This window comes from Apium graveolens, chromosome 10 (assembly GCF_009905375.1).
Source record: "Apium graveolens cultivar Ventura chromosome 10, ASM990537v1, whole genome shotgun sequence".
Taxonomy (NCBI): domain Eukaryota; kingdom Viridiplantae; phylum Streptophyta; class Magnoliopsida; order Apiales; family Apiaceae; genus Apium; species Apium graveolens.
In genome coordinates this window covers 60,175,200-60,247,288 of record NC_133656.1, presented here as the reverse complement: position 1 = coordinate 60,247,288, position 72,089 = coordinate 60,175,200, and the positions used below count along the sequence as shown (strand labels likewise).

At 36.1% G+C, this 72,089-nt stretch overlaps 1 protein-coding gene and 1 non-coding gene across 2 annotated transcripts; one reads left to right on the top strand and one right to left on the bottom strand.

The window, feature by feature from the left end:
- Positions 1 to 36,556: 36,556 nt before the first annotated feature.
- Positions 36,557 to 36,663, top strand: LOC141694245 (small nucleolar RNA R71). Its single transcript, XR_012563566.1, has one exon. It is a non-coding gene; the product is annotated as a small nucleolar RNA R71 (small nucleolar RNA).
- Positions 36,664 to 43,765: 7,102 nt separating this feature from the next.
- LOC141690605 (uncharacterized) lies at positions 43,766 to 44,377 on the bottom strand. The gene has a single exon (XM_074495391.1). It carries the CDS (start codon positions 44,375 to 44,377, stop codon positions 43,766 to 43,768), a length of 612 nt encoding a protein of 203 aa, XP_074351492.1.
- Between the last annotated feature and the right edge of the window lie 27,712 nt (positions 44,378 to 72,089).

The following is a 72,089-nucleotide window of genomic DNA, read 5'->3' as shown; positions in this document are numbered from 1 at the left end:
GGCATGGGAGGCATGGCATTCATGTTGGGAGAGTGAGGTGGCACAGACATGGAAGTAGGCATGGCAGATTTGCAATTAACAGACAAATGATTTACACTACCACACTTGACACATATTTTTCTTGGAGCATATTTATCAGGTGTGTAGTTATTGTGTTTGTTAATTTCTACTTTACCATTTCTATTATTTTTCTTTTTAGCCTCCATTTTAACCTCAATCCTTTCAAGTCTATCACTTAATTGTTTGACAATCATGTGACCAACATTAGCCTTTTTCTCTTTCTTAACTTGACTCGATTCTCCTGGAACAAAGTTCTTGAAAATAGATCCATACTTTTCATTCAACTTAACAAGTTTGGCTTTACTGATAGGCTTGCTTACAGTCGACGGATGAGGATTTTCATCAGTCGACGGATAACCCTTTTTGTTATCCGACGGATGACCCTCATCATCCATCGAGTCTACATCTGTTAGCACTCCATCCACCAAATTTGGTTCTAGTTTCTCCTTGTTCTTTTTCCAGGCTGCATCACAGAAGGACTCGATTCCTTGAACTTTGGTGATTTGAGTATGGACATCTCTAGATGTTTTCCATGCTCTAATCACCTCCTATTTACTTGTTACATTCTTATTTGAATTGAGTTAAATCCTCGAATAAACAAATAGGCTATGACATATGCCTTTCAATCTCCCCTTATTTGTTTGTTAGACAATAACAACAAATACTTAGAGGATAACTTAACTAACAAATAAGAAAAATATGTAAACATAAATGCAAAGTAAATAGCAGAAAAGTTCTGAATTATATTTATCATTTTCCAGATTCCAAAATAAATTTACAAGTAAATACAAGATAGATGCTCCTCTAGACTAAACATATCTTCAAGTAGTTTCATCTTGATTTCCTTGGTTCTTCAAATCTATGCCAGATAATACTTCTCAGTTTTGAAGTAATTATCAACAGCTTCTTTTGTACAACCACATTTTCTGTTGAGAAGCGCATATCTCTCTTGCTTCTCCCCCTTTTTCCTCCTCCATGCTATTTCTCCCCCTTAGTTGAGGAATCCTCCAAACTATTACTTAAGCTTATATCTCCCCCTTAGAGAAGGAATGTATGCCATTATCCGAAAGAGTTCTCATATTTCACTTGGTTGGAAAAGAAATAACAAGTCAGAGTCTGATCAACCATGTTCATCAATCTTCCCAACCCCTTATACCTCCCAAATATGGGATCACCAATTGTTACCAATTGTTAGCTCCCAAAGGTCCCGAAGTATTCTAATTCAATCTGTAAATGTTAGGTCCCTAAGAGTTAGGTTCCAATCATAAACAATTTCGAGACCCGAAGTATCAAGAACCATGTTTAGGGATGGGGAAATTGGATATGGTGTTTCTCTTTCTTCCCCAATGCGAGTGTGTGATTCTGTTTAGTGTACCTCACATGTGTTTCACTCTTCTCTCCACTCGTGTTTATACTCGTTCTCATAAGTGTATCACTCCTCTCATAGCTCCAAAATTCAGCTGTACCTGCAAGGAAAATCACCTTAGTCATCCTTAAGGAGGTCACAGGTGGTGTAATGGGAGTTCGCAAATCCCCATCCTCGTTAAACTCGTCAGATGAATCCTAGTCATAATCTACAAGTTGCTAGTTTCCCTTTTAGGCTTCCAGATTTGAACTATGGGAAGGTAAACAATGATCCAACAAATTTAGCATAAAGATCAAAGTTCCCTTCTAATGTATGTGAAGACATTTCCTTGTGACTCATCAGGTAATATCAGAATCATTGTCAACAAGTTGCCGATATGTGCCTATGTCAGATCCACTATCGGCATATGCATCCAGGGAATTTAAGCCTAGGGAGGTAGACACTGACCACTGACATATGGCTATTGGATCAGTATCCTATCCTAACACCTATAAAGGCAATTGGTCCATTAAAGAACCTTGAACAATCGAATCTGACCTTAAAATGGTCGAAACTCTTGTTTTCATCAACTCCTCCTTTGTGTGTGTAACCTTTCCTTGTGCATCAAGAATTATTTATGTTTGAGGTGGTGACACTACATCGGATACCCTGGCCGACAGGAAAATTTCAATAGACGCACCCTGTTGAGAGGATAAATCTAGTAACTGTTTTTATGCCTTTTCAGCCATTACATCTTTTTGAAAAGATGTATGGGGGCTAGCAGTTGTCTCAGTTTAAATACTACTCATTTTTGTAGGAGACAGAGCTGCTGGGTTGACTTCAGAACCTTCCTTATGTGGTGCACTAAGGCACTATCTCCCTCACGCTCATTCATATTTCATTTTAGTGGTAAGAGAGTGTTGGTTGGTTCAGTTTTTGTGTTTTTCTTTACAGTCTGGGATAGAAGTTGTGGGTTTTCAACCTCATGACTGTCAATGAAAGAAGGCCATTGGAGGCTGAACCTGTATCACAGAACATATGGCAATATAGAGATAAAATGTACTTAAGATCTATAATGAATGAAAATTATACATTTAATCTTTTGAGAGAAATGATGTACAATAGTGATTTCAAAAGATTTTAATGAGATAAGAAATCACTAATGTAGAAAGAAGTTTGATTTTCTCCTAAATCTATTTGAGTGCACAAGTCTGTTTTAATGCCTAAAAAGATAAATGATTCGATAAGACACAAACCGATGACCTAGCAGTATTAAGAAGAGAAAGAAGGATTTTGTATTTCAATATGAAGGAATTTTTGTTAAAGCATTGATCACTTAGGGTAAAGTCTAAGTAATTCTCATTCATGTCAAAAGCTCCATAATCTATCTTAATAAAATTATAATCAACAACATTGTTTGTTGAAAAAATAATATTAATAAGAATGACTATGCTGCTGAATTCAAATTATATTGAATCTTTCAAATATAGCAACTCATATAAATTTACTAGAACTTAAAATCTCACAATTATCTGCAACAAAATATTAACAATATATCATTTACTGATACTTGTCAAGTACTTTAGATACCAATAATTATGTTGCATCCTATTTTAAATATTAAAAGAAGATATCAATGAATTAAATACCAATTATCTATCAAAAAAAATATCAGCATTCAATTTCATATATCATACATTTGTTAACTCCTAACAACCTTAATATCTCAAACAATAGTCATTCCAAGAAAAAATAGGAATTTTAAACGAAAATAAAAAATAAAAAAAATAAACTGGAAAGACAATCGGATAGTCATACCGATAGTCATTCCAGTACAAAATGAAAATAGAAAATAGTTAATTTATATTATATAAGTTTTATAACTGGCAAGACAATTGATTGTCATACCGATTGTCTTTCCAGTATAAAAACACTTAATAAAATAGAAATGCAAAATACTTAAATAATATTTACAATTCCAGAAAATATAAATAAAAACTTATATTAATATAGCAAAAATACAGAAATTATTTACAAATTAAAATATTCAGAAATAACTATATTTTAGTCCAAAAATAGATTTCTTTTAAATTTTAGCAAATAAAATTCATAGAAAAATATTTTTAGAGAAAATAAAGTATTCTAAGATATTAAAATTGACAAGTTGGATAAATAAATAAGATAAGATAATAAAATTACATAGAATAAGCCAGAAATATGGTATAAAATGATAAATTAAATTTGTGAATGAATTTTTCATTCATGAATAATTCATTTGTAAATTCGTTCAAGAACAGATCTCAGATATTAACTAGTTTAATCACTAAAACTATTCAACATACCCAATTTACCAACTAATCTGGTAAATGTGGATTCATCAAGAGATTTAGTGAAAATATCTGCTATTTGTTCTTCTGTTGGAACAAAAAAAAGTTCAACAGTACCATTCATGACATGATCTCTAATAAAATGATACCTGATGTCGATGTGCTTGGTCATCGTTTGCTGCACAGGGTTGTTGGTGATGGCTATTGCACTTGTATTATCACATAGAATAGGAATTTTGTTCAATACAGAGCCATAGTCCCGTAGCTGGTTCCTAATCCACAAGATCTAAGCACAGCAGCTTCCAGCAGCAATATATTCAGCCTCAACCGTTGAGTTGGAAACTGTTTGCTGTTTCTTGCTGTACCATGAGACTAGCCTGCTACTTAGGAATTGGCAACTCCATGAGGTGGTTTTCCTATCAACAACACTTCCTGTGTAATCTGAATTTGTATATCTAACAAAGTTAAAACCAGATTCTTTTGGGTATGAAATACCTAGATTTGGTGTTCCCTTAAGATATCTAAAGATTCGTTTTACAGCAACGAGATGAATATCTCTGGGATCCTCTTGGAACCTTGCACATAAGCATGTAGCATACATAATCTCTGGTTTACTTGCAGTAAGATAGAGTAATGAGCCAATCATACCTCTGTAACTTGTGACATCTACCTTAATGGAGTTTTCACATGGTCCAAGCTTGACAGCTATAGATGACGGAGTCCTTGCTGATGCAGAATCCTCTAGATTGTATGTTTTGAGGATTTCCTTAAGATACTAGGATTGAAAAATAAATATTCCATCTAACCTTTGATTTACTTGTAATCCGAGAAAGAACTTCAGCTCTCCCATCATGCTCATTTCAAATTTGCTGTGTATTAACTTAGCAAATCTCTTACAGAGACTATCATTAGTAGACCCAAATATTATATCATCCACATAGACTTGAACTAATATAGTATCATTCTTATGCTTTTTAGAAAAGAGAGTTTTGTCTATGACACCTATAATAAAGCCATTTTTAATAAGAAATTCAGAAAGAGTGTCATACCATTTTCTCGGAGACTGTTTGAGACCATATATAGCCTTGAAAAGAAAGTAGATAAAATCCAAATGATCCGGATCTTCAAAACCAAGAGGTTGCTCTATATACACCTCTTCATCCAGCTTTCCATTCAGAAAGGCACTCTTGACATCCATTTGATAAACTTCAAAGTTTGAGAATGCTGCGAATGCCAGAAATATCATGATGGCCTCAAGTCTAGCCACTGGAGCATAGGTTTCATCTTAATCAATGCCTTCAGTTTGAGAATACCCTTTATCTACCAGTCTTGCTTTGTTTCTTGTAACCACACCATCTTCATCTAATTTATTACTGAATACCCACCGAGTACTAACAGCTTTCTTGTGTGTAGGTCTAGGTACCAGTTTCCAGACTTGTTGATGTTCAAACTGATTGAGTTCATCTTACATAGCAATCATCCAATCTGGATCAGTTAGTGCTTCATCAATCTTCTTAGGTTCGATCTCAGAAAGAAATCCTGAGAACAGACATTCATTTTGAGTAGCACGTCCAGTTCTGACTCCAACATCTGGATCACCAATTATCAACTCAAAAGGATGAGCTTTATTCCAGACAGTCTGTCTTGGAAGATTTGATCTTGATAATTTGCCTTGAAATACATTGGGATGTTGTGTCCTACTAGTTGATCCTTCAATATCTCCCCCTAAGTTGTTGCTAGGTTGACTTGATGATTCTCCGTCAGTAGCAGTGGTATCTCCATTGTTGCCAATGTTTCCATCACCATTACCTTGGGTATCATCATAATTAACAGGTTCTTCACCAGCAGCAACCTCAGGTTCTTGATCATTATCTGATTCTGAACCTGACATATCATCAAACTTCAGTTTCTCAAAAGGATCTTCAGTTTGGATACTTGGGAGTTTAATGTCATCAAATGTAACATTGACACTTTCAGTTACTTTATGTTGATCAATAAGATACACCCTGTATGATCTTCTTCCATAACCAACAAAAATACCCTCATATACCTTTGCTTCGAACTTGCCACGACGATCATCCCCATCCTTGAGCATGAAGAATCTGGCACCAAATACATAAAAGTATTTGATAGAAGGTTTCCGTTCATTCATAATCTCATAAGGAGTCTTCATGAAGTCCTTGTTGATTAGAGTTCGATTCTGAGTATAACATGCAGTATTGACATCTTCAGCCCAAAAGTACATTGGAAGACCTGATTCACTTAACATAGTTCTTGCAGCTTCAATCAATGTACGATTCTCCCTTTCCACCACTCCATTCTGTTGAGGGGTTCTAGGAGCTGAATATTGTCTAGTAATCCCTTTGTCTGTACATAATCCATTGAGAAGTGAATTCTTGAATTCTGTTCCATTATCTATCCTTATCGCTCTAACAGGGACATTAGAATCTAACTCGATCAACTTGATATGATCAATCACAGCTTGTGGAGTTTCATCCTTAGAGTGAAGGAATAAAACCCACGTATACTTGGAATAGTCATCAACTATCACAAGACAATAACACTTCTTTGACATCGAAAGAACATTAACTGGTCCAAATAAATCCATGTGCAATAACTCAAGAATACCAGTTATGGAGGATGTGTTAGTGCCTTTGTGACTTGCTTTCTTTGACTTTCCTTTCTGGCATGCCTCACATAGTCCTTCTGAGGAGAATTCCAGTTGAGGCAGACCTCTGACCAATTCTCTCTTGACAAGAGAATTCATTGCTTTGAAATTGAGATGGGAAAGTCTCTTGTGCCATAGCCAACTCTCATTTGATGATGCCTTTGCATAGAAACAATTGACTTCAGGATTGCTTCCAGAGTTCATGTCAACTACGAACAGATTTCCTTTCCAGATTCCCATCAAGGAGGGTTTTTCACTTTTTTTATGCAGGATCTGGCACTTCAGCTTGTCGAATAAAACATAGTAGCCTTGTCACAGAACTGACTGATACTAAGAAAATTATGTTCAAGTCCTTGCACAATATACACATTTTCAATGATAACATTTCCAGCTTGCAAACAGCCATATGCCTCAGTTAAACCTTTGTTGTTATATCCAAAGGTAACCACTGGGCCAGCTTTCTCAACCACATTTGATAGCAGGGCTCTATCTCCGGTCATATGTCTTGACGATCCGCTATCAAAAATCCACACTACCGGTTCCACCTATTTAATGCCCTACAATACAAATGGATTAGACCTTCTTCGGAACCCAAACTTGGTTGGGTCCGACATACTTGTAGAATTGGCCTTTATCAGGCAAAATAACATTCTTAACTTTTATTTTCTCAACTTTCTCAACGAATGGACATTTGACCTTGTAAACAGCCTTAACAAATTTCTGTTTAGGATTAGGCACAAATGTCTCCTTTCTAGCTTTAGGAGGACTAGCAGTCTTAGACCTACCATGCTTCCTATTATTCACATGCTGACGAGGAGTAGTCTTATCACTAGAAACATGCTTACCATTAAAATAAGCATACATCAAATTAAAAGCACAAGACATACAATTAGGAATACCACATACTTTATGAGAGGGATTAACAACAGGCAAATTATGCATGGTAGACATGGCATTTTTGTTATCCAACTCATGTGTGACTGAGTTAGTCTTAGTTGCTTTCACAACTTTGACTAGAACTTTTGACACACTAGGCTTGGAAAAAACCTTCTCATTAGCAAGATCTTCAGCACGTATTTCTTCTTGAATAATAAAGGAGGTCTCATCAAATGGTTCAACAATTGATTCTTTATAGAGGGGTTTATCAACACCCTTAAGCACATGTGGTACTTCCCTATCTTTAGCACAGACATGAGGAGGGGAGTTTATGCCTAATTTTCCAATAGCACCATTGTAATCAAAATCTATTCCAGATGTTTGATTAACAGCTTGCTTATTGTAGAACTCTTTAGCCTTCGAACAAAAATTCAAGTAAGCTTTAACCTTAGTCTCAAGACCGGTGATCTTGTCTTTGAGAATAGTTTTGAGTTATCTATAATAGTTAACTCTATCCTCTAGAAAAGATTCTTGTTCTTCTAACTTGTCTTTATTAATGTGCACAAGTTTTAATTCATTGACCTCTTTCTCAAGGTCTTTGATCTATTGAATTAACATTTCATTATCACGACGAGCACAATCTAAGGAACCTCCTAGATGATAAACTAATTCAGCATCAGTAAAGTTTACCTCTTTTCTTGGCGATGAAGTATTTCCATCAATAGCCATAAGAGCAAGATTCCCAACTTCTTTATCTTCACTATCAGTATCATCCCAGCTTCTTCCCTTTGCCAGGTAAGCCCCTTCAGATTTACTCTTCTGATTTGAATCATAAGAGTTCTTCTTTACTTGCTTTGGCTTCCTGCATTTTATGGCAAAGTGTCCCAACTCATTATAGTTAAAGCATCAAATGGTGCTCTGATCAACCATCCCTGTTTTGTATCCACCACTGCTGGTATTAGAGGATGAAGATCCACCTTTCTGGAATCTGTTGTAGTTGGACTTGTACTTGAACTTGGGATTCCTTTTGAATCTGACATTGGAGAATCTCTTGACAATCAGGGCCATTGACTCAGCTTCCAATTGCTACAGCTCTTCCAAGGAGTAAAAATCATCACCGAATTGATTTGTAGTAGGAGGATCATATTCTGCTACCATCACATTTTCCTCAGCCTTGGAAGAATGTACCATTCTCTTTGACTGTTGAGATTGTTGTTGTTGACCTTCAGCTACTAGAGCAGTAGATGTGCTGACCACTCTACCTTTCCCGTAGACTTCCTTCTGCTGAATCTGCTCCAACTCATAGGTTTTTAACACACCATAGAGCCTTTCCAAAGAAATCTCACTCAGATCTCTCGTTTCTCTTATGGCAGTGATTCTGTGTTCAAGATGAGTTGGCAGTGTTAAAATGAACTTCTTGTTGACCTCCCTGATTGAATAATATTTTCCATTTATGTTCAGGTTGTTGACCAATGCATTGTACCTCTCAAACACTTTAGTAATTCCTTCTCCTGGATTGGATTTAAAATGTTCATACTAAGAGGTTAGGATATCTAACTTGTTCTCCCTAACTTCCTCTGTTCCTTCATTAATCACCTCAATAGTTTCCCAGATGTGTTTGGAATTTTTACAGTTCATCACATGTCTGTTCATCAAGGGATCAAGGGAATCAACTAAAAGTAATTGAAGGCTGGCATCCAAGGAGGCTTCTTCCTTTTCAGCAGGAGTAAAATCCTCAGGATCTTTTGCATAGGTTCTAGCTTTGGTAATTACGACATTATCTTCTATAACCTCTGGTTCAATAACCATCGGAATTTTTGGACCCTTCTTTGACACGTCAAGATATTTGCGACTTGCAACTTGTAAGAACAAGAGCATCTTCTTCCACATAATATAATTTTCTTTATCGAACAGTGGAATTTTAACGGTTCCAACTATTTGTGAAGTCATTATGAATTTTTTGAAGAAATAAAAATTCAAGGAGTTGAAAAATCACAAAAGTCTAGCATCTTGATTTGTTCGTTAATCAGAAGGCTCTGATACAAATTGTTAGGTCCCAATATGTTTGTAGAGGGGGGGTTGAATACAAAAACCATTCTTCTTAATTAAATTAATAGAGAATTAAATTATATGACTTAGTTAATTAATAGAGAATTAATACTACTTCTTGAACAACAACCATTCTTCTAAAAATCTTCTGAAAATTACTGAAAATTATGAATCAAATCCACCACTTTAATGTTGACACTCGATGTACTATCTGGTTCATGAGTGACTAACTTTCGTGACGTTTCTTCATGTCTTGACTTTGATAACTTGATTTTCTTCAGATTAAATCCCTATAATTATTTGATACCCTGACAAGATCTCTGTCACTTGATTAAATCCACAATCTGATTTATATCACTGAGGCTTGATCAATTTCTTGAACTTCTTCCAGTGAAGTAATTCCTCAAGTCTGTAGATGAACATTGTTTCTAAATCCTTTGACAAATGTTACTTTGTGAGATCTCTTTGACGATAGATCCGCTGTTTACTTATTTGAGTTGAGTTAAATCCTCGAATAAATAAATAGGCTAGGACATATGCCTTTCACTAGCGAGGGAGTAACCTACATCTGTTCAACAACCAAAAAATGCATATATTTCATGATCCCAAAGCACTGTGTCATGGGGAACCTGAGGCTGATTATGACACTGGAGATTGATTTGAAGACAAAGAGGAATAAGACTGTAGAAGATGAGGAAGTAATCAAGATATTGTGAAGATACTTGAAAAATGCTAATGACCTCTTGCCTAGAGCCAAAATTAACTCAAAAGATGATTTGTATGATGATGAGCAAAAGAAGGATGAACACAAATCTTCTGTCTCAAATCCAAGTCAATCTTCTAGAGCAACATGCAGCAAGGTGTATGAGAAGAGAAAAAGTAGTGAAGATAAGAAAGATGATGGGAAGAAAAATAGAAAAGATAGAGAAAAGGATACAAAGAAAAAGAATGTGCATGAAGTAAATGTTTCACAAGTAAAACCTACTCAAACTTCCAAGCCAAGCCAAACAGACTCTCAACCAGTCTAACTTCAAAAGCCTAAATTCCTACTCAAACAAACTGCAAACACCTTACTTAAGATACCAATAAGATCTGGCTAAGTCACACTAAAGAAAATCACAAACCTATCTTCATTCAAGTCTCCAACCAAAACTCACTTCAAGACTGTTAGGAGAAAACCAAGGAAAATGCAAGTTAATGTTGGTGTCATCTGGACTTGCTTCAATCAAGATGATTTTCAGCCTCTAAAAATGAGCATAACAGATGATGACTACTTTCAACAACTATATGATGAAATGGTCAAAGTTTGGGTTGTCTCTTTGTCAGAAGTAAGAATCTACTATTTGGATGGCTCCTTCATCTTACTTAGCAGGGAAGTAATTGAAACATTCTCAACCACAAGAATTGAGGAGAGTGATTAGCTTCATGAAGGACAAGGATACATGTACAAGGATGTGGAAGGCTGTGATGTCTGAAAGGCTGAGAGAAAGGAATGAAAGACATGTTAGGATAAAAGCTGAGAAGGATGAATGGGAAAAGGCAGTATTCCAGGAAGATTGAGAGGTTTGAACAAAGATCAAATGAACTCAAGGCAAAGGGGCTGAGTAGAATCTCTAAATATGGATATTTTCTAAACATTCAAGTCGGCAGATTTTCAAGATTCAGAGTTGGTTACCTCAATAGTTACTCATTGGATGAATGGCTCAAGCTGGTGGAAGACTTAAGAGGGACAAAAATAATAGAGGAACTCCAAGTGCTAGTAAATCTCATGGACCTCATTAGGAAAGAACCTGACTATGAAAAATTCACTTGATGACTGTAATTGTTGAACTTATGTAATCATCAAATATATAAAAGTTTGTATTTATCAATCTGTCAATTTTTATGTAATTGATTTTAGCTTGGGGTTAGTCTTGTTATCATGCATGAATTTTTTATAAGCATTCTTCTCACAAATTGGGGAAGATTGTTGTGCAAGATATGCCTGTATAATAACAAGACTAAGTCACATTGACAACCCTAAGATTTAGTTGTTTGATAATCAACTTTGTATTATGTATTATATTTCTTGAGTATGTAAAAAGATTAGAAGATTAGACTGGAGGATTTTTCTGTGAACAAATTCAAGCTAAGGAATAAACTCTGGAAGAAGATCAAGCCATGATAATGCCTCAGAGAAAAGTGTAGAAGCTTGGAGTTGAATACAACTGTTCTATAAAAATTGTTATAAGTCAAGATATCGATAGGTCACAGATCAAGTTATATCGAGAAGTCATTTGAAAAGTCCAGAATGACCAATCGAGAAGTCCAAAATGTCTTATAGAGAAGTCTCAAAGATATCGACAAGTCAAATGAAGATGTAGAGAACTGGAAATATCGACAAGTCATTTCTGCATGTAGAGAACTCAGAGATATCGACAAGTCAAATAAAGATATGAAGAATTGGAGATATCAACAAGTCAATTTTTCATATAGAGATCTCAGAAATATCGACTAGTCAAAATGTATAAATATAGATCTTAGAAATAATGACAAGTCAGTTCTACATGTAGAAATCTCAGACATATCGACAAGTCATTTCAACTGCAAGAATCTAGAGACCTCGACAAGTCAAGTATACCTATAGAGAACTCAGAGATCTCGATAAGTCATTATACTTATCGAGAAGGCACATCTCTATAGAAGAAACTGGAGATCTCGACATGCCTCTCAAATACAGAATGCAGACAAGTTCAAGATTCAAGATTATCAGTCAACAAATGATCTATCAACTAGATTGAAAAGTCTACAAAGTAGCTGAAAGAATACAAGATCAAGGGCCAATATTAACTAGACAAAGGATGGTCATAGACCTGCAAGATACTGTATAGATTTGAAAAGCTATAAATGGAAATAGAAAAAGGTTGCTCTAGAAAGTAGTTTAGTACATTTTAGTGCAAGTTTTGTAAATCCGTGCTGCTAGTGTATAAAGCATGCACTGGTCCTTAGTCCACAAAAAAACCAGAACAAATCAAATTTTCTTGTATTCTCTCAAGATAGAGTATGAGTTCTTATATTCTTAATAACACAAAATTTGTAGCAAGAAAAACTTAATTAATACAAATTAAGTGAGTTTTGAAAATACTATGTTTGTTAATTTATTTCTATAAACACAACATCTCTGTAAAATCTAAACTGCTTTGTTCACCTAATATCCAAATAAATTTAAAAAGGCTAAATATCCAAGAAACACATTCACCCCCCTCTATGTTGCATTTAATTTCTAACAATTTGGTTAAAAACATTTCCCAAGATCAATTTTTAATTTTTGGAGGTGACTTTACTGGTCACATTGGTGCACATGGTGGATGGATATCGGGGAATTCATGGTGGTTTTGGTTTGGGGGTGACTTTAATAGGCAAATTGGTGCACATGTGGATAGATACTAGGGAGTTCATGGCGGTGTTTATTACCATTTTAGAAATGAAAATGGATTGACATTTTTGAAATTTGTGAGAGCTCATGAGTTAGAGATCGTGAACTCTTATTTTCCAAAGCGCGGCGATAATCTTGTTACAAAGAAGAACTTTGGGAGTGACGGAAAACAAGGAAAGGATCATAAAGAGTCTTGGTGGTGGAACACCGATGTCCAAATGGAAGTGCAGTTAAAGGAGTATTTTATGGAGTTATTATCAAGTCTAGAAGGGGCATAAATGCATATTAAAAGGGAGATATTTAAAGTAGCAAATAAAATGCTAAAAAGGCAATGCGGAAGCAAAAGCTAGCCGTATAAGACATGTATATGTGTCTAAACACTAAGGATATGGAAAATGAAATTTTTTAAACTTGTCAAAGCACATAATAGGAGCAGCCAATATATCAGTTCAGTTCGATATATTAAGAATGAGGGTGGCCATGTTTAATACATGAAAAGGAAATCAAAGCAAGTATCGTAAGGATATTTATATGGTGTTTATACAAGGATTATGTATAAGCTTAATCAATGCATAATTCTAGACATCCTCCATCACCGATAGGACTTGCTCTCCTCCCATGCTTGAAAATCTTACATACTCAATCCTAAAAAAATCACATCTTTCCTCCTGCTTTGGCGGTCGAACCTGAAGCCGCGGATGAGCAAATATGTTCATCTGCCCGATATCCAAGAATAAAATCAATTATTCAAGTCGGATTCACTCGAAATGTTGCAACAAATTACTTTCACTAACATATATCATAAACAAATTTTATTTTTATTGTATTGTTTTTCCCACGACCATTTATATTAGTGATATTTCTAATTAGAAAATTAAAATCAGTTCTCTTCCTTAAGAAAAAAGCGGAAAATAAAATTATGAAATAGCTAAATATCTTTAGGAAGAAAAACAAATACCTTTTTTTACAAGAGAAGAAAGACAAATACAAATACCAAATATTACTGCCTAGAATTTTTAAATATTTAAGAATATAAATTCATTTTACGGTGGGAAAATAAATTGATACCTTCCTGAACTATTGGGGTTTTATTGTCTAGGTCCCTTGACTAAAGATTCCGCACTTTGCGCCTTTAACGTTTCAAAAAATTTGATTTAAGTTCTTGACATCAAGTAGATTCTAACACCGCAGGTGACCATTTTACAATTTTTTGCAAATTTAGAAAGTAAAAATAAGAAATTTTGACACATTACCATAAGAAAAATCTATTAATTTATTATGAAGAGACTATCATTTCGAAATTGATATTTTCATATGTTATTATTTATAAATTCTAACGAGTTATTTATTATTTACGTTTATTTTAATATGTTTGAAAGTGATATTTCTATATTATTTTTTATAAAAGACTAAAAATTAAAATTTATGCAATATAGAAAATATTAAAATATAACATATATAGATATTTAGTAGCCTAAAACTCCTGCGATGCAGGATTGTTTCAAATAATTGTTATATATACTATTATTTTAGAATTTTATTAATTATGTTTGTTAAAAGAGTTAGTATATCTGAATAATTATAGCTAAATATTTCTTTTGTTACGACCGGTATTTGATTACTTATAATTGAGTTGTATTAAGATATTTGTGTGTAATTATCATAAACTTGCATTAATAGGTGTCAATTAAGTATTTATGTGACCAGTATAATAAAATATTATAAATCGATAAGCGAAGTGTTTTATCTGGAATTTTTGTGTGTAATTTTTTAAGGTATGATTAGTTGATGAGAATTACTTTTCAAAGTTATATTTTCTTTAAAATTATAAAAGTGATCTCATAAGATTTCTAAAATTCCAAGCTATTTTATGGTATGATTCTTGTAATTTATTGAGTTATATTTTTATTTATAAAAGTCATTCTTCTAAATGATATTTGGAAATATGAATAAAAATTTGTTGATTACTAAATTGCCCTTGCATGCATTAGATCACCCAAAAGGAGAGAGGGACACTAATGTCATTTCCAACCTCATTAACATCTTTTCTACTAGCCAATTTACTAGACTAGCCTTGGATGCATAATTTGGTTATTATGGTGGAAGGGTAACTTAGTACTTTCACACCCCTCTACCTAAATTAACATATGAAAACACATCAAATTGTCAAAGAAAATATTTTTTGAGATCAATTCACTCAACCAACTCACTTTCTTTTCTCTCCCTCATCTCTCTTCTTCTTCCTCTCGGCCGAAGCCAACACACACACACACACACACACCCACTCATTTTTCTTTCCATTTTTCAAGATCCTAGTTTAATTCCATCCCCCAACTCATGTTACATCAAATCCTATATATTTTATGTGGAGAATAGAGTGATTAATTGTTGCATGCCTAGTATACTTAGCAACTCAAGTGGAAGGTCTTGATTCTTATGAATTTAAGGTCCAAACCATGGGATATATTATTTTTGGAGAAGGTTATGGTTGATGAAGTGATTATACTCCTACCATTTCCCTCCTCACCATTCAACAATGGCTTTTAAGGAGCTGAATGGAACCAATTTTAGTTGCCTTGTTTACATTCAAAAGTTTTAGTGTAAAATCATAGTTTCAAAGCATATATCTTGATTTAAGATCTTGCATGTTAATGATATCTATAGTTTTAAGTCTTTCATGTTAGAATAAACTCTTGCATGCAATGTTTTGCTTAATATATGATGATATAAATGCTTGCATGTTAGTTTTAGGATGTGAACTAAAGGTGTTATTAGAGTACTTTTGAGTTTAAATGATTTCATGACTATATGTTCAAGTTTGTGAAGTTTTAGTCCTGGAATTGCTTTGAATGCTTTAGATAATGACTTGTTTTGCTAGATTAAAGTATGTAAAGTTGTTAAGTGGGCTGAATTCGTGGATATCATGATTTTTCTTGAGGTTAATATTCGAATATATGCATGATAAATTCGAAAATATGGTTATATATCATGCATGCTTAGTTGTGTTTATATACCATTGATTATTATGATTTTTAGAGTATGGAATGATCTCATTAATAGATAAGAGAATTAATAAGAGGGAGTGTGATATAGTTTTGGTGGTCCTTGTGGTGAAGTTGTTTTAGGTCGAATGGAATTAAGGAGTTAAGGGTAGCATAGTTCGGGTTTTGAGTTGAGATGTTGGTTGAAAGTTTGGAGTGTTTTGAGTGAGAATTAGTGAGTCCCTAGGAGGCCCAAGCTCTAGAATGATGGGAAATAGTATAATCTTGAGTTCAGTATCTATAGGTTGAGGAAATGATTTGGTTTTGATGGGTGCATTGGGGTAAAACCGAGAGCAACCCAAAACAGGGACAATTTTGGAGCTAGTGTCTTTAGGGTCCAATTTAAGTTGGTTTTGGGTAATTAAACAACGGGCCTTAACAGGTAAAGATGTAATGGAGTCTGGGGAAGGTTAGTAGGCCATTCGAACCTACCTTAGGGCAAGATTAAGGGGTTTTAAGTTGGGTAAAACAGGGCAGTTTGCAAAGTTGCAACTGCAGAATTGTATCAACTTCATAAGAAGCCATAGGTAAGCCCAAGTGAGGCCTTCGTGACAAACCAAGTTTGTGAGTTAGTTTTATGAGTTAAGCTTTAGGAAAAGTTAGAATTGTGGGAATGCACTAAGTGGAAAGGTTCATTTTTTCCAAGGCACACGAGGTGGTGCCAAATGGTGCACTCGGGAAGCTTGGGTTTGTGTGAGGTGTTTGTGAGTTAAATTAGGTAAGTCCTAGGTGTGACTTGAATTGTATAAGAAAGGAAAAGTTCAGTAGAAGAGAATATGCTGAGATTAGTGGATTGGACTAAGACACAAGTCCCTTTTATATTTATGTCATTAGGGTTAAAAGTTTCCTAGTGATCCCAACTAAAATTTGTCAGAACCCGGCGAGGTTCGGGATTACTTCGCGGCTGATCACCGATTGTAATTCGTAGCGTCTTAAACTGATTTTGAGCAATAATTGATTTTAAAAATGCTTTGACTTGAATAATGATTCCATCTACCCAACTTTGAATTGTGACTTGCTATATTGTTAATTTTTTTCTCATTTTATCACTTGCTGAGCATTTGGCTCACTTCTTGCTATTTATTCATGTTATTTTAGCTAGCAAGTATGGTTAGATTTAAGTAGACTTCTCATAAGTCTACCAATGGAGATGTCGAGGCTTATGTGAGAGATCAGGTAGTATAGCCAGCTTTTGTGTGAGGACCGGTAGATGTATAAAAGTTATAATAGTTGTTAGTGTTGGACTGTTCAAACACTAAAACTTTGCGATCTTGGATTATGTTGTAAACATCCGTTTGTAATAATTATATTTATCATTTGTTATCTTTTAGTTATATTTTCGGGCTGTGACAGGTTTTGGTATCAGAGCTAAAGTTTAGGGTCCCTGAACAGTCCAAATATGTTATAGGATATATATATATAGGAAATACGAGAGGGTAGGTAGATATTATTCGAGTAAGTTAAGTGGATTGTTAATTCTTGAGGTCCGGCTTTTATATATATATATGTTTATATATATATATATGTATATATATATATGTATATATATATGTATATATATGTATATATATATATTATTTTCAGCAAATGATGCATTCGTCCTCGTCCTCGGCGCCCTCCAATACTATTACTTTCTCCGTGCATGTTGATTTGAGGCTTCAGTTCGATAGGCTCCAAGGGAAGTACAACCGACTTATGGAGCGACCAGATGTAGCTTTTCAGGATGATACACGACTTATGGAGGAACCTAAGGCACAGTTGATTGCGATACTTGAGTCCTTGACGCAGTTTGTTAACACTAAGCTCGGGGAGATGCCGGCACACAACAAACGCACGCAGACAAACTCTAGGGCATCGTAAAGGTACTTCAGGGAGAGCAGTGGAATGAGATTCCAATAGCTCAAGGGGATAACGAGGAGACTTAGGAGGAAGACCATTAGGCCGAACTAGGAGCCAGATTCCTATTTCCTTTCCAGTTGGCTATCTTTTATGTTGTTGTATCTTTTGAATTATGTAGTTTTCTTATTCCCTTTAGAACTATGATGTTGTATTTTAAATTCAGACCTTATTCGGTTATGTTGTAAGCTGAACCCTATTTTCAATGATTATGCACTATCGTTTTGTTTCAGTTTTGCTTTCGTTTCTGTACCTACAATGGTACATCACCTTCATTTTTAATAATCAAAATATGAATTCATGTGATCACATTAACTTCGTAACACCCTAATCTTGAAATATCTGAATTATTCACAACTGTCTTGTTACATCTTCTATTTAAGAATCATGCCACCTAAAAAGACGAAGCAAACCAGTAATTTTACTACAACCATAATAGATCCCAATATCCTTCGAATATTGGAAACCATGCAACAATAAACCAATGCAATAACTTAGCAACAACAAATCTTCAACCATAATTCCAACAACAACAATTTCGAATCCCAGAGAATCATGATCAACACCAATATCAACCAGATCCACCAGTGCCTCCTCAACCAGTTGTGACTTTTAAATACTTTCAGAATATGAACCCTCCTATTTTTATGATACCACTGATCTAGTTGTAGCTAACACATGGATAAGAAAGATGGAATGAGTGTTTGAGTTAGTTCAACTAGGAGAAGAACAGAAGACAATATATGCTATTTATTTCCTAAAAGGAGAAGTTATCTATTGGTGGGATTAAGTTCGAGCTTTGGAGGAAACTCAAACGATTGCTTGGGAGCGATTCAAGGAACTATTTCTGGAGAAGTATTATCCTAAGTATATGCAGAATCAAATGGAGATAAAATTTCTGGAATTGAAGCAAGGAAGTATGACTGTCTTGGAATATGAGAAGAAGTTTACGGAGTTGTCGAGATATGTGACGAAGTATGTGAATACTGAGGAAGAGAAGGCCAAGAGGTTTCAATAGGGCCTTGAGTATTAGATTCGAGATAGAGTGTCGATGTTTGAGATTAGTACTTATACAGGGGTAATGTAGAAAATAGCTTTGATTGAGAGTAACGGAGTGCAATCCCGGAAGGATAGAGATAACAAGAAAAGGAAGGTGTCTTTCCGTGGAGATAGATCAGGATCCGGGAATCCGCAAGATAGGGATATGAAGAGGATTGAGTTCCACAAGAGTGAGAATTCTCAAAGGAAAGGAGAGATGAATAAAAGGAAAGATAACCAAGGGAGTTATCAGCATCATCAGGGCCAAATAAAGGAGAATAGGCCACCAAGGGTTGAATGCAAGCATTGTGGAAAGAAGCATCCAGGATTGTGCAACAAGATTAATATGACATGTTATCGGTGCAATCAAAAGGTCCATTTGGCTAATGAATGTAAAGCTCAGAAGGCGGGAGTTACATGCTATAAGTGTGGGAAGCTAGGACACATGGCTAGAGAGTGCAAATCGGAAGGACCAATCTGGAGTATGATGAGCGTAGCAACCACCAGTTCGACTGTACCAGCTGAGGTATTGGATTTACCTCCACCATCTGAAACAATTCCAAAAGCGACATCAAGAACTTTTGACTAGAAGATGAAGGATGCAGTTCAGAACTCAGAAGAGATAGCAGGTAAACTTTCAGTGAATTATATTGAAGCAAAGGTATTGATTGATTTAGGAGCTACAAGATCTTTTATATCTGAAACTTTTTTTGATAGACTAGAATGTGATAGAAGGTCTATGAGTGAAGTAATGAATGTTGTAATTGCTAATCAGGAGAAGATACCCGTAATTCAATTCTGCCCAAAGTGTGAGATTGATATCTCCGGGAAAAAGTTCCTAGTTGACTTGATACTTTTCAAGTTAAGAGAATTTGATATAATATTTGGAATGGATTGGTTAGGAAAGAATAATGCTCAGATAGATTGTAGATCTAAAAAGGTTTATTTAAGAGCGGAAAGTGGAGAAAAGGTGATATTTAGAGGTCAGAGGCAAGGACAATTATTTCTTACAGTTGTTCAAGCTAAAAAGTTGCTTATGAAAGGTTGTGAAACATTTCTAGCCTATGTAGTGGTTACAAAGAAGGAAGTTTCCAGCTTAGAAGAGATCCCACTGGTTAAGGAGTTTTCGGACGTGTTTCCAGAACAGTTTCCAGGACTACCTTGCTCCAGGAGCAGAACCAGTTTTGAAGGCACCATATAGGATGACACCAGTAGAGATGAACGATGAAAGAGTTAGCGAGTCAGCTACAAGAACTTTTGGATAAAGGACTAATAAGGCCAAGTAAAGAAGAATGATGGAAACATGAAACTGTGTATAGATTATCGGGAGTTGAATAAGTTGACGATTAAGAACCGATATCTATTAACAAGGACATATAATTTATTTGATCAATTAAAAAGAGATAATTGTTTCTCCAATATTGATTTGAGGTCAGGATACCATTAGTTAAAGATCGAACCATAAGATATTCCGAAGAAGGCATTTAGAACAAAATACAGACATTATGAGTTTTTAGTAATGCCCTTTGGATTAACGAACGCCCCTGCAACTTTTATGGATCTATGAATCGAGATATAAAAAATACCTGGACAAATTTATTGTGGTTTTCATTGATGACATTTTGATATACTCCACGTCAGAAGAAGAGCATGAGCAACATTTATGGATAGCATCGGAAACTCTCATACAAGAGAAGTTTCACGCGAAACTTTCAAAGTGTGAGTTTTGGTTAAGAGAAGCCCAATTTCTAGGGCATGTAATTGGGAGTGAAGGAATTCGGGTAGATCCCATAAAGATTGAGGCGGTCATGAGTTGGGAAAGACCAAGGACGCCTACAGAAGTGAGAAATTTTCTAGGATTGGCATGATACCATAGAAGATTCATAAAATATTTCTCAAAGATTTCCACGCCATTGACTAAGTTGACAAGGAAGAACCAGAATATTGAATGGAATGCAGAATGTGAAGGAAGTTTCCAAGAGCTAAAACAGAAGTTAGTTACCGCTACGGTGTTAGTAATACTAGATGACAAAGTAAAATTTGTGATATTTAGTAATTCTTCACATAAAGGATTGGGTTGTGTGCTAATGTAACACAATAAGGTGATTGCATATGCATCAAGATAGCTTAAACCTCATGAACTGAAGTATCCTACGCACGATTTGGAGTTAGCAGCCATTATATTTGTGCTCAAGATACGGAGATACTACTTATATGGAGAAATATGCAAAATTTACACGGACCATAAGAGTCTAAAGTATATATTTACTTAAAAGGAACTCAACATGAGATAACGGAGATAGTTAGAACTGATAAAGGATTACGATTGCTCGATACACTATCACCCGGGAAAAGCAAATACGGTAGCCGATACTTTGAGTAGAAAGGAGAAGTTGAATATAATGACAAGGTCAAATGAATTGTTTAAGGAAATTGAGGAGTTTCAACTAGAACTTTGTATTAGCGGAGGAATGGAGGAAATGTGTCAAGCTATTACCTTCCATCCAGAATTGTTGGAGAAAATAAGGAGATGTCAGGAAGAGGCACTGAACAAGGAGAATAATCAACTAACATGAGAAGAATTATGCATGCAAAAGGATGACCAAGATGTATGTAGATTTTCATCAAGAATTTGGATTCCTCAGGTGACCGAACTAAAGAACGAGATATTGCAAGAGGCGCACAACTCAAGATTTTCAATTCATCCAGTAAGCACGAAGATGTACAAGGATTTGAAGAAGAAATTCTGGTGGCCAAATATGAAAAGGGAAATTGCAGAATAGGTCACCAAGTGTTATAATTGTCAAAGAGTGAAAGCGGAACATCAGAGACCTAGTGGTTTACGCCTTTAAAGGTTCCATAATGGAAGTAGGAGAATATTTCCATGAATTTCATAGTAGGATTTCCATGAACAAGATCCAGACACGATGCTATATGGGTTATAGTTGATCACCTAATGAACTCTTTGTTGTACAAGTTGGTTCACTTATACGTGCGCGGAATTGTATTACGTCACGGCCTACCTGTATCAATAGTTTTGGATTGAGACCCGCAATTTAATTCAAGGTTTTGGAGATAATTTCAAGAAAGTCTTGGCACAAAGCTGAATATGAACACGGCGTATCATCCACAGACAGATGATCAAAGCAAGCGACTATTCAAACAATCGAAGACATGTTACATAGTTGTGCCATCGATTTTGTAGGAAGTTGGGACGATCATCTACCGCTTGTAGAGTTCTCTTACATCAATAGTCACCATTCCAGTATTGGTATGCCAACATACAAAGCTCTATACGGAAGAAAGTGTAGATCGCCAATAAGTTGGGACGAAGTTGGAGAAGGAAAGATTCTCGGCCCAGAAATAGTTCAACATATGAAAGAAATGGTCAAATTGATCCAGAAGAGATTTCTTGCTGCTCAAGATAGGAAAGGGAAGTATGCAAACCCAGCTTGAAAAGACGTGAATTTCCAAGTAGGCGAAGTGATATTGTTAAAAGTATCACCATGAAAAAATTTGACCAGATCTGGGAAGAAAGGAAAATTAGCACCGCGATACATCGGTCCCTTTGAAACTTTGGGTCAAGTGAGGAAAGTTGCTTACGAGCTAGTTTTTCCGCACAATATCAGCATGTTCATAATATATTCCATGTTTCATTACTCAAAAAGTATAACCTAGATGTCAAGCATGTGATAGAGTTTGAGCCAATAGAAATTCAAGCAGATTTCTCTTATAGAGAGGAACCTGTCAAGATACCCGACTGGCAAGAAAAGAGTCTTAGGAATTAATCAATAATATTAGTAAAAGTATTTTGGAGTAATCCCAAGGTTGAGGAATCAACGTGGGAGTTAGAATCTTATATGCTGATGCAATATCCTCATTTGTTCTCCAAGATTCTGAGGACATAATCCTTTAAGGGGGAGAGGATGTTACGACCAGTATTTGATTACTTGTAATTGAGTTGTATTAAGATATTTGTGTGTAATTATTATAAACTTGCATAAATAAGTGTCAATTAAGTGTCTATGTGACCAGTATAACAGAATATTATAAATCGATAAGCGAAGTGTTTTATCTGGATTTTTGTGTGTGATTTTTCAAGATATTATTAGTTCATGAGAATTACTTTTCAAAATTATATTTTCTTTAAAATTATAAAAGTGATCTCATAAGATTTCTAAAATTTCAAGCTATTTCATGGTATGATTCTTGTAATTTATGGAATTATATTTTTATTTATAAAATCCATTCTTTTAAATGATATTTGGAAATGTGAATAAAAGTTTGTTAATTACTAAATTGCCCTTGCATGCATTTGATCATCCAAAAGGACAGAGGGGCACTAATGTCATTTCTAACCCCACTAACATCTTTTCTACTAGCCAATTTACTAGACTAGCCTTGCAACATAATTTGGTTATTATGGTGGAAGGGTAACTTAGTACTTTCTCACCCCACTACCTAAATCAACACATAAAAACACATCAAATTGTTAAAGGAAATCATTTTGGAGATCAATTAACTCAACCAACTCACTTTCTTTTCTCTCACTCCTCGCTCTTCTTCTTCCTCTCGGCCAAAGCCAACACACACGCACACTTGCACTCATTTTTCATTCCATTTCTAAATATCCTAGTGTAATTCCATCCTCCAACTCATTTCCAATCAAATCCTATATGTTTTGTGTGGAGAATAGGGTGATTAAGTGTTGCATGCCTAGTATACTTAGCAACTCAAGTGGAAGGCCTTGATTTTTATGAATTTAAGGTCCAAACCATGGGATATATTATTTTTGGAGAAGGTTATGGTTGGTGAAGTGATTATACTCCCACCATTTCCCTCCTCACCATTCAGCAATGGCTTTTAAATAGCCGAATGGAACCAATTTTAGTTGCCTAGTTTATATTCAAAAGTTTTATTGTAAAAATCATATTTCAAAGCATATATCTTGATTTAAGCTCTTCCATGTCAATGATCTCTATAGTTTTAAGTCTTTTATGTTAGCATAAACTCTTGCAGGTCATCTTTTGCTTAATATATGATGATATAAAGGCTTGCATGTTTGTTTTAGGATGTGAACTAAAGGTGTTAGTAGAGTACTTTCGAGTTTAAATGATTTCATGACTATAAGTTCAAGTTTGTGAAGTTTTAGTCTTGGAATTACTTTGCATGCTATAGATAATGACTTTTTTATAGATTAAAGTATGTTAAGTGAGCTTAATTCGTGGATATCATGATTTTTCTTGAGGTTAATATTCGAATATATGCATGATAAATTCGAAAATGTGGTTAAATGTCATGCATGTTTAGTTATGTTTATATACCATTGATTATTATAATTTTTGGAGTATGGAATGATCTCATCAATAGATAATAGGATGAATAATAGGGAGTGTGATTTAGTTTTGGTGTTCCTGTTGGTGAAGTTGTTTTAGGTCGAATGGAATTAAGGAGTTAAGGGTAGCATAATTCGGGTTTTGAGTTGAGATGTTGGTAAAACGTTTGGAGTGTTTTGAGTGAGCATTAGTGAGGGGATAGAGGTTCAAGCTCCAGAATGTTGGGACATATTATAATCTTGAGTTTAGTAGCCACAGGTTGAGGAAATTCTTTGGTTTTGATGGGTGCATTGGTGTAAAATTAAGAGCAACCCAAAAAAGGGACAGTTCTGGAGTTAGTGTGTTTAGGTTCAATTTAAGTTGGTTTTGGGTAATTAAATGACGGGAGTTTATATCTAAATATGTAATGGAGTCTAGGGAAGGTTAGTAAGCCATTCGAACCAACCTTCGGGCAAGATTAAAGGGTTTTAAGTTGGGTAAAAGAGGGTTGTTTACAAAGTTGCAACTGCAGAATTGTATCAACTTCATAGGAAGCCATAGGTATGCCCAAGTGAGGCATTAGTGTCAAACCAAGTTTGGGATTTGTTTTATGAGTTAAGAGTCAGAAAAAGTCAAAATTTAGTGAATTCACTAAGTGGAAAGGTTCATTTTTGCCAAGGCACAAGAGGTGGTGCCGAATGGTGCACTTGGGAAGGTTAGATTTGTGTGAGGTGTTTGTGAGTTCAATTAGGTAAGGCCTAGGTGTAAATTGAATTGTATAAGATAGTTAAAGGTTAGTAGAAGAGAATGTGCTAAGAATAATTAAGATAATTGGATTTATAGTACTTTGGAATTTCAAAGTTTGGTGATTAGGAATAAGAAATAGGAAGGATCGAGTGATCAAGGGTAGAGTGTCTCGAGATCATTCGATACTTATATAATTATGTGAATTATATGCCATGATGCCATGCGACTACTTGAAATGATACATGATTCCGTGCACTAAGTGATTATGTGATAGAAATGCATGATAATAAGTGGACTCGTGTTAGTAATACTTATGTGTTGCATTAGAGTCGAGTAGTATATAAGAGTCCTTCGAGTTGTGTATAGAACCTTTAGTAATGAGGTTATATTATATGTGTTGGTTCAAGAGAACATAGAGGAAATAATCTTGCCATCAAAGTCGAGTTGGGGAGCTCATGGTTGCTTTTGTGTTAGTTAAGATCGTTAGGAGAGGCAAGTCTCTCAACCTCATCATTCGTGATTTTAATTTATTTTCATAAGGAAATATTGATACTTGTCAATACTTTTAATCTCCGTATACAAGTATCTTACCTTCACTTATCGTTCAAGTGATGTTTTCTTTAAACTCTATTATTCAAGTATCTCAACCCTATCGTTCATGGTTTCAATTTTATTCTCACAAGGAAATGTTTATACTTACCAATACTTTCAAGTTATCGTATGCAACTATTTTGCCTTAACCTATTGATTGTTTTTATACTTCTTTCAATACTTTCTTCCTTAGTCATTGAACCTTATGATATCTTGCTTATGATCTTAAACTTGTGAAATATGCGATATTCCCATAATTAACCATTCCTACTTTTGAATCATTGATCTTTCATCCTTGATGACACCACTAGTAAGAAGATAGTTCAATTCTGACAAAAATCTCGTAACTCTAATCCTTGATTTATGATTGTAATTCTATTGCCTAGAATCCCTTGGAATTGGAATAATTGGTACCCTTACTGAGAATCTTTGAAATTTCTCTCTAGCATAAGTTTTATAAAAATTGCTTAAAAGAGATTTTCAAACAAAGGAAATGTTTTTATGAGATTAGTGGATTGGACTAAGACACAAGTCCCTTTCACATTTATGTCATCTATATTATCTTAACGGATACTATTGCCCATATTGTGACGGACCCACTAATACTAACTAGAAATAATAGTAATAGAGATAAACAAAGCACTAAAGGACTACATCTAGTTAATTAATATTACAGAACCATAAATTCCATGTCCCCGAATCCACAAGTAAGAGTTTGAACAACATCTAAACAACTAATAATATAAAAGTCTAATATCCAAGGTCAAATACATCTACCAATTTTAAATTACCAAAATTTCTCTAAACCTTAGGGAACAACCAGTTCCCTACCTGCTCCAACATCTGACGGTAGGCATACCCTGAACCACCACAATTCTTACGCGCGGTCTGCTTGAAACGAGGCATCTTCGGGCTTAACTGAAGTGATAACATCAATAACAAATTTAATGAGCAAAACGCTCAGCAAGCGAATAATAGGGTACAATAGTTCATCATATGCTCAATAAAACAATAACAGAAGGTAAATCAATAATATAAATTTGTCAAGTAAAGTTCAAGATTTTAACAAGTGAATGGAATTGAAATCACACAGCGCTATGAGCAATGAGGGGTGATCAGCCCACATCAAAGCTCCGAACCACACAACAAGTGATTCATAACCATTGACGATCCTCGGCACATATTGGCCATATAAAACTATCAGGCTCCCTGCTACTGAGGTTTTAAAACTTTAATAGTGACTAGCGCCTCAGTCTTATCATATCATTCAATTCCTTTTTAATAACTCGTTTCAATTTAAAGGGGTTCTTGATCAAGGATAATATAACAAGGGAAATAACAAAGTTCGAATGAGAGGATGATAATAGTGTTTGGGTTTCCAAAGGAAATGAATCTAATGTATGAGGGTTTTAGGTTCTACTGGATATATTAAAGAACTATTTGCAGGGGGTATTCACAGAGATACGAAGTAATATGTGAGGAAAAAGGGGTCAATTCAAGTATGGAAGCGATTAACCAAGTTCAAGATCCAATTATTGAATGAAGTCAGGGACTAATCAATGTTATTAAATGATAGTCATATATTCACAGGGTGTTCAATCACAAGAAACGGAATTATAAAGATAAGTTGAGAGTTTACTTGCATAAATAACTATGAAAGAGGGTCACTTGCCTGAACTACGCTTACAGAGTACTTGAATGGGATCGTCTAGGGGCTTCTTTCATGGCCTCCTACTTGAACCTATAATAAATAGTATCCTCGTCAAAACTCTTGCTAAGTAACCTTTCGCGTATATTATATATATACACACATACATGTATTTATATATATATATATATATACTTAAAACACTTTAGTTCAAGTAATATATGCTTCACATAATTCACATAATACATAGCAAGAAAAGGCATGGAAATAGTACACTTAGATCCTAATCACTCAAGCAATTATCCTTTTAAGAAATAATTAACAAGACCATTACTCTTAATCCTCCCTATTCAGTAAGGCACACTTGTGCCTCAACTCACAAGACTCACATAACTAATGCATATTCTAAACTCTTTCCGGATGCATGCCTCGGCACCACTTGTGTGCCTCGACACAAATATACTTTTCTACCTTGGGCCTTTACTTAATTATGATTTCTACAGACTCTTATGACATAATGAAACTCCCAAACTTGACTTGACATCAAGGCCTGTTAGGGCAAAATCACGCGCTAATAATACACGCAAGTATACGCGTTTGCAAGTAATATAGAATACTTTCTAGTTCGTTCCCACAGAGACTCAGACTAATTATGTTCAATTAAACTCACTCACCAATGTATGATTATTCCTCAATGTTAAGACAATAACACTTAGAATTGATTAACTAATTATTAACTACAATTAACTACTACAATTAAGCACTTAATTGACACTTCAAATTAACAATATTAAAACACTCATGAGATCACAACTTCATTACTACTTCCTTCAATAGTCATTGTTATTACTCTTAGCATGCAACAATGATGATATTAATCGAATAACACGAAACTGATAAAAGCCAACTTTCATTGTACTAATACCATTCTACCAAACATCCACAATTAAGATAGAAATTGAATAGGCATCAATTATGTTGAGTCCCTACATGTCTACAGAAATTGACAACATAACGATTTAAGAACAAGTTATTCCTTTTGATTACAAAGGGCGAATAAAATGGTTAGAGTTACCCACTAATCATGCATACTCGTACATGAACCTATGCTAGCATGGCAAGTTCTAAATCTCAAGATCCATCGTCGCTTCGCAAGAGATTAACACCTTATCTTATATGTTCCCGATGCACATAAGACGAATAAGCACAACCAATACTAGATATCATACAATCATCACACACTAAGGTATTAAACAACTAACTAAAGAATTCCATACTAAATCCGTTACGACCCCATGATCACGATTAGCCCATGATAGCACTCATCGTCATCATGGGTTCATATGAAAGCATGATAAATAAACACAAGAGAATAATAACTAAACTAATTATATTGAACCAGAGTACGTCACAAGAGTAAATAGGTTCAAAGTAAAGAAAACTAGCATCCAACGTTATAACGAAATAAGAATCATAAGAAAATATGCTTCCTCTTTGTTGCGGTGTGCTAAAACGGTCTTCTTCCTTATCTCCTTCGCTCCTTGATTAATACTATGATCCAACCTTCTTGAAACGTCTCTGAAATCTACTTATATAGGAGTCCCATAAAACCCAGATTACTCAGAAGTTGGAAGATAAACAGAAATAAAAGTCTAAAATAATTATTCTGAATTTACGACCCTGCGTGGCCGCTCAGCATAGCTGAGCGGACGCTCAGATCCCTTCTGGAAAAATGGTCTGATTTGCTCCGTTTCTTCGCTGTAATCTGCTCCTCTCTTCCCACTTACAATGCTGAACATATGCCAAGGCGTATTATTGATGAATTCTCCCCCGAAATGCAACTAATACCCTGAAATGCACAAACACTAGAGAAACGCATCAAATACACAAAATACTTGATTTCAAGACACCAATTCAAGTTATTATAAGACGTTCTAAGTGGTATAAAAGGCCACTTATCACACCCCCAAACTTAAATCGATGCTTGTCCTCAAGCGTCACAGACTCAAAAACAAAATAAAAACATGCATGAATGCAATCTATATGAAATGCATGGATCCCCCTTACTACGACCAAACCAGCCAACTCACGACATCTCAACAAATGCAATTAGGCGAATAAAGATCAATCGAATCATACAAACTAACATACAACCAGAAATGTGGTGTGTGCAGATGCTGAACAGATATACTTCGCAACTAGATTAATTATCATGACTCAACTATCATCAAGGCAATCGCATGATTATACAAAGAATAAAAATTCTAGGCACAAAGTGACTTATAACACTTCAAGACTCCTGGAGCTTATTACGGAATCATGCTTTTATTTATAACAACAATGCTTATTTGACCGTGCAATGAGTGAAGTCCACAAAAGACTTATACAATGGTATCCATGTAGCGAGCGTTTGGTTAACGGATCCCAGACTATAAAAGCCTTAGGTCACTAGGCACAAAGTCCCCTAAGAACTTAATAACTCGAATACCAAAGAGCCCACTCGTGATCAATTATGCATTAACTCTTTATTTTTTTATTTTTTTATTTTTTTTAAAATTTCTGAGCAAGTGCGTTTCGCTCCATCTTGCTCAACCCTAGACTACTCGCATAAATATACGAGCCGGCTACTAGCCCTTTGACGTCTAGCCACAATTAGCAACGAATTCCATTTTTTACTCCACTTTTTCTTTTCATGCCTTTTATCACTAAGAACCAATTATAAAATTCTAAGCATAATAAATAGATTAACCTCGAAAACTATCAAACCATAACAACAATCTAGTCCTTAAGCATTCTCTAAGACTTAGTGAAAATACAAGTGTTTCTAGCATGCATATCAACCTACACGACTCAACATCACTTTAACGCTATCACTACACTCGCGTCAATATCACGAATCAATTGGTAAATCAGTGCAAAAGGGATCATGGTAAATGCATGAGCTACATGTCATGATAAATAAAGCTATAAATAATAATAAAAAAACTATATGGCATAAATTATGCAATTATATGAACTAAACTATCATGAATATGCAGCTATATGACACACACACAAAATATTTCTTAACTACCACCCTCAAACTTAAAATCTTCACCGTCCCCAGTGAAGGTAGTAGAAAGGAACACAGGGTATACCTACTCGGAGAGATCATCATCATCACCCTCAGAGGGTGGTGTATCAGGAGGCGGGTATGCAGAGTCCTCACCAAAAACTGGCCACTGGATGTCAGCTCCAAGGCCTCGAAAAGCAGTCCCTAGTGCAAGGGTGAGCTCCTGAGCAAACCTGCTCTGCGTCTCGTACATAGCATCCATCCTCCGTGACAGCCTCCTATACTGAGCATCAGCCATCCCAGCACCCTCCTGAGCTCTAGAAGAACCAGCCTCATCACGCCTTGGCCTCGCCATGGTAGCACCTCGTGTTGGACGCCCTCCTGGAAGATGATAACCCAGCCCATGCTCCTCGGGCTCACCACCGGTCCACTCCTGCGTCGCATGCAGAGTCCCGGAATCAATAGGAACGGCCAGCAACTGCAACTGCTCATGAGACGGCCCCTGAACTCCAATCGCTCGGCAAAGCTTGGTAACCATAGATGCATAAGGGATGTTCATGTGCTTAGCTCCCCTCAAAAACTTCAAAATTCCTTGGTAGATGAACTAACCAAGGTCTACATAGTACTCCTCATTCAAAATTCCCCACAACAACTGCGCTCTCTCAACTGTGACCTTATGTGCATGTGAAGTAGGCAAAATATTAGCACAAATAAAAGCATTCCATACACGGGCATACTTATTCATAGCGATCGCCGGAAAGTGACGATACTCATTAGTTCCAGTCTTGAAGGTCCAAACTGTGCCCGGCCTGCAGAGAGTAGCACAAATCAAATCCAAGTCAAAATCGTCAGCAGTCTTCTCATTCCAGTTCTCCTCCGTGGGCTTCCTCTGTCTCTGCCCAATCACACGGCGAATGGCCGCAGGGTGATAATCCACCGTCATCCCCCGGACCATAGAATACCCATTCTTCTCAGCCTTCGCGTTCGCATAGAACTCGCGAACCACACTCATCGGCACTGCTTCAGGCGACTCACAAAAAGCTATCCACCCCTTCTCAGCAATCATAGGTAACAACTCACTATCCCTCCCCGATGGTAAAAATCCCCTCTCCTTCAAAATTGGCTTCCCCAGAAGCCTAGTGTACTCCTCCTCAGTAGCCCTATCATTCAAACGAGGCCTCGCAGCAGTACCCCTCGAGGAATCAGCAGTAGGGACAGTGCTGATGCTATCGATAGTCCTTGCTCTCTTGGGTGCCATCGAAACTGAGTAAAAGTGCTTGAGATTTATGATTTTGTGTTTGGGAGAGAATTTAAGTGTTGAAAGTGTATGGGAGATATATGGGATAGGTGTATGTATATATAGGGTATGAATTAGGGTAGAATTTGATTAGGAGTGGGGTTAAGGGTTAAAATCATGGGATAATGGGGAAATAGGTCGTGGGTTTATGGGCTGTGTTTTTTGTTTTTATTTTTCTGATTTTTTTGGTTTTTAATTGAATATAAAAAAATTTCTCCCAGTCGGCCCCTGAGCGGTCGCTCAGCAGAGCTGAGCGGGCGCTCAACTTGCTGAGCGGTCGCTCAACTTGCTGAGCGGGCGCTCAGGGGGCTTCTGGAATTTTTTTTCCAGGCTCCATTTTTCTGATTTTTTTGGCTTTGAATAGGTTATTAACTTCTAAGGGTTCCTGTAACAACAAATCATGGGTTGCCTCCCACGAAGCGCTTCTTTTTCGTCATTAGCTTGACGTTGCGTACCTTCCTCAAGTTGACAATAAAACGGCACTAACCCCTTCCCGGTTTGCCGTGTCCCCATAGTAGTGCTTTAAATGCTGACCTTTAACCTTGAAAGCTTGGTCCGGATCATTCTCAAAAATCTCCACCGCTCCATGTGGAAACACAGTTTTGACATAAAAGGTCCAAACCACCTTGATTTCAACTTCCCAGGAAAAAGTCGGAGACGATAGTTGAATAAGAAAACATGTTTCCCCGGCATAAATAACTTAGGATGTAGCTTCCTATCGTGCCACCTTTTCACCCTTTCCTTGTATATTTTGTTGTTCTCGTACGCTTGGAGTCGAAATTTATCAAGTTCATTAAGCTGAAGCATTCGCTTCTTTCCAGCTGCATCTAGATCCAGGTTCAACTTCTTCAACGCCCAATAGGCCTTATGCTCAAGCTCCGCAGGTAAATGACATCCCTTACCATACACAAGTTGAAACGGGGACATCCCAAGTGGAGTTTTGTATGTTGTTCTGTAAGCCCAAATAGCTTCATCAAGCTTTAAAGACCAATCCTTCCTCGACGGACAAACAACCTTCTCTAAGATGCGTTTGATCTCTCTGTTAGACACTTCCACTTGACCATTTGTTTGCGGATGATAGGAAGTAGTAACTCGATGATTCACATTGTAGCGCTGCATCATAGAAGTGAACTTACGGTTGCAGAAATGCGACCCTTCATCACTTATGATTAATCGTGGCGTTCCAAACCTTGTGAAAATCTGCTTATGAAGAAAATTCAACACTGCCTTTGCATCATTTGTTGGTAGAGCTTTGACTTCTACCCATTTTGAGACATAATCGACTTCCAGCAAGATGTACTGATTATTGCAGGATGAGACAAAAGGCCCCATGAAATCGATTCCCCAAACATCAAAGACCTCGACTTCAAGCATCACATTTAATGGCATCTCATCCTTTCCCGTAAGATTTCCCAATCTTTGGCAATGATCATACCTTAAAACAAACTGATGAGCATCCTTAAACAAAGTAGGCCAGAAAAAACCTGCTTGCAGAATACGAGCTGCCGTCTTCTCACCACCATAGTGTCCACCATAAACTGTGGAGTGGTAGTCTCATAATATCCCCTCCGTCTCACAGAATGGGATACATCTCCTGATGATCTGGTCAGTTCCCCATCTAAAAAAATACGATTCATCCCACATATACCACTTCACCTCATGCATAAACTTCTTCTTTTGAGCTGTGGTCAAATTAGGAGGCATTATATTGCTGACAAGATAATTCACAATATATGCGAACCATGGCTCTTCATCCTGAACTGCGAATAACTGCTCATCCGGAAAAGATTCGTTGATCAATGTCTTATCATGTGAAGTAGACTCGGGATTCTCCAATCTAGAGAGATGGTCAGCTACTTGATTCTAAGTACCTTTTCGATCCTTGATCTCTAACTCAAATTCCTGTAGCAAGAGCACCCAACGAATGAGTCTCGGCTTCGAATCCTTCTTGGAAACCAAATAGCGAATGGTCGAATGATCAGTGAATACTGTCACTTTTGTCCTAAGCAGATAAGATCAAAATTTTTCGAAACCAAAGACTATAGCCAAGAGCTCCTTCTCAGTAGTGGTGTAGTTCATGTGGGCCCCATTTAAGGTCTTGCTAGCATAGTAGACCACATGGAAGAGATTATTCTTGTGCTGCCCAAGAACTGCGCCCATCGCATAATCACTCGCATCACACATCATCTCAAAAGGCTCTGTCCAATCCGGTGCTGTAATAACTGGTGCAGTGATCAAACTCTTCTTAAGAGTCTCGAATGCCGTCAAACATTCATCATCAAATTTGAAAGGCACGTCCTTCTCAAGCAAGTTACACAACGGCTTGGATATCTTCGAAAAGTCCTTGATGAAATGCTGATAAAAACCCGCATGACCAAGAAAACTACGGATTCCTTTCACAGAATTAGGTGGTGGAAGATTTTCAATGACTCCCACCTTGGCTTTGTCCACCTCAAGACCCTTGCTAGAGACCTTATGCCCAAGAATAATGCCTTCACGCACCATAAAATGACATTTTTCCCAATTGAGCACCAAATTAGTTTCCACACACCTTTTGAGCACTGCACGAAAATTATTCAAACATTCATCGTACGAGTGTCCAAAGACGGAGAAGTCGTCCATGAACACCTCGACATTATTTCCAATCATGTCAGAGAATATAGCCATCATACATCTCTGAAAAGTGGCCGGTGCACCACATAACCCAAACGAAACTCTGCGAAAAGCAAATGTGGTAAATGGACAAGTGAAGGTAGTCTTTTCTTGATCCTCTGGTGCAATAAAAATCTGATTATACCCCGAGTAGCCATCCAGAAGACAATAGTACTCATGACCAGCCAACCTGTCAAGCATCTGATCAATAAACGAAAGAGGGAAGTGATCCTTCCTCGTGGCCTTGTTCAACTTTCGGTAATCCATGCATACTCTCCATCCTGTGACTGTTCGAGTGGGGATGAGCTCGTTCTTCTCATTTGCTACCACATTGATACCTCATTTCTTAGGTACACATTTCACGGGGCTCACCCAAGAACTGTCAGAAATAGGATAAATGATTCCTGCATCCAGCCACTTCAGAATTTCTTTCTTCACCACTTCTTTCATGATAGGATTAAGTCTGCGCTGTTGTTCAACAGTCGGCTTACTACCCTCCTCTAGCAGAATCTTATACATGCAATAGGAAGGGCTGATCCCCTTGATGTCTGATATAGTCCATCTGATAGCCGATTTGAATTCTCTCAAAATTCTTAAGAGCTTGTCCTCCTCACTACCTGAAAGGTCAGATGTAATAATAACAGGTAAAGTAGATGCATCACCTAAAAAAGTATACCTCAAGTGTTCAGGCAATGGCTTAAGCTCCAAGGTAGGTGCTTCCTCAATTGATGGTTTGAGCTTTCCTTCAGCATTTTTGAGGTCAGAAGTACCAAGAGATTCAAACGGCATGTCTAGCTTTCGCCTCCAGGGAGAAGCATTAAGATATTGTAATTGCTCATTGCCATTCTCATCATCACTGTCAAAATCCCCCACTAAGGCCTTTTCTAATGCATCAGACAGTAGCAAATGATCAAGTTCTGAAGTAACCACAGAATCAATCAAATCCACTTTTAAGCACTCCTCATCTTCTGTAGGGAATTTCATTGCTTTGAATATATCGAATGTCACATCCTGATCCTGCACCCTCATAGTAAGTTCACCTTTCTGCACATCTATCAAGGTACGGCCAGTAGCCAAGAAAGGTCTTCCCAAGATTATGGGAATCTTCTTATCTTCCTCGAAATCCAGAATAACAAAGTCTGCAGGAAAGAAGAGCTTATCCACCTTGACTAGCACATCCTCCACTATGCCTCTTGGGTAAGTAATAAAACAATCAGCCAATTGTAGAAACATGTAGGTGGGCTTTGGATCAGGAAAATCCAACTTTTTAAAGATCGACAACGGTATCAAATTGATGCTTGCTCCCAAATCACAAAGGCACATGTCAAAAGATAACTTGCCAATGGTGCAAGGAATGGTGAAGCTACCCGGATCTTTCAGCTTTGGAGGTAACTTTTGCTGCAAGGTCTCAAGGTCATCCAGTTAGAGCAAGGTCTCAAGGTCATCCAGTTTCACCTTCCTTGAAAGAATACTCTTCATAAACCTCGCATAACTAGGCATTTGCTCCAGAGCCTCAGTGAAAGGTATATTGATGTGAAGTTTCTTGAACACCTCCAGAAACTTACCGAACTGCTTATCCAGCTTTTATTGTTGCAATCTTTTAGGTAAAGGTGGTGGAGGATAGAGCTGTTTCTCCCCTGTATTACCCTCAGGCAGAGTGTGTTCAACAGTAGTCTTCCTTGGTTCCGCCGCTTTCTCCTTTTTCTTAGCTTCTTCATTTCCAACTTCAGCTTCTCCTTCTTTTACTTTTTCAGCATCAGCAACTTTTCCAGACCTTAAGGTAATAGCCTTGAATTGCTCTTTAGCTTCCTTCCTGCCTGGCACTTCAATATCACTAGAAAGTGTGCCAGGTTGACGATTGAGCACTTTATTGGCTATTTGACCAATTTGATTTTCCAAGGTCTTGATCGACACCGCCTGACTCTTGCACAATAGCTTAAGTTCCTCAAAATTAGCACTAGTGGGTACAGCTGCACCTCCCTGTTGAGGATATGATTGCCTTTAAGCATAATGTTGTGGTTGCTGAAATTCAGGTGGATTGAACTGCTTACTTACGCCTTGCTGATATGGTTTCTGAATAGCATTCTGATTATTACTCCAGCTGAAATTTGGATGATTTCTGTTGTTAGTATGATAAGTGGCGGGCACAGGCTGCTGTTGTCACTAATAATTGTTCACATACTGAACAGATTCGTTAACTAGAGAACACTGATCAGTAGCATGAGAACCTGCACAAAGCTCACAGACCATAGCTAACTGATTAACTCCATAGGTGGCTAGTGAGTCGACCTTCATAGACAGCGCTTGGAGCTGCGCTGCAATAGCGGTGGTTGCATCGACTTCCAGAATACCTGCTACCTTCCCAGGTATCATCCTTTGAGTTGGGTTCTGATGCTCATTTGCAGCCATAGTCTCAATAAGATTATAAGCCTCAGTATAGCTTTTGGCCCACAAGGCGCCTCCAGGTGCTGCATCAAGCATGGGCCAAGATTGGACCCCCAAACCATTATAAAAACCAGTGATCACCATCCAATCAGGCATTCCATGATGTGGACACTTTCTCAACATCTCCTTGTAGTGCTCCCAAGCTTCGTACATAGATTCTGTAGGTTGCTGCGTAAACTGAGTAAGAGCACTCCTCATAGCCGCAGTCTTTGCCATTGGGTAAAACTTCACCAGAAACTTTTGTGCAAGATCTTGCCAAATAGTGATGGACCCGGCTGGTTTAGAATGTAACCAGTCCTTAGCTTTATCCTTCACAAAGAATGGGAAAAGCCTTAGCTCTATAGCCTCATCAGTCACACCATTTTATTTAAAAGTACTGCAAATCTCGACAAAATTCCTTATGTGCATGTTGGGGTCTTCAGTCGCAGCACCTCCGAACGAAACAAAATTCTGCACCATCTGAATAGTGCCCAGCTTGATTTCAAAGTTATTGGCCTCAATAGCCGGGTGCATGATGCTAGAATGAATGTCATCAATTTTAGGCCGAGAACAGTCCATAAGAGCTGGATCTGCCGGAACAATACGATCACCCATGATTACTGGCTCTTTCTGCTCACTTCCTGAATCCGAATCTTCAAAATCTATCTTCTCCGAAATATCAAGAACTTTGTCTATCTCCTCAGCTGTATCTAAAGTTCTCTTGCGAGTACGAGAATGAGTTTGCATAAACGCTCGCTAAAGTACCTGAAATACAACCGGAAATAATAAGTAACACGTCTTAATCACTGAGTCCTAATGACCAATGATGGTAAGTACATAAACTAAACAAATACGCCGAGTCCCCGGCATCGGCGCCAAAAACTTGTTAGGGCGAAATCACGCGCTAATAATACACGCAAGTATACGCGTTCGCAAGTAATATAGAATACTTAATTAACACTTCGAATTAACAATATTAAAACACTCATGAGATCACAACTTCATTACTACTTCCTTCAATAGTCATTGTTATTACCCTTAGCATGCAACAGTGATGATATTAATCGAATAACACGAAACTGATAAAAGCCAACTTTCATTGTACTAATACCATTCTACCAAACATCCACAATAAAGATAGAAGTTGAATATGCATCAATTATGTTGAGTCCTTATATGTCTACAGAAATTGACAACATAACGATTTAAGAACAAGTTATTCCTTTTGATTACACAGGGTGAATAAAATGGTTAGAGTTACCCACTAATCATGCATACTCGTATATGAACCTATGCTAGCATGGCAAGTTCTAAATCTCAAGATCCACCGTCGCTTCGCAAGAGATTAACACCCTATCTTATATGTTCGCGAAGCACATAAGACGAATAAGCACAACCAATACTAGATATCATACAATCATCACACACTAAGGTATTAAACAACTAACTAAAGAATTCCATTGTAAATCCGTTACGACCCCATGATCACGATTAGCCCATGATAGCACTCATCGTCATCATGGGTTCATATGAAAGCATGATAAATAAACACAAGAGAATAATAACTAAACTAATTATATTAAACCTGAGTACGTCACAAGAGTAAATAGGTTCAAAGTAAAGAAAACTAGCATCCAACATTACAACGAAATAAGAATCACAAGAAAATATGCTTCCTCTTCGTTACGGTGTGCTAAAACGGTCTTCTTCCTCATCTCCTTCGCTCCTTGATTAATACTACGATCCAACCTTCTTGAAACATCTCTGAAATCTACTTATATAGGAGTCCCATAAAACCCAGATTACTCAGAAGGTGGAAGCCAAACAGGAATAGATTGCTGAGCGGGCTCTCAGACCCCTTCTGGAAAAATGGTCTGATTTTCTCCGTTTCTTCATTGTAATCTGCTCCTCTCTTCCCACTTACAATACTGAACATATGTCAAGGCTTATTATTGATGAATTTTCCCCCGAAATGCAACTAATACCCTGAAATGCACAAACACTAGAAAAACGCATCAAATACACAAAATACTTGATTTCAAGACACCAATTCAAGCTATTATAAGACGTTCTAAGTGGTATAAAATGCCACTTATCAAGGCCTCACTCATAAAGCACTTAAACACAATGCAATCCTTATAGGCTTCCTAATGCAACTCTTATGGTGACTCTCAGGTGTTTTGGTGGAAATGGGGTATCTCCACCTTGGGCCTTCACTCCAAACAAACTCTCTGAGGTTCCTAAGACTTTAAACAAACTCTTAAAGTTGGAATGACTCAAAAACCTCACTTGGGCCTCCCTAGGCCTCAAGTGGAAGTTGACATAAATCTGCCTTACTTTTACCAACTTAAAACTCACTTAAATTGTTCAATTATTGATTTTAATGACTTGTTAAGCTTCCTAGAACTTCTTTATACTATTATAAACCAAGTACCAATGAATCCTTATCCTAAAACATGGTTATAATGGGTCAAATATGGACTTGTACCAAATCTGCCCTGTTTAGAGTTCTTCTCGGTTTTGTGCTTGTGCACCTAACTAAATGCATGATTCTACCCAATCAAAAGCTATTGGACTCAGGTACATACCAAGTCCTAACTCCACTGAACTTGGGCCTAACAAGGCCTCATAAATGCATACCTAAAATGACCTACACTTCTAGTGCAAAAATCTGTCCAAATAGGACTAATGCATCCCTTCCACCTTAACTCCCTTCTTAACCATCAAAACCAATAAACCAACCAACAACCAAACCTAATGTCATGCTAACACCTACTGACCTATAGTTCACAAAGTTGATTTACCACTTTATTTAGCAAGCAATCAATTATAAGGACAAGCAAAGTAACACCTCACAAGACAAGCCATTACTTAGTCATTTTAAAGCAATAATTCGAACTACACATGCATGGAAACATCATGACACCTACTGATTTAATGCTCCTACCATCATATACATTTTAAACTAGCATTTTAACACATAATTCGTGGCATGCACCTCATCAAAATCAAGTATCAAGGCTCAAAGCAAACAAGCATGGTTTCCTAGTCTAAATTCGCTTGTAAATCAACATGCAAGGGTAAATTTTAACATACAAGGGCTATAAATAACATGCAAGTATTAAAACTTAATATATTTGAAGATATGCATAGCATTCAAGAGTTTAAACATCATATCTCATCATTTTTGAAGCAAAATGGTTTATAAGCAACATACAAAGTCATTTTCATAGAAATTTCTAAAGAATCAACCATATACATTCGGCCTTTTTAATAAATCATTGCCAAATGCTATGAACAAGATTATGACTTGGAATACTGAAGTAAAAATACTCCTCCAAGATCATATCAAGTCCATATTTTTAAGCCCTTATGATTTTAGTCCTTAAATCCATGAGAATTCAAGGCCTAAATCTTGGCTATAAAAACACATCAACAATTAGTTAAACATACCTTTTATGAGCTAAATATTCAAGTATAAAGGTGAAAATATGAGGGAACTAGGTCCTTGATCAAAGTGTTTGGAAAGGAAAGAAAAAAAATGAAAGAAGAGGGGGTGGGGAGGCTTCGTCCGAGAGGGAGGAAAAAGGGGAGGGAGGGAGTGAAGTGGTGTGCAAAATGAGAGAATGTGACTTGTGTTTTGGATTTTGTTGTGTTAAAATGGTAGTGGAATGGAGAAATGACTCCTATGCCCTTTCTATAAGCTTAAACACTAGTGCATGCAAGGGCACATGGGTGTTTTACTTGGTCAAAATGAGAGTGGGGTTGGAAATGGCAATCCTATCCTTGGTCTCTTTTATAAAGAATTTTGCATGTAAGGGCACATTAGTAATCTAGTAATCATTTTTATAGAATTAAAAATATGCTTAAAAGGAATAAATTTTAATAAATAAAATACAATTCCATAAATCACAAAAATTATTCCATAATTTACTTTAAAATTTTAGAAATTTTATAAGAGTATTTTCAAGAAATTTGAATAAAAAATATTTTTCAAAAGAATTTTATTTATAATACTACTTCTATAATAAACCACATAAAAATACAATTTAATTAGATTTTAATGCAAATAAAGCTTTAAAAATTTAATCTAGCATTATACCAATTTATCTATTCGTCTAAGCAGAGAATTTCCATATCCAAATATTTGTACGAAGATTCGAATCGTCTCGAAGAAAAATATATTCGTATTTACTTACTACACAGAATCACTGGAAAACAATATTTAGAAACTTATGTACTCACAATAATGCACAGAAATGCCACATCATATAATTTATAATATCATAATATTTACAGTCGTTACAACCTTCCCCCCTTTAAGGATTCTGTCCCCAGAATCTAAGCAAACAGATGAGGAAACTCATCTTTTATATCACTTTCTAATTCCCATGTTGACCCTTCAACTTTGGGATTTCTCCATAAAACTTTAACTAAAGGAACTATCTTATTCCTTAACACTTTATCCTTTCTATCTAGAATGCTAACAGGTTGCTCAACATAAGATAAATCTGGCTCAATCTCCACTGGTTCATTCTCAATGACACATTTGGTGTCGGGGTTGAACTTCTTAAGCAATGATACGTGAAAAACGTTGTGAATGTGCTGCATTTGAGGTGGTAAAGCCAACTCGTACGCCACTTTTCCAACTTTACCCAAAATCTCAAAAGGTCCGACAAATCTTGGACTCAACTTTCCTTTCTTTCCAAATCTAGTTATCCCTTTCCATTGCGACACTTTCAACAGAACGGTTTCTCCCATTTCATACTCTATATTCCTTCTGCGTGGATCAACATACTTTCGTTGTCTCACCTGAGCTACGATCAATCGATTTCGAATCAAATTCACCGCTTCTTTTGTTTGCTGAATCAGTTCGGGGCCAATTACCTTTCGCTCTCCAACTTCATCCCAACATATGGGTGATCTACACTTTCTTCCATAAAGAGCTTCGTACGGGGGCATTCCAATACTGGCATGAAAGCTATTGTTATACGAAAACTCTACTAAAGGTAGGTGATCGTCCTAATTTCCTTTAAAGTCTAAGGCACAAGATCTCAACATGTCTTCTATGGTCTGGATCGTGCGCTCACTCTGTCCATCCGTCTTTGGGTGATAGGCAGTGCTCATCCTGAGTCGAGTTCCCAAATGTTCTTGGAATTGCTTCCAAAATCTAGAGTTGAAACGAGAGTCTCTATCCGACATGATAGATACTGGAACTCCATGGCGAGTAACAATTTCCTTAAGATACATATAAATCAACTTGTCCATTGAGAATCTCTCGTTAATCGGTAGAAAATGAGATGACTTAGTCAATCGATCGATTATTACCCAAATAGCGTCATGATTAGATTTTGTCCTTGGTAATCCAACTATAAAGTCCATTGCAATGTGCTCCCACTTCCATTCAGGTATTTCTAAGGGCTGAATTAGTCCACTCGGTCTCTGATGTTCGGCTTTTACCCTTTGACACTTGTAACACTTACTAATCCATTGAGCAATCTCCTTCTTCATATCCGGCCACTAAAATTTTTATTTCAAATCTTGATACATTTTTATGCTTCCTGGGTGAATAGAAAATTCTGAGTTGTGAGCATTCTTCAAAATCTCGTTCCTCAATTCTTCCACATTCGGTATCCAAATTCTTGATGAGAATCTTAGAATTCCTTGGTTGTCTTTCTGAGGGCAAATCTTTTCTCCGTTCAACTCATTTATCCTTTGATTCATTACTTCTTCTTGACACTTCTTGATCTTTCCTAGTAATTCTGGTTGAAAAGTCAACGTACAAATCATTTCTGTAGGTGCACTTGGAGCTCGAATCTCAATTTCCATCTTCTCAAATTCCTTTGATAACTCTTGGGCCATGGTCAACATATTTAGTCTCTCATTGCGACTCAAAGCATCCGCTACTATGTTCATTTTTCCAGGATGATAATTGATTGTGCAATCGTAGTCCTTAATCAACTCCAACCATCTTCGTTGCCTCATGTTTAATTCCTTCTAAGTGAAAATATACTTCAGGCTCTTGTGATCCGTATATATCTCACATTTCTCTCCATATAGATAATGTCTCCACAACTTCAAGGCAAATACAATTGCAACCAGTTCCAAGTCGTGAGTTGGGTACCTTTGCTCGTGAGGCTTAAGTTGTCTTGACACGTAGGCTATCACCTTCCCGTGTTGCATTAAAACACAACCCAATCCTTTGTGTGACGCATCACTGAATATCACAAAATCTCCTTTATCATCTAGCAAAGCTAAAACTGGAGTAGTAACCAACTTTTGCTTTAATTCTTGAAAACTCCTTTCATATTTCTCTGTCCATTCAAACTTCTCATTATTTCGGGTTAATTTTGTCAGTGGTACCGAAATCTTAGAAAAATCCTTCACAAATCTTTGATAGTATCCGGCCAATCCCATGAAACTTCTAACTTCAGTTGGGGTCTTTGGCCTCTCCCAGTTCATTACAGCATCTATCTTTGCTGGATCAACTCGAATCCCTTCCCTACTGACAATGTGTCCTAGAAACTGAACTTCTCGCAACCAAAATTCACACTTCAAAAATTTTGCATATAACTTCTCCTTTCTTAAAGTCTCCAAAGCTATTCTCAGATGTTCAACATGTTCTTCCTTGGTCTTTGAGTATATTAAAATGTCGTCGATAAACACAATGACAAACTTATCCAAATGCTCCTTGAATACTCGATTCATCAAATCCATAAAGGCGGCTGGCGTATTTGTCAGTCTGAATGCCATAAGTAGAAACTCGTAATGTCCGTATCTGATTCTGAAAACAGTCTTTGGTATGTCTTCCAGCTTAATCTTCAACTGATGATATCCCGATCGCAAGTCAATATTTGAGAAATAAGTCGCTCATTTAAGTTGGTCAAATAAGTCATCAATACGAGGTAACAGATACTTATTCTTGATGGTCAATTTATTCAACTCTCTATAGTCAATGCACAATCTCATACTTTCATCCTTTTTTTTCACAAATAAAACTGGAGCACCCCATGGAGATACACTCGGCCTTATAACTCCTTTATCCAATAGTTCATGTAATTGCTTGGCCAATTCCTTCATTTCTGGTTGTGCCATATGATAAGGTGCCTTTGATACAGGTTCCACGCCGGGACCTAAGAACCTAAGAACCTAAGTCGATAGAAAATTCGATTTGACGATCAAGCGGTAATCCAGGAAGTTCGTCAGGAAATACATCGGGAAATTCGCTAACTATCGGAATACTCCCTATATTCGGCGTCTCCTTAGATCTATCAATTACATGAGACAAATTCCCTTCACACCCTTGTCTTAACAGTCTTTTATCTTAAATTATTGTCAAAAACATCTTAACTTGCTTCTGCCCTTTAAACTCTACTCTATTTCCTTGAGGGGAATTAAGAATTACTTTCTTCTTCTTATAATCTATCTGAGCACCATGCTCTGCTAACCAATCCATTCCTAATATAACGTCAAATTCTCCTAATTGGAAAGGTATGAGGGAAGCAGGGAAACTATAGCCTGAAATCTCTAATTTACACCGAGGGCAAACATCTTTAACAGATATTCGTTCTTGATTAGCCAAAATGATAGATAAGGGTTCAACTAATGGTTCAATTTCACAATTCAAATTGCCAATAAAAGATTCAAATATGAAAGATTTAGAAGCTCTGGAATCAAATAGCACTTTAGCATTGATGTTATTGACATAAAGAGTACCTGCTACAATTTCAGAACTCTGAACAGCATCCTCGATGTTCATGTTGAATGTCCGGGCCTGAGCAGGATATGAGGGAGGAAACACTGGAGTTACAGATTCAGAAGGTTGATTTGAAGGAAGTTGAAGAATTGGGAAAGAAGATGTCATTGCTTGATTGGAAGGAGCGGCCGTCAATTGTATCAACTTGTTGTTTCCGGGGGTCTTGCAATCTCTCGACATGTGACCAGTCTTTCCATATTTAAAGTATGTAACGGAAGGCTTCGGGTTTCGGCAATCATTTGCATAGTGACCTTACGTATTGCACCTATAACAGACGATGTCAGCCTTATTGCAGTTGCCCGTGTGTCTCTTGTTACAGAATTTACACTCCTGATTTGTTGCTTGCTGGAATCTCTACCCTTGAATCCTATTCCTCTGACTCTTACTATCCCTTTTCTTAAAGCTTCGGGATCCTCCTTGGTTTTGGAATCCAAACTTCTTGAAATTCTTTCCACTTTGGCTTCCTTGAGCCGATCCTTCTCCACTACTTCCAAACTTTCTTTTCTTACTCTCTTTCTCCTTCGAATTTTGGTCACTTTCTCCTTCAATTACCATTGCCTTTTGGACCACTTCAGCATATGTGGCCAATTCAAAAGCAGCCACTCTGCTTCGTAGCCAAGGCTTCAATCCTTGTTGAAATCTTTTCGCTTTCTTCTCATCCGTGTCCACATAATCTTTAACAAACCTAGCCAATTTGGTAAATTTCTTCTCGTATTCTCCCACAGTCATTCAATCCTGATTTAATTCAAAGAACTTCAATTCTATTTGAGTCTGCATATACCTCGGAAAATACTTGTCTAGGAAGATCTTCTTGAATCTATCCTAAGAAATAACTTCTTCTTCTTCTAGAGCACGGGCTGACTCCCACTAGTAGTTTGCTTCGCCTTTCAGAAAATAAGACGCGTAATCGACCTTTGTTTCTTCCCTAACAATAGCTAGCGTGAAGGCTTTTTCCATCGCTTTAAGCCAAGATTGAGCTTCTACAGGGTCTTGAGTTCCACAAAACTCTGGGGGTTTTACAGCTTGGAACGATTTGAAAATCGTAGGGGTTGGTGGTGGAGGTGGTTGTTGAAGTTGTTGCTGAAGAAGTTGTTGTTGTTGAGCAAGGGTAACCGAATGTTGGTGAAGTATTTGCATAAGTTGAGCCAAGTTGGGTGGTGGATCTTCATGATCCCTGGTATTGGTGTTGCGGGCTCTACGAGGAGGCATGATTTTGAATGTAGACAAGAAAGGTTTATTCATAGTTCAATAATTGCATAGACAAGTTATAGCAAGGGTAAATATTAAGCACTGAGATGTTATTCATGAGATATCTTAGGAAAGGATTAGACATGATCAAGTTTTAAAGAGGTCAACATAATTTAATCAACAACAATGCTGGGGATAGGTAAACTATATGATAGTCTAAGAGGATGATGGTGGGGGAACAGGGGCACGGAGACGACTAATCACTCGGCGGAGCTCATCAGCAATGGCGGTAAGAGCAATCTGACTCTCTCTCTCACGGTATGGAATTATCAATGCCAATCGGTCCTCAGCCATCTGGATGATCTCCTCAAGTCTGGCTATCAGGCGGGGTCGGTTGTGCTCGTCATCAAAGTTCTTGCGGTACAACTGATCCGCCCTACGTCGAAGACTCGCGTTCTCACCTTCCAGTCGATCAACCATAATTACCATCTGCTCGTACAGGGAAAATGGCACAGTAGAAGGGAATCCGGGAGTCGATGGGGATGATACCTGACTATTAGTTATATATATATACGCGGTTGTAAATAAAAGGGTCGGAAAACCTATAGATTTTAACGCCCCAAAACCCAAATGATCTAAGTTCATCCTATTCTCTAAATTCCTATCTTATATTCATTTATCCTATGTTGTTCAGTGACTCAAACCTGTGGCTCTGATACCAAAACTGTGACGGACCCACAAATACTAACTAGCAATAATAGTAATAGAGATAAACAAAGCAGTAAAGGACTACAACTTGTTAATTAATATTACAGAACCATAAATTCCAAGTCCCCGAATCCACAGGTAAGAGTTTGAACAACATCTAAACAATTAATAATACAAAAGTCTAATATCCAAGGTCAAATACATCTACCAATTTTAAATTCCCAAAAGTTCTCTAAACCTTAGGGAACAACCAGTTCCCTACCTGCTCCAACATCTGACGGTAGGCATACCCTGAACCACCACAATTCTTACGCGTTGTCTGCTTGAAACGAGGCATCTTCGGGCTTAATTGAAGTGATAACATCAATAACAAATTTAATGAGCAAAACGCTCAGGAAGCGAATAATAGGGTACAACAGTTCATCATATTCTCAATAAAACAATAACAGAAGGTAAATCAACAATATAAATTTGTCAAGTAAAGTTCAAGATTTTAACAAGTGAATGGAATTGAAATCACACAGCGCTATGAGCAATAAGGGGTGATCAGCCCACATCAAAGCTTCGAACCACACAACAAGTGATTCACAACCATTGAGGATCCTCGACACATATTGGCCATATAAAACCATCAGGATCCCTGCTACTGAGGTTTTAAAACTTTAACAGTGACTGGCGCCTCAGTCTTATCATATCATTCAATTCCTTTTTAATAACTTGTTTCAATTTAAAGGGGTTCTTGATCAAGGATAATATAACAAGGGAAATGACAAAGTTCGAATGAGAGGATGATAATAGTGCTTGGGTTTCCAAAGGAAATGAATCTGATATATGAGGGTTTTAGGTTCTACTGGATATATTAAGGAACTATTTGCAGGGGGTATTCATAGAGATATGAAGTAATATGTGAGGAAAAAGGGTCAATTCAAGTATGGAAGCGATTAACTAAGTTCAAGATCCAATTATTGAATGATGTCAAGGACTAATCAATGTTATTAAATGATAGTCATACATTCATAGGGTGTTCAATCTCAAGAAACAGAATTATAAAGATAAGTTGAGAGTTCACTTGCATAAATAAGTATGAAAGAGGGTCACTTTCCTGAACTACGCTTACTGAGTACTTGAATGGGATCGTCTAGGGGCTCCTTTCCTGGCCTCCTACTTGAACCTATAATAAATAGTATCCTCGTCACAACTTTTGCTAACTACCCTTTCGGGTACATTATATATTTACACACATATATAAATATCTATATATATACACTTAACACACCTAATTTCAAGTGATATATGCTTCACATAATCCACATAACACGTAATCATGGCAATATGACATTTAGTTAATAGTACATACTTATACTCTATTCACTATTTTAGATCCTTATGCAGATGACCAAGTAACACACAAAAATTATGATTAATATTATTACTCTTCTTTTACAGACCACAATTTATCCTAATAATAAATAGTATCCTCGTCACAACTCTTGCTAAGTACCCTTTCGCGTATATTATATATATACACATACATGTATTTATATATATATATATATAAACTTAACACACTTAATGTCAAGTAATATATGCTTCACATAATTCACATAACACATAGCAAGAAAAGGCTTGGCAATAGTACACATAGATCCTAATCACTCAAGCAATTATCCTTTTAACAAATAATTAACAAGACCATTACTCTTAATCCTCCTTTAAAGACCTCAACACAATCTAAATTCAGTAAGGCACGCTTGTGCCTCAACTCACAAGACTCACATAACTAATGCATACTCTAAACTCTTCCCGGATGCATGCCTGGGCACCACTTGTGTGCCTCGACACAAATATACTTTTATACCTTGGGCCTTTACTTAATTATGGTTTTTACAGACTCTTATGACATAATACAACTCCCAAACTTGACTTGACATCAAGGCCTCACTCATAAAGCACTTAAACACAATGCAATCCTTATAGGCTTCCTAATGCAACTCTTATGGTGACTCTCGGGTGTTTTGGTGGAAATGGGGTATCTCCACCTTGGGCCTTCACTCCAAACAAACTCTCTGAGGTTCCTAAGACTCTAAACTAACTCTTAAAGTTGGAATGACTCAAAAACCTCACTTGGGCCTCCCTAGGCCTCAAGTGGGAGTTGACATAAATCTGCCTTCCTTGATTTCCAAACTGCCTTACTTTTACCAACTTCAAACTCACTTAAATTGTTCAATTATTGATTTTAATGACTTTTTAAGCTTCCTAAAACTTTTTTATATTATTATAAACCAAGTCACAACGAATCATTATCCTAAAACATGGTTATAATGGGTCAAATATGGACTTGTACCAAATCTGCCCTGTTCAGAGTTCCTCACGGTTTTGTGCTTGTGCACCTAACCAAATGCATGATTCTACCCAATCTAAAGCTTTTGGACTCAAGTTCATACCAAGTCCTAACTCCACTGAACTTGGTCCTAACAAGGCCTCACAAATGCGTACCTAAAATGACCTACACTTCTAGTGCAAAAATCTGTCCAAAAAGGACTAATGCATCCCTTCCACCTCAACTCCCTTCTTAACCATCAAAACCAATTATCCAACCAACAACCAAACCTAATGTCATGCTAACACCTACTGACCTATAGTTCACAAAGTTGATTTACCACTTTATTTAGCAAGCAATCAATTATAAGGACAAGCAAAGTAACACCTCACAAGATAAGCCATTACTTAATCATTTTTAAAGCAATAATTCGAACTACACATGCATGGAAACATCATGAAACCTAATGATTTTATGCTCATATCATCATATACATTTTAAACTAGCATTTTAACACATAATTCATGGCATGCACCTCATAAAAATGAAGTATCAAGGCTCAAAGCAAACAAGTATGGTTTCCTAGTCTAAATTCGCTTGTAAATCAACATGCAAGGGTAAATTTTAACATGCAAGGGCTATAACTAATATGCAAGTCTTAAAAATTAATATACTTGAAGATATGCATAGCATTCAAGATTTTAAACATCATATCTCATCATTTTTGAAGTAAAATGGTTTATAAGCAACATGCAAAGTCATTTTCATAGAAATTTCTAAAGAATCAACCATTTACATTCGGCTCTTTTAATAAATCATTGCCAAATGCAATGAACAAGATTATGACTTGGAATATTGAAGTAAAAATACTCCTCCAAGATCATATCAAGTCCATATCTTTAAGCCCTTATGATTTTAGTCCTTAAATCCATGAGAATTCAAAGCCTAAATCTTGGCTAAAAAAAACATCAACACATAGTTAAACATACCTTTTATGAGCTAAATATTCAAGTATAAAGGTGAAAATATGAGAGAACTAGCTCCTTGATCAAAGTGTTTGAAAATGAAAGAAAAAAAATGAAAGAAGAGGGGGTGGGGAGGCTTCGGCCGAGAGGGAGGAAAAAGGGGAGGGAGGGAGTGAAGTGGTGTGCAAAATGAGAGAATGTGACTTGTGTTTTGGATTTTGTTGTTTTAAAATGGTAGTGGAATGGAGAAATGACTCATATGCCCTTTCTATAAGCTTAAACACTATTGCATGCAAGGGCACATGGGTATTTTACTTGGTCAAAATGAGTGAGTGGGGTTGGAAATGTCAATCCTATCATTGGTCTCTTTTATAAAGAATTTTTCATGCAAGGGCACATTAGTAATCTAGTAATCATTTTTTTAGAATTAAAAATATTCTTAAAAAGAAAGAATTTTAATAAATAAAGTACAATTCCATAAATCACAAAAATTATACCATAATTTACTTTAAAATTTTAGATTATAAGAGTATTTTCAAGAAATTTGAATAAAAATAATTTTCAAAAGAATTTTCTTTATAATACTACTTCTATAACAAACCACATAAAAATATAATTTAATTAGATTTTAATGCAAATAAAGCTTTAAAAATTTAATCTAGCATTATACCAATTATCTATTCGTTTAAGTACATAATTTCCATATCCAAATATTTGTACGAAGATTTGAATCATCTCGAAGAAAAATATATTCGTATTTACTTACTGCACATAATCACTAGAAAACAATATTTAGAAACTTATGTACTCACGGTAATGCACAGAAATGCCACATCATAGAATTTATAATATCATAATATTTACAGTCGTTACACATATAAGATTTGCCCATATAAGATTTACACATAAATTTACCTATGACCCATGACCCATGACCAATTTCATTTTTTTTACACATAAAACTTTATATTATACACATATCCATGCATCTCTCATATTTAATTCCATTATAACCCATTTAGAAACTAACCTAATATACACCTAAACCACTCCCTGATTATTGCAACTGAATATTACATTTAATATTTTCTGAATTCTTCTCTCTCAGAACTGCTGCATAACTCTAGCCTCCTCTGATCTTCTCATTCGTTCCATGCTCTGGTGATCTGCTATTAATCATGGATCCATGCTCTCAGGAAAGCTCTGCAAGGACTTAACTTATAATTTTTTCTTCATTATGAAGTCCTGTTAATCATTATGCATGTTAAGTGTTATCTGATTTCTTTGGTTTGTGTTTTTATTCATAGGGTTGAAACGTTTGATTCGTAGCCGAGAGTCATCAAATCAGGACTCAAATTAATCATCTGTGTTGCAGCCCATCCCAAGTTTGAATGTTCCTTACTCGACGGGTATTGGAAGATAAATTTGATGTTAAAACCTGAGATTATTTTTATTTAATTAGAAATGTGGTCAAAAGTTATGGCTTTTGGATGAATTTGCAAACTTTGTTTATTTTAGTTGACTTAAAACTTTGTATTATTGTGTTGTATTTGAACTTTGGATTTGAGTTCTTAAGTTAAATATGTATTTAAGTTTCTATTGTTACAAGTGTAATTATTAGATATTTTTATGTTGGTAAAAAATGAAAAAAATGGTACAATAGATACAGAAGTATTAAAAAAGAAGTGTTACAATAAGATATAAAGATGTTACCAAAAGATTGAACTGTTTTATCATCCGGTGTTATAATAGAAAATATGATGTTGCGAAATAGTTTATTGCAACATATTTTTTGATGTTACTAAATCTTTATGGATGTTACAATAGAACTACGGTTACACCTGCCTTTTGTAACCATAGATACTGAAAGTGTAACCATAAGGGGTCTATTGTTACAGTTTCAGGTATGTTACCAAAAGTTTAAAATATGTTACCATAGACCCCTATTGTAGCACAAGCAAATCCAACACCATGAAATTTTCAAAAAGTGTAACCATAGCCCGATTTTTGGCTTAGGGTAACATTTTTTGGCCATTTTTACACTTTTTTCTGGGTGTTCCTAGAGGCCATATATGGTGTAGTGTTCTTCGTCTTTATTATCATATGTAGATTTGAATCTAAATCATGTTCTTATATTCGTCTCATGAACTTAGTTGTGAAGCGTAGAAATATTTGTGTTATAAAAGAAAATCTCAGTCCTAGTGTTACAGTTTCAAATATACAGACACCAGGTTCTGTAATAACCCCAATTTTGGAATTTTTGAAACCCTAATGAATAGTAACTTTTGCTGATTTTGCTGATTGATTAAAATTGTTAGACCACCCTATGTGGGGGTTCTTTGATGGATATTCTGAGATCATATTAGCACTCCATAATGTATATGAGGGTATGTAAAGATCGTCAGAATTTGAATTCGGACACTTTTATTTTTCCTGAAAATCCACCAGATACCGACATGATTAAGTATAAGGTAACATGATGAAAAAGATTTCAATTCAAGGATTATAAGAAAGGATCATTTACGAAATATAATATATTAAGAATGGTTTAGGGAAGCCCAAGTAATAAGATCCCGGATATGATCCTTCCAAGGATTAACGAGAACGAGAGTTAAGCGAACCGTAAAACAGATAAGTGACCATTAGCCAAACAATTAAGCATTAATCAAGGAATTAGCACAAGATGAGGTCATCAAGCCATAGGGAATTGACATGTGGCAACTTGATGACATAAGGAAAGTGATGTAAGAATGGTTAGTAGATATTTGTGCAAGATTGATTTGTGGCCAAGCATTTGAACCATGATTAATACTAAAGTTAACAAGTAACCAAGCTAAACACCACACAAATCACCAAGACAAATCAAAGAAGCATTCTTCTTCATTCTTCTTCTCTTGCTCACGGTTTTTCTTCAAAAAAGCAAGGAGAATTTTCCAAAGTTCATCATTCAAGCAAGCATAAATTCCTAGGTTGGTTTGGTTGTATTCCATAATTATAAACTTAGTTATACCATGAATCTAAGCTCTTGATTTCAAGGATTTCATGGCTAATCAATTCTTTAAAGTTTTGAGTGAATAGTGATTTCAAAACTTTAACTTTGTGTTCTTGAATTCTTTTGCAAGATCAAGGTATTAGAAGGTTAGATCAAGGCTCCCTAAGGCTCCCTAGCAACTTATTACACTCCAAGGAAGGTAAACCCTCATACCCTAGCTTTATTTTTGAGTATTTAGGAGTTTTTATGCTTGATTTAGTATATGAGAAGCAGGATCCTTGTTTGTTAGAAGTTTGGTTGGATTTGTAGTGATTTTGGATATGAATCTTGGTTTATGGTTAATGAATCTTAAGTTATGGTTAATAGATCATGTTTGTGGTTGAATGAGTTGGAAAACCATGGGGTATGGACTGATTTTGCCTTGATCTAAGTTGTGTTTGATGTATTGATGATGGTTGGTGGTTTCTCTTAACATAGTCGTCGTAATGCCCATTTTCATATAACTTTTTGTACTTAGTATTGGAGACATAAATCTCACTAACCAATCTGTAACTTTTCCATGTTTATATAGATCATGTCATAAGCTTCGTTTTGGTATGTGGTTCGCTTAGATCCGATGTACGGTTTAAGAGAAATGACCATTTTAAGTAACGGCGTTTTGCGAACGAACCCTTACCTCTCGCATAACTTTGAGACCTTGTTTAAGACCCTTAAAAGACTAATTGGATTACGAAACAATTATGTACGGTGGATTAAGCAGTGGATAAAGTACTCGTGAAAGGGTTGCCTTAAAATGTTTAACGGTTAATTTTATAAAAATGGTGGAGCCATGGGTACTCGAGCGACATGTTTAAATCGTTAAGCGCAAAAGCGAACGTTATGGTCTAAGTGGATAAAGTCTAGTTTCTTAAGCGACCGTGGTTTAATTCCAGCTTATGTTGTTGTTCATAGGTTACCGGACCCACACTAAGCTTAAGTCTACCCCGGAACACTCAGGCAAGTTTCCACCCGTTATATTGTTGTTGTGATGTAAATATATTGATGCATTATCTTGAGATAAGTGCATGGTTGTTATTAGCAAATCTTGCGATATATTGGAGCATGTTGATATGGTATATATATGTATATTGTGAAATCTTGATATTTTGCTATCAATTCAAATGCTTATAAACTGCATAATACCTATGCTAGTGATAAGCAGTAGTTGCGTATACCCTGAGTATTGGGGACCCAAAGTTTAACATTTTTCTAAACCGGGAGATGATGTTCCCGAGTATTATATATATATAGTTTTCAAAACTACTAATCGAATAATTTTTATTCGATAGTTTTAAATTGTAAGTGAATATTAGTTTGAATATTCGTTCGAGGACTTATGACTCCGTTTATTTTATTAAATAATATTCATTATTTTCTTAAAGAATAATGTTTTGTTATTCGCCAAGTATTCGAGAAATGATTGATATCGTCAATCATGCTTACATTAAATATTTTCAGAAAGTTATTTTCAAAACATTTACTTCATTTGCTTTGATAAAAGCTATTTGTTATTGGAGTATTATGTTAGATATATTTGATAATGTCATGACTAATATGATTTATGTTTAGTTTTCAGATCTTACTTAAACAGGACAAATCAGTACTTAACTGAAATCAGCACTTATACTGAAGTCAGAACTTAAGTTATCAGTACTTAAGGTTCAGGAGATATTTATCAGAAGATAATATCAGGACTTAAAGGAACCGTTCAGATAAGAAAGGCGGTTGATTGAAAGGAAAAGAAGATCAAGACAAATGTAAGAAGAGATATGCATGAAGAAGGAATTCTATGAAGAATAGAATACTTGGAAGAAAAGATATCTGATTGATATATTTTAGGAAGCAGAATTATATTCCATATCAATTAGCGATTATCTTGTAACTGTGTAGTATATAAACATAGACATAGGGCTTATACTATAAGTGTTATCATTATCGAGAAGATTATTTATTGTAACCCTAGCAGCTCTCGTGATATTTGTTCATCACTGAGAGAGGACAATTCCATACTGTAACATAATTTATTGCTTTGAATAAAGTCTGTTTTCTGTTACTTGTGTTATTAGAATTCAATTTGATTGTGCTATACTCTGTATTCACCCCCCTCTACAGTGTGTGTGACCTAACAAGTGGTATCAGAGCCTATCTGTTAACATACAAACAGTTTAAGATCCAAAAACAATCATGTCTGAAGTAGAAACTCCAACTAAGCCCACCAAAACTGAAGAACCTCCAAAGACACAAATCTATAGCCGATATGAGGCTATTAGAGTTCCCATATTGAGACCATCTGAATATCCCATATGGAAGGTGAGGATGACTATGATTCTGGAAGCTACAGATCCAGAATATCTTGATAGAATCAAGGAAGGGCCTCATAAACCAACCAAGCTCGCTGTTGCAGTTGCAGGTGAAGCAGCAAAGTCAGTACCAAAGGAGAAGAGTGACTACACTGCTAAAGATATCGCATCAATTGCTAAGGATGCTAAGGTACGACACTTACTGCATAGTGCCATTGATAATGTAATGTGAAACAGGGTAATAATTTGCAAGACTGCAAAGGAGATATGGGATGCCATGGAAACAAGATGTCATGGAACTGATACGATTAAGAAGAACAGGAAGACAATACTCACTCAAGAGTATGAACACTTTGACTCAAAGGCTAATGAGTCATTGACTGATTTATATGATAGATTTGTCAAACTCTTGAATGATTTGTCACTAGTTGATAAGGAGTATAATCTTGAAGATTCAAACCTTAAATTCCTGTTGGCTCTTCCTGAAAGCTGGGATTTGAAGGCAACAACAATAAGAGACCACTATAATCTTGATGAAACGACTCTTGATGAAATTTATGGGATGCTCAAGACTCATGAACTTGAGATGCAACAAAGAAGCAAGAGGAAAGGAGGAAAGTCAAGGACAGTTGCTCTTAAGGCTAAAGAAGAATCCCCCAAGGCAGCTACCTCAAGGAAAGGCAAGGGTAAAGCTCTCTTCACAAAGTCTGACACTGAGTCATCAAGTTCTGATAGTGATGATGACTCAGAATCTGAAAGCTTGCCTGAGACGGATGCTGATGAAGAGATGATGAAGCTGTATGCCCTTATGGTGAAAGGAATCAGAAAGATTGCATACAGGAAGTTCAGGAAGGGAAAGAAGTTTTCCAGAAAGGTGCAAGTTCTGATAAGAAGAATTTTAGAAAATCTGAGGGCAAAGGAGGAAAGTCTGACAGAGGAGATTAAACAAATGTCAAATGCTACAACTGTGGTGAGAAAGGCCACATATCTCCTGATTGCAAGAAAGTGAAGAGTGACAAAGGCAAGGCTCTTGTCACAAAGAAGAAAAGCTAGACAGACACCTCAGATTCTGAAAGTGAGGAGAATTATGCCTTGATGGCAAATGCTGATATGGCAAGTGCTGAAAGCAGTTCTGAAGCTGCTGAGGTAAAGGTACCTCAAACTACTTATGCCTTTCATACTGATGATATTAATGAGTTGAGAAGATATCTTAAAACCATGTTCATTAGCTACAAAGATCAAACTTTAACATGTGAAAGATTAACTTCTGAAAATCTTACTTGCAAAAAGAGGAATGATTATTAAGAAAAAGAGTTAGTCATGTTCCATCAAACTCAGAAAGATAGAGATGATGCTTTCTATGTTAGGGATGAAGTGCTTAAAATGAATGAATCTCTAAAAGCTGAGTTAGAAAAGGAAAGAGAGATTATCAGGACTTGGACTAACTCTGGCAGAACAACTCATAATTTATTAAGTAGTGAAAACTGGAAAGAGGGCTTAGGTTATGGAGATGATAAGAATCATAAAGGAACTGTAGAAATTAAGCCTATAGTTGTTAATCAAAAATCTAAGTTAAAGCCTGTTAAGTTTGTAGCTGTAAAGTCTGATAATGAGAAATCAGAAGTTACAAAGGAATTAACTTCTGACAAACTAAAACAGGAAAAGACAACTGAAGTAAACGTAGGCTTAATGACAAAGAAGCAGCTTAAACATAAGCTGAAAGATGTTAAGAATGCAAACATAGTAAAATCACCTACGAAAAATAGGAATGGAAAGGAAGGTGTGAATAAAAGCAATGATTATAAGCCTGTTCCTGATGCTCCTAGAAAAACGTGTCATAACTATGGAAGTTCTAACCATCTGGCTTCTTTTTGCAGGAAGAATAAGAACATAAACTCCTTACCTTCAAAGTCAGGAGTTAAGAGTCAGTCTGTTAGATATAAGCGACAAAATCCGTGTTTTCATTATGGTAGTTTATGGCATTCCATTTATACTTGTAAAGAATATCATAGTCTGTACTAGGATTATTATCAAATAAAACCTTCTTTAAAGAAAGTTAGCATTGTTCCTTCTAGTGTAAGTTCTGATTCAAAGTCTGATAGTGTAAATTCTGATAAGAAAAATGTTAACATAAACTTTGATGCTAAATTCACTGCAATTGTTAACAAACTTAATAAGGCCAAAGGATCCAAGCAAGTCTGGGTCCTTAAAACTAATCATTAGTGGTCTTTGTGATTGCAGGGCAACAAGAAAAACATCCTAGTTCTGGACAGTGGATGTTCAGGACATATGACTGGAAATAAAGCCCTGCTATCAGACTTTGTGGAGAAGGCTGGCCCAAGTGTTTCTTATGGAGATGGCAATATTGGAAAAACATTGGGATATGGCAATATCAATTATGGGAATGTCATCATTAAAGAAGTAGCTCTAGTCTCAGGACTTAAACACAATCTGCTGAGTGTTAGTCAAATCTGTGACAGAGGTTATCATGTGGATTTCTTTGAAGAACACTGTGAAGTTATTAGTAAATCTAAAGTCAAAGTTGTTCTGAAAGGATACAGGCATGGTAACATCTATGAAGCCAAGCTTTCAACAAGTACTGATGGTTCTGCAATCTGTCTGATGAGTAGAGCATTAATTGAAGAAAGCTGGAATTGGCACAAGAAACTCTCTCATTTAAATTTCAACAATATAAATGAACTAGTCAAGAAAGATCTTGTGAGAGGACTGCCAAAGTCAGTATTTGCTCCTGATGGCCTTTGTGATTCTTGTTAGAAGGCTAAACAAAGGAAATCCTCATTCAAGAGCAAGACTGAATCATCAATTTTTGAGCCTTATCACCTACTACATGTTGATCTATTTGGTCCAATAAATGTCATGTCTATTGCAAAGAAGAAATATGCTATGGTCATAGTGGATGAGTTCACCAGATACACATGGGTGTATTTCTTGCACACAAAAAGTGAAACTGCATCTATCTTGATTGATCATGTCAGGCAACTGGATAAATTGGTCAAAGATTCTGTGAAGATAATAAGAAGTGATAATGGTACTGAGTTCAAGAATTTGATAATGGAAGAGTTCTGCAAAAACCATGGAATCAAGCAGGAATTCTCTGCTCCTGGAACTCCACAACAAAATGGAGTTATTAAAAGAAAGAATAGAACTCTCATTGAAGCTGCACGTACAATGCTTGATGAAGCAAAGCTTCCAACCTATTTCTGGGCTGAAGTTGTGCAGACTACTTGTTTTACTCAGAATGCAACACTCATTAACAAGAAAGGAAAGACATCATATGAAATGGTGAAGAAAAAGAAGCCAAATCTGAAGTATTTTCATGTATTTGGATGCAAATGTTTTGTTCTTAAGACTCAGCCTGAACATCTATCCAAATTTGATCTAAAAGCTGATGAAGGAATCTTTGTTGGATATCCACTTTCCATAAAAGCCTTCAGAGTCTATAACTTGAGAACAATAGTGGTCATGGAATCTATCAATGTCTCTTTTGATGATAAGAAGATTACTGGACTTGAAGATTTCAATGATCATGATCAGCTGAGATTTGAAAATGAAGACTTAAATTCTGATACTGAAAATCCTGACAGTCTAAAACCTGATACTGCAAACTCTGATGGATTAAACTCTGATGTTATTGAAACTGTGGTGACTACGCCAAAGGAAGATGCACCTATGCAGGGGGAGCATACTCAAGATACAACCACATCTCAAGAAGCATCAGAATATACAACTAGCTCTTCAAGTTCTGATAGTTCTAAAAACTTAAATTCTGAAGGATCCAACTCAGAGAGTATAGTTTCAGGGGGAGCATCAAAAAATGTTGATGAAGATAGCATGGATCATGGGGGAGCATCCAGTTCTAGAGAAAATCTTCCATCTGTAAGGAAGTGGACTAAATCACATACACCTGACTTAATTATTGGAAATCCTGATGCAGGTGTCAGAACTAGAACAGCTACTTCGAGTGAATGTCTTTACAATTCTTTTCTTTCTCAGACTGAACCAAAGAAAGTGGAAGAAGCTCTTCAAGATGCTGATTGGGTGCAAGCAATGCAGGAAGAGTTAAATGAATTTGAAAGAAACAAAGTCTGGACCCTAGTGCCAAGACCAAAGAACAGATCTGTTGTTGGTACAAAGTTGGTATTCAGAAACAAAACTGATAGTGATGGCATAATTACAAGGAATAAGGCAAGGTTGGTTGCAAAAGGATATTCTCAACAGGAGGGAATTGATTATGATGAAACATTTGCACCAATTGCTAGATTGGAAGCCATAAGGATATTTTTGGCTTATGCTGCTCACAAAAAGTTTACTGTCTTTCAAATGGATGTGAAAAGTGCTTTTCTCAATGGAGAATTGGAGGAGGAAGTATATGTTGAACAACCTCCAGGCTTTGTAGATCCAAAAATCCTAATCATGTCTACAGGCTTGATAAAGCACTTTATGGCTTTAAGCAAGCTCCAAGAGCATGGTATGAGACTTTAGCTCAGTTTCTTCTGGAAAGTGGATTTAACAGAGGAACTATAGACAAAACACTGTTCTATGTCAACCATGGAAAGGACTTACTTCTGGTTTAGATATATGTTGATGATATCATCTTTGGTTCTACAAATGATAGACTTTGCAAGAAGTTTGCCAAACTGATGCAGTCAAGATATCAAATGGGTATGATGGGGGAACTTAGCAATTTTCTGGGCCTTCAAGTCAAGCAGAATGAAGAAGGCACTTTTATTTGTCAAACCAAGTACACCAGAAATTTACTGAAGAAATTTGGAATGCAAAATTGTTCAAGTGCATCCACTCCCATGGCCACTGCAATAAAACTGGATAAGGATACTCGTAAATCAGTAGATATTACTGATTACAGAGGTATGATTGGCTCTCTACTCTATCTAACTGCTAGTAGACCTGATATCATGTATGCTACATGTCTTTGTGCAAGATTTCAAGCAGATCTAAGAGAACCTCACTTAACAGCTGGGAAAAGAATTTTCAAGTATCTTAAGGGAACAGTCGATCTGGGATTGTGGTATCCCAGAGAATCAGATTTTAAACTAATAGGTTACTCAGATGTAGATTTTGCAGGTTGCAAAATTGACAGGAAAAGCACAAGTGGAAGCTGCCAATTTCTTGGAGGCAGATTGGTTTCTTGGTTTAGCAAGAAACAAAAGTCAATTTCCACATCAACTGCAGAAGCAGAATACATTGCTGCAGAAAGCTGTTGTGCACAGATTCTTTGGATGAAGAATCAGTTACTGGATTATGGGTTAACATATTTTAAAATCGATATTTACTGTGATAATCAAAGTGCTATTGCTATGACAGGTAATCCAGTTCAACACTCAATGACAAATCACATCAGCATTAGGTACCACTTCATAAGGGAACATGTGGATGAAGGTACAGTGGAATTGCATTTTGTTCCAACAGATCAACAACTAGCAGATATCTTCACAAAACCACTATGTGAATCTACTTTTACAAGATTTGTAAATGAACTTGGAATAGTTTCAGGTTCTTTCTCTAAATCTGCTTAGCTTTTGTTCTGATACATCAGACTTTATGATCAGTATTTACAGAAATTACTCTCTTTGTGTATTCTGTGCTTAATTGAAGATTGCTTAAGTACTGATTGTTGTTTGATGTGAATTTCTAAACTCTGATAGTGAACTGACTGTTTCTGTGACTATTCAATACTATGAGGATAACTGTGCTAGATGCTGACCTAGTAGTCTTTAACATACTAGAGATCCCATGTTAGAAGTAATTATTTATGTGGAAATCTATTGACACAAGCAAATTCTGATATTGAGCTTAGTCACATTTACTTTGTCTATCTTATTACTAAGTCAAAAACTAGAATAATGCTTCTCATCTGTTAAGTTCTGATGTTAGTAAATCTGATGGATGTACTAAGTGCTGATAAACCTCACTCATCAAAAGAAAAAGTAAAAGAAAAGGGAATAAAAATCAGGTACTCCTTTGAGATCTAGAGTAAAAATGTGGAAGGGACGACCCAAGTGCATTGCTGGTATTAAGTAATATGCATCAGAAAAGCAAATAATTATTTTTCTTGGTGACTTTTCACACTCTATGATTACTGAAGAAATACTCTGATAATAGCATAAATTCTGATAAGCAGTCGTGACTCACTTACACTGAGAAGCCACTATAAAATGGAATTTCAAAAGATGCATAAAATAAGCACAAAACAGTTGAGGTGGACTCGTTCATGAAATCATTCAAAAGTAAACTTCAGAATAATGACAGATTTTTAGTAAAGTTCTTAGTTATGCCTTATTTCTAAGATGTACTGAAGTGAATCAGACTTTACTCTTTGTCTGATATTTTGCTTAATGCACACACTTACATTCCATATGAATGATGAAAATTACTGTGGTGTTCAATGTTATTTTAGATGAACAGTTTATGTGTTAGATTGCATAAATTATGAGGACAAGTTCTGATGGAAGTTCTGATAAATAAGTTCTGAAGAACCGAAATCAGAATTTGTGTGAAGAATCATAGAGATAGGCATTCATTTTTCGAGTTAAGAAATCATGTTCTGATGCCTGTTAAGTTCTGATATAAGTCTAAGTGCTGATATTAAATTCTGATCCTCTATTTGACTTATTTGTGGTTAAAATCTGAAACAGTCTTATTTTAAATCAGAATATGTAAGGGTGAGATATTAACAGTCAATACAATTAGGGTTAGTGGAACACGTACATGCATAGTAATATTTACTTGTTTCTTGTGCGCATTAAACCCTGTTTTACACTTCCAATGACTGTTTTTCTTCTTCCCAGTCTAGGGAGACGAGGTAGAATTATTTCTACCTGTCAGCATTAAATTTCCTTGCGTCTCCTGAAATTCTATTGCCTATATAAACCAACACCTCAAATCAGCCTACACATCATTTCTTTTCTCACATACTCACTCTCTTTTCCTTCATACCAACACAATCATGGTCAACTACAATATATTTTTAAACTATGAGACCTTCAACATGGAGTTGAGCTGTGAGGACTGGCAGCAGGAATGGCACGTAACTGTCATTCCTGATGAGATTTGGGACTCGGTTCCCCAGGAGGTTCTCACACACCTCCTGTTCTTTTACATGGACTACCATCGCCATCTGGAGCGATTGGAAGAAGAAAGGCTGGAAGCTCTCCGCCAACAAGAGCGAATCATTCGACTCGCTATTCTTTTTGTAGAGAGTCGGAAGAAGAAATAATTTGTTTTCTTCTTCCTATTTTTCTTCATCGTTAGCTTTGTCCGGCTTCTTAGCCAAGGACAAAAGCTGTTGATGTTGGAGTTTATAGCTTAGGACAGTCTTGTAATGTTCTGATGTAAATTTCAATTTCATGAATGTATTCTCTTAATATATTAATGAAATTTTATATTTTTGCAAGATTTTGTCTCTGAGATGTTTTAAATTCTGCTGCATTTTTAAATCCTGATATATCCATATTCTGATGACCATTTTAATTACTAATATCAAATTAAGTTCTGATTTTAAAATATCAATACTTGTTTACTTCATTTATTTTTTATTTTTTGATCATTCTCCACTTGAATACTTTTACAGAATATTGGTTTTGCAGTGAAAATGATTAAATAAGTGGGAACAGTTTAAATTTTGAATTAAAACTGACTTACCTCAATTAATGGGATTACTTGGTAAGTAGAACGGTTTTTCCTTGAAAAACTGCATGTGATAAGTAATGATTACTGTTTTCCCGTGCCCATTAACTATTCATTATTGTCGCATGTTTGACAGGTGTCCAACGGTTATTTTTTTAACCATGTATACGTAAGAGAGAGAGAAGATTATACAATCTTTTATTTACTTTTACACTTTATCTCTCTTTCTTTACTTTTACTCTCTCATCTCCTGACGTTGGTTTTCATACAGATATTTTATCAAATACCTTACAGGCAACCTTAATTCTCAATTTTTTTTCTCATGGCACCCAAGGATTTGATTATAGATGGAGCCAAGTTCGTTCCCAACAACTAAGCTGCAATCCTAAATCATGATGAAGCTCCATCTGAGTTGCACTTTGTGCAAGATCTTCTCGCACACAGTGAAATTGGGTATGCATTGACCCAGCCTCAAGTCATTTCCAGCCAACAAGTTCTGACGTTTTGGCGGACTGGGCATTTTGATAATGGTGGTGCTACTGGTACTCCCAGCATTGTTTTTGAAGTCAATGATGTTGAACATGTGGTAACTCATGGAACAGTTCGTAAAGCTCTACATTTACCAGAAGGTTGCATTTTCTCAACACCGGAGGAACCAGTTCTACAGTAGCTCATGGCCAATTTAGGGTATGAGAAGAGTTTGGCTAAGCTTGGACAGTTGAAACGAGTACATATCAGAAAGGAATGGAGCTTTTTCTTCGACTGCATCACTAAAGCCTTCGGGAATAAGTGTTCCAACTTTGATGCCATTCCAATAATGAGTCAGCACATCGAGTATGCTATTATTAACGAAACTCATTTTGATTTTGCAAGTGCTGTGCTAGGCTTTATTGGGGATAGGATGACAGAGGATAGAAATATAGTTTACTTTGCTAGATTCTGTCAGCTTATATATACCTTTTGCTGTGCTGATGACCCTCAACTAGCCAGTTCTTTATTTCCACCTTTTAAACTTGCAAAACGGGCTTTTAATGACTAGGTAAATGCCGACCTTAAGAAAACGGTGGTTAGACCTTTACAGATTCCTCACTCTGTAAAACAGATCTTGGTAAATGCTGATCCTCAAACCTATAGATCTATTTATCCTGATGTACAACCTACCACCACATCCCAAACACCACAACAACCATCAGAACATACCACTCATACATCTATACCTCAATCCTCTATCAGAACACATCTCAAACCTTCACAGATAGCTCAACCTTCATCATCAGCATATACTGTGAAGCCTTCATCTTCTAAGCCCAAGAGGATAAAGACTGTCCCTCAGACACCACAGAAGAGAAGGAGGATTGTTTTGAGAGATGAGTCTGATAGTGAGGAACAGGTTTCTACATCATAACCTGTTGTTAAAGAAGCTGAGAAGGTCCCTTCTCAGAAGGATTCTGGAATTGGTGGATCTAAGCTTCTCAAAAGGCTTAGCAGAATGACTTATGCTGAACCTCCCAAGGAATCCCCACCTTCAAAGAGATACAAGAAACAGTGAGCTAAAAGGCCAGCTTCAGATGATGAGGAAGCAGCAGCTAAGGAAGGAGATCAGGAATCTCTGATCTCAAAAGAACCATAATTTGCTGAAGCTACTGCATCTCCCTCTCCATTGTCCCCAACTCAGGAAGCTGCTACAGACAAGGTAAACACACCATATGTGTCTCCTGTACATGAAACTGTATCTCCTGTAGACCCAGGCACAAGTGCTGAAATTGATATTCACAACCTGGTTGTGCCTGAGGTTCTCTACTTAAAAGCTTCAACAACAATTAATCCATCAACAACACCTTTTACTGATGCTACTAAAACTCCAGAATTATCTACAACACCTTCTCTGCATCTAGATGTTGATGATCAGAATATAGGTGAGCATCAGGATATGGCTGTTGATCAGAACTTGGAAACAGATCAGCACTTAGAGGATGATGCTGAAGCCTCAATTGCTTCTCATACTGTTGTTTTATCAGAAGATGCTGATTCTATCAGTTCTGATGTTTCAAATGCTGATACTACTGGTGATGCTGCTATTAATACAGATGCTGATGAAGCTGGTCCTTCAGGACATGCACCTCAACAAACTGTTCATAAATCTGAACTAGTTAAGAAGTTTGTTACAAGAGCAGCACCAGTACCTTGGAGTGAAACTCCTAGAGGACAGAAGTGGAATAAGGAATGGAACTCAGTTACCTTTGTTTCATCTGAAAAGATTCTTGCTGAGCACTTGGCAAAATCTGATGAAATGTTAATTAATGATGATTTCAAGACACAACTTCGAGTCACTGCATTGAGTACTAGACATCTTCAAGGTCTCCATTCAACAACTCATGCAGAGTTACATAAAATTCAGGAAGAATTGCTCAAGCAAGAAACGACTCAGAAAATTGATAAGAAAAAATTCTTCCAACCTACCTTTGACAGAGTTGCTTACATTGAGAAGACCCAAGAGAAGCAACAGTCTCAGATTGATGATATTTTAAAAAATCAAGCTTCTCAGCAATCTCAACTCGATGAAATCCAAGCCCCAGTGGAATTGCTTGTCTCTCTTCTCTCACCTGCTGATGCCAAAAAGGGGGAGAAAGTAATTAAGTCCAAATGCAAAACTGTTAAGACACTGAAGGGGAAGGATGATGAAAAAGATGACCAGGGAAACTCTGGAATGGGTGGAGGTCATGGTCAAGGTAGAAGTTTCTCATCAAGAAGAGCTAAAATTACAAGTCACAGGACAAGTTCTGATGCTGGAAAAAGAATTACTTCTACTGCTAGTAAAAGGATAAGTTCTGATGAACTTTTGGATCTTGATGAAGAAATATCAAGACAGCTATTTCTGAAAGAAAATCCAGGAATGGACTTTGAGAGTTTGATGGAAGAAGAAGCTAGACTTAAGTCAGAAAAAGTCAAATCTAAATTTGAAGCTTCTCTTGGTAAAAAGAAACTTCCAAAGGCCAAAGGCATTGTGATAAAAGAAAGAACAAATCATGAAGCAACCAAGGCTAAATCACAATTGCAGATAGATCCAAGGTCCAAGGGCAAAGAGAAAGTTGGTGAACCTATCAAGGTTTATGTGCCTCCTGTGGATGAAGAAATTACTGTTGAAGATGCTGATCTTGCTCTGACTTCAAGAAAAATTTCTAAGACAGCCTCTGACATGGATCAAGTTGTTCAGAGTCAAGATATAATTAGTTCTGATATCTCAAAGAAGCGTGTAACCTCTGACATAGCTCAAGTTAACTTGATATCAGAAGATAAATCAAAGAAAACTTCTGACATTGCTCATGTTAAACCTTCAAAGTTACTCCTACCAGGATTCACCAAAGCCAAACAGACTCAACCTTTGAAGACTGCTGTAAGTGGTTTTGAAGCAAGAGTGGTTACTGGAAAGGAAGCAAGAGATAAATCTGGATTGGGTAGTGCTGATGAAAGAAGAATACATAACACAACCAATGATCCAACTTCCTTAAGTGAACCAGGTATTGGAGCAACTCCTGAAAGATTGAATCAACTAGAATATGTACAGATGGTTTACCATACCTACTTGAGAGAACACATCTTGTTGTACTTCATGATAGATGGTAGGGTTTATCATATAAGGGAAAATGCCATTCCACTGAAGTATTTTGAAGAATTGGAACATGTATTATTCTTACTTCAAGTGAATGACAAAATAACAGAAAGTGCTGCAAACTATTTGAAGAGTCAAATTCAGAGACAGAAAAGGCTTTATTCTGTAAAGTCTGACAGCACATATCTTCCAAAGTACAGAGATCACAAGGGTGATATTGTTAAGATGAAGCCTAACTCTGCTAAGATTATAACTACCTTTCTGGGTTACAAGGCTGTGGAATTCAATCTTGAGTCTGACAAAGCGTATTTGATCAGACTGGATCAGGTAATAAGGAAAGCTAAAATTAATGATCTCGGGGCTGCAATCTTTCAAACTGGTGAAGATTCTGCAGAACTTAAAGATGTTAAAAGGAGGATGATTGATGAACTCTGATATGCTGAGAGATGTTTATTAAAGAACTATCTCAGAACAACTCCTGACATCAGAGAGATCAGAAAGTGAAGCCAAGTCAAGATCTATAACTGCTCAAATTCTGATATGAATACAGACTGAAGTTGTTATCAGAAGTTAAAGTTGGTAAACCTTTAAGGACTGTAAGTTGTAGTTATCTAGTCAAATTCTCATGCATTTGTACTTAATGTTTTTGACATCATCAAATATCTGTTAAACTTGTATATTATGCTAATTTACAAGTTGGGGAGATTTTTAGATATATTTGATAATTTCATGACTAATATGATTTATGTTTAGTTTTCAGATCTTACTTAAATAGGACAAATCCGTAATTAACTGAAATCAGCACTTATACTGAAGTAAGAACTTAAGTTATCAGTACTTAAGGTTCAGGAGATATTTATCAGAAGATAGTATCAGGACTTAAAGGAAAGGTTCAGATAAGGAAGGCGGCTGATTGAAAGGAAAAGAAGATCAAGACAAACGTAAGAAGAGATATGCATGAAGAAGGAATTCTATGAAGAATAGATTACTTGGAAGAAAAGATATCTTATTGATATATTTTAGGAAGCAGAATTATATTCCATATCAATTAGCGATTATCTTGTAACTGTGTAGTATATAAACACAGACATAGGGTTTATACAATAAGTGTTATCATTATCGAGAAGATTATTCATTGTAACCCTAACTGCTCTCGTGATATTTGTTCATCAATGAGAGAGGACAGTTCCATACTGTAACAGAATTTATTGCTTTGAATAAAGTCGGTTTTCTGTTACTTGTGTTATTAGAATTTGATTTGATTGTGCTATACACTGTATTCACCCCCCCTCTACAGTGTGTGTGTGACCTAACAAGTGGTATCAGAGCCTATCTGTTAACATACAAACAATTTAAGATCCAAAAACAATCATGTCTAGAGTAGAAACTCCAACTAAGCCCACCAAAACTGAAGAACCTCCAAATACACAAATCCATAGCCGATATGAGGCTATTAGAGTTCCCATATTGGGACCATCTGAATATCCCATATGGAAGGTGAGGATGACTATGTTTCTGGAAGCTACAGATCCAGAATATCTTGATAGAATCAAGGAAGGGCTTCATAAACCAACCAAGCTCGTTGTTGCAGTTGCAGGTGAAGCAGCAAAGTCAGTACCAAAGGAGAAGAGTGACTACACTGCTGAAGATATCGCATCAATTGCTAAGGATGCTAAGGTACGACACTTACTACATAGTGCCATTGATAATGTAATGTCAAACAGGGTAATAAACTGCAAGACTGCAAATGAGATATGGATGCCTTGGAAATAAGATGTCAGGGAACTGATACGATTAAGAAGAAGAGGGAACTAATCAACAAGATATCAGGTTTATGCAAAGGTTTTCTTCATTCTAAATTTATTGGATTTTGTAACTCTGTTTATAATTTTCATAACAGAAGTTTTCAAGGAGTGTATGATATATATATATAGGTGTATATATGTATCGGGACTTAATGAAGTATCTCGTAACTTCATTTCTTTCAAATGATATTTCAAAGATTGAATCTATTCAAGTCTTATCTGGTGGTCTCATCTATGTGATGAAATTTTGAAACTGATTATACCTTGAACAGTGGCAGTACAAGTACTATTTGGAAAAGATATAAGTATATTGGAGTATCTTATAACTTCATCTTTTTAACTTATATCTAGTTAATGATTATCTTATGCATGACAAAGATTTTCAGAAAAACGTTGAGACAAGGTTAGATATATGAGATCACCTTGAAACCATATTTTTATACAGTTATAAACTGGAACTCTGTGTATATTATACATGGAAGAGGATTTCAAAGATTTTGAAAAGTATATATACATATATACTGATTATTTTGTGACTTGGTCGCGTTAAGATATCAAACTTGGTTCATTTTTGTTTGACCAAGACTTTCATGAGTACTATGAGAAGGCTCATATATTTTTAATTGCAATACATGTTATTTTTGCGGGCTTGTTGCTCACCCTTGCTTTATTCTGTCATCAAACAACAACAGCTAGACAAGATGAACAAGACCATGCTCATAATTCGCGAGCGGATAGGAAATGTTCCGCAGTTTCCTATAGGCGTTGATACCGCTGTAGATGAGGTAGGAACTACCAATAGCCTAGGCTTTCAACTTTTGATGTACCAGACTTATGTATATTTATGAATTATAATAATGGCAAGGAATATGTAAATTTATTCAGAAACCTTTTTGAGGTGTAATGACTTATAATTGAGGAATAAAATGACTTGTGTTATTTTGTATTCATCTCCGAGACTATAGCTTGTGGTGTGTGTGTATATTGTGGGGTCACAGTACACAATAATTGGTTGTTTATTTAGAATACGTGTTGTTAAGGAAAATGGAACTCGTGACAACCCAAATCCCTGACCCCAGATTTGGGGGTATTACAGGTTCTATAGTATCGTCTGGAAAGTTTTGCATATTATACATTTCTTATCTGTTACATAAATTAATATTGAAACTCATGTGTTACATATGCATTTTGTAGTGGGAATTAGGTCTCCTTTACAGCCATTATCAAATAAGACAAATGTATTGCGTGATTCCCCCCACACAAACCATCTAACTTTGTTGTTGATGTTTCATCTAATAGAACTAGATGGTCTTCCTTCGCAGGTGTGTGGTGTTTCTTTACCAATGTTCCATGCAGATGTTCGCTTTTTGTACCAATGTTCCGTGCAGATGTATGATGTTATGTATAATTTTATTGTCTGTGATATTTGTTGCATGCTAGATTTGAAACATATAAGCAGAAGTTTGGGATTGAAACCTATTGGTGGATCAAATAAAATGCCTTGTAGTGTACAAATTTCACGGATTTTGGGGATTACACTTGATGAAAATAACAATCCAACTGCCAAGAATATGGAACAATCTGCTACACTATCAGATATTACCAATACGGTGTGTACGTTATATTATAACTTGATACTGGAATTATGAATTTTGTATGTTCTGTTGCTTTTACTATATGTTTAACATTACATTATATTATTGGTTGCAACCGTGAAATGTAGAATATGTGGTCGCAATATTGAGAAGATTTTTACACACCCCATGTGTATGTTATATTTTAATAAATCTGTTTTCAATAAGTTGTTACGATTTCCTATTACAGTATTGCCCCTAATCAGTTTCTTCTAGTACTAAAAATGTATATTAATAAATCTGTATGTTGATTTGTTTTGTTCAACAATCATCTATTTCGGGGATTATTGGTGTAGAAAATAACAGTGTAACAGCGAAGAACAAAAAGCAATCTTCTACGCCTTCAGATACGAACAATACCATGTGTGTGTTACCTATTAACTTAATTCTCAAATTTGTAAGATTTTATGTTTTTTTGCTGTGAAAACAATTAATATTCCATTGTGGTATTTTGTTACCGCTATGAAATGTAGAGTACGTGGTCCTAATATTGAGAAGATGTATACAAATCCCATGCGTACTTTTTTTTCGGTATCCTATTTTGAAAAAGTTTTTAAAACTTACCATTAAACAGTTGATTAATCCCACTTTCTTCCACTACGCAAAATATTAGGACATTTTTACAGTGTACTTTGTTTTTTTTTCTTCAACAAAGGAGATGTTTGATCAAGTATTTGTTTACTCTGTAGCTCTGAAACGTAAAGGACGTGGTATATCCTCTGTAAATAGCGGTGACACATTTCAAACTCTAATCCCATCTCCGAATATGGGCGAATGAGTCAACCTACGACGTCTCTTTTATGTAGAAGTTGTCATATTCCCCATGAAACCAATTTAAGAAAGACTAAAGGAAAGGATATATGTCAAACATCTCCTGAGAAAAGGAATTTGACTTCAGATTTTGACATTGTGGTTGAAATTGACAATTCAGAGTCAAGTGATTCAGATGTTGGAATTGATGATATGTACCATGATGATCTGGATGGTGAAATATTGAATCAGAATTTGTGGCGTGGATATATGGATCTCGGCCCTCCGTCAAATTTGTGCAATAAACGTGGTGCTACTATGTGGAAAAAAGAGTGTAATAATAAATCATGTCTGAGTAAAGAGCCCACGTTTTCTCTGTGATGTCGGAATGGTTATATACATTTGCCAAAAGAAAGTCCGCCACTAGAACCACTTGTTTCTTTGTTACTTGGTGGTGAGAAATCAAGGATTTTAAACAGTACATAAGAGTGTACTGTTGGATTTTTAACGCAGCAGGTTCAAGGTAAAACACTTTTACACATACAAAATCCAAATAAAAGCATATAAATCGTGAATAAAAATTCGAGGGATCGAATCTAACCTTTTAAAATAATTCGGAGACAACGATCAGAGATCCTTAGCAGTTGCTCCTCAAGTGTGAAGCACTCCACCGGTATCCACCAAGAAAACGATGTTATGGAGGAGGAAGGAGGTGGAGAGAATTGGGTTTTCCAAACTTTTTGGGTTTTGTGTTTGATGTGGGTTCGAATAAAATTAGGGTCTATAATAGTGTATTTATAGGCAAAATTTTCAGCTGAAATTTTCCCATAAATAATATTATTATTATCCCATTTATTATTCTCATTAATAATTAAAACACCTTTTAATTATTAATCCTTTTCTAAACACTTTAGAAATAATTCTCTCTCTTGATTTAATTTCCAAAAATTAAATCCTTAATTAATAATATTAAGAACTTTTCTTAATTAATTTATAATCAATTAAATCTCATTTAATTGATTATTAAATTTTCCAATTAATTATTTATTCCATAAATAAATAATTATTAGCCATTATTAATTAATTCCTCCACCATTAAATCATTCTCTTTTTATGGTGTGACCCTGTATGTTCAATATTAAGCCGGTAGTAGAAATAAATAATAATAAAACTATTTTATCATTATTTATATAAATTCTCTAATTTATTAAATATGATTAATTAATTAATCACATTTATTCTACATCGTGAGGGATACTTCTCAGCATATCGCGACTATCCGGATAATATGAATTCACTGCTTAGAATATCAAGAACCTATTCAGTGAATAGTTACCATACAATAAACTCCTTCTATCCTACAATATCCCGATTTTATACAAGGCATGGATCTCGTGTCAAGCCTATCTAATTTAATCACTTGCTTACCATTTACTATGCGTAGTTCTATGCAAATTAGAAACTCCTTTCTAATTTCATTCACTCTGGCCAGAGATTCCTGAACTAGCATAAGTGGATCAGCCTTGAACATTCGCTTCCTTCACTGGAAGGGGTAGATCCTTTATTGATCATACACTATCTTCGTGTACAAATTCCTATACCCAGAAGAGCCCTAATAATTGTCCCTGGAGACTAAGAACTAAACCAAAGCATAGTTCAGTGTACACAAGATGACTATGATGACCTCAAGTCTAAGGATACTTGTACAACTATCACTAAGTGAACAACTGCTGACACGTGAGTGAACTCCATCAGTTGTTCAGCTGGGCGAGTCATGTTCAGTGAACTTATTCTATAATAAGCACCTACATACTAGCTATAGTGTCACCACACAAATGTCTATGAGAACAGACATCCTTCATAATGAAGCAAACATAATATGTACCGATCTTTGTGGATTATTAATTACCGGTTAG

Excerpts from the sequence above, each read along its gene's own strand:
- LOC141690605 (XM_074495391.1), bottom strand. The coding sequence starts at position 44,377 with ATGTCGAGAGATTGCAAGACCCCCGGAAACAACAAGTTGATACAATTG.